The sequence below is a fragment of the Prunus avium genome, chromosome 1 (genome assembly GCF_965620075.1).
Source record: "Prunus avium chromosome 1, drPruAviu1.hap1.1, whole genome shotgun sequence".
Lineage (NCBI taxonomy): Eukaryota > Viridiplantae > Streptophyta > Magnoliopsida > Rosales > Rosaceae > Prunus > Prunus avium.
This window is the reverse complement of record NC_142284.1, coordinates 28,068,982-28,141,070: the sequence shown is the minus strand read 5'-3', so window position 1 is coordinate 28,141,070 and position 72,089 is coordinate 28,068,982. Positions and strand designations below refer to the sequence as shown.

At 41.2% G+C, this 72,089-nt stretch overlaps 1 non-coding gene across 1 annotated transcript; it reads right to left on the bottom strand.

Moving 5' to 3' along the window:
• Window positions 1–35,222: 35,222 nt before the first annotated feature.
• Window positions 35,223–35,329, bottom strand: LOC148297678 (small nucleolar RNA R71). The gene has a single exon (XR_015833207.1). It is a non-coding gene; the product is annotated as a small nucleolar RNA R71 (small nucleolar RNA).
• Between the last annotated feature and the right edge of the window lie 36,760 nt (window positions 35,330–72,089).

The window sequence follows — 72,089 nt, the reverse complement described above, 5'->3', positions numbered from 1 at the left end:
CCAATCGCTAGAAGTATGGAATACACCAACCACTCCAATTAGGAACGAACTGCCGTTGAACTTGAATTGTCCAATTTGGAACGGCTATTGATTTCGGATCGAGCCCAAAACTTGGGCAACATCATAATATGGTGGGAGGAGTCATTTGGTGAGCTTTGAGTGAAATCCAATCGCTAAAAGTATGGAATACACCAACCACTCGAATTAGGAACGAACAGCCGTTGAACTTGAATTGTCCAATTTCGCACACCTATTGATTTCGGATCGAGCCCAAAACTTGGGCAACATCATAATATGGTGGGAGGAGTCATTTGGTGAGTTTTGAGTGAAATCCAATCGCTAGAAGTCTGGAATACACCAACCACTCCAATTAGGAACGAACTGCCGTTACACTTGAATTGACCAATTTCTCACACCTATTGATTTCGTATGGAGCCCAAAACCTGGGCAACATCATAATATGGTGGGAGGATTCATTTGGTTAGTTTTGAGTGAAATCCAATCGCTAGAAGTATGGAATACACCAACCACTCCAATTAGGAACGACATGCCGTTGAAATTGATTTGCCCAATTTCTCACACCTATTGATTTCGGATCGATCCCAAAACTTGGGCAACATCATAATATGGTGGGAGTAGTCATTTGGTGAGTTTTGAGTGAAATCCAAACGCTAGAAGTACGGAATACACCAACCACTCCAATTAGGAACGAACTGCCGTTGAACTTGAATTGTCCAATTTGGAACACCTATTGATTTCGGATCGAGCCCAAAACTTGGGCAATATCATAATATGGTGGGAGGAGTCATTTGGTGAGTTTTGAGTGAAATCCAATCGCTAGAAGTATGGAATACACCAACCACTCCAATTAGGAACCAAATGCCGTTGAACTTGAATTGTCCAATTTGGAACACCTATTGATTTCGGATCGAGCCCAAAACTTGGGCAACATCATAATATGGTGGGAGGAGTCATTTGGTGAGTTTTGAGTGAAATCCAATCGCTAGAAGTATGGAATACACCAACCACCCCAATTAGGAACGAACTGCCGTTGAACTTGAATTGTCCAATTTGGAACACCTATTGATTTCGGATCGAGCCCAAAACTTGGGCAACATCATAATATGGTGGGAGGAGTCATTTGGTGAGTTTTGAGTGAAATCCAATCACTAGAAGTATGGAATACACCAACCACTCCAATTAGGAACGAACTGCCGTTGAAATTGAATTGACCAATTTCTCACACCTATTGATTTCGGATCGAGCGCAAAACTTGGGCAACATCATAATATGGTGGGAGGAGTCATTTGGTGAGTTTTGAGTGAAATCCAATCGCTAGAAGTATGGAATACACCAACCACTCCAATATGGAACGAACTGCCGTTGAACTTGAATTGTCCAATTTCTCACACCTATTGATTTCGGATCGAGCCCAAAACTCGGGCAACATCATAATATCGTGGGAGGAGTCATTTGGTGAGTTTTGAGTGAAATCCAATGGCTAGAAGTATGGAATACACCAACCACTCCAATTAGAAACGAACTGCCGTTGAACTTGAATTGTCCAATTTGGAACACCTATTGATTTCGGATCGAGCCCAAAACTTGGGCAACATCATAATATGGTGGGAGGAGTCATTTGGTGAGTTTTGAGTGAAATCCAATCGCTAGAAGTATGGAATACACCAACCACTCCAATTAGGAACGAACTGCCGTTGAACTTGAATTGTCCAATTTGGAACACCTATTGATTTCGGATCGAGCCCAAAACTTGGGCAACATCATAATATGGTGGGAGGAGTCATTTGGTGAGTTTTGAGGGAAATCCAATCGCTAGAAGTATGGAATACACCAACCACTCCAATTACGAACGAACTGCCGTTGAACTTGAATTGTCCAATTTGTCACACCTATTGATTTCGGATCGAGCCCAAAACTCGGGCAGCATCATAATATGGTGGGAGGAGTCATTTGGTGAGTTTTGAGTGAAATCCAATCGCTAGAAGCATGGAATACACCAACCACTCCAATTAGGAACGAACTGCCGTTGAACTTCAATTGTCCGATTTGGAACACCTATTGATTTCGGATCAAGCCCAAAACTTGGGCATCATCATAATATGGTGGGAGGAGTCATTTGGTGAGTTTTGAGTGAAATCCAATCGCTAGAAGTATGGAATACACCAACCACTCCAATTAGGAACGAACTGCCGTTCAAATTGAATTGACCAATTTCTCACACCTATTGATTTCGGATCGATCCCAAAACTTGGGCAACATCAAAATACGGTGGGAGGAGTCATTTGGTGAGTTTTGAGTGAAATCCAAACGCTAGAAGTATGGAATACACCAACCACTCCAATTTGGAACGAACTGCCGTTGAACTTGAATTGTCCAATTTCTCACACCTATTGATTTCGGATCGACCCCAAAACTTGGGCAACATCATAATATGGTGGGAGGAGTCATTTGGTGAGTTTTGAGTGAAATCCAATCGCTAGAAGTGTGGAATACACCAACCACTCCAATTAGGAACGAACTGCAGTTGAACTTGAATTGTCCAATTTCTCACACCTATTGATTTCGGATCGAGCCCAAAACTTGGGCAACATCATAATATGGTGGGAGGAGTAATTTGGTGAGTTTTGAGGGAAATCAAATCGCTAGAAGTATGGAATACACCAACCACTCCAATTAGGAAAGAACTGTCGTTGAACTTGAATTGTCCAATTTGTCACACCTATTGATTTCGGATCGATCCCAAAACTTGGGCAACATCATCATATGGTGGGAGGAGTCATTTAGTGAGTTTTGAGTGAAATCCAATCGCTAGAAGTATGGAATACACCAACCACTCCAATTAGGAACGAACTGCCGTTGAACTTGAATTGTCCAATTTCTCACACCTATTGATTTCAGATCGAGCCCAAAACTTGGGCAACATCATAATGTGGTGGGAGGAGTCATTTGGTGAGTTTTGAGTGAAATCCAATCGCTAGAAGTACGGAATACACCAACCACTCCAATTAGGAACGAAATGCCGTTGAACTTGAATTGTCCAATTTGGAACACCTATTGATTTCGGATCGAGCCCAAAACTTGGGCATCATCATAATATGGTGGGAGGAGTCATTTGGTGAGTTTTGAGTGAAATCCAATCGCTAGAAGTATGGAAAACACCAACCACTCCAATTTGGAACGAAATGCCGTTGAACTTGAATTGTCCAATTTGGAACACCTATTGATTTCGGATCGAGCCCAAAACTTGGGGAACATCATAATATGGTGGGAGGAGTCATTTGGTGAGTTTTGAGTGAAATCCAATCGCTTGAAGTATGGAATACACCAACCACTCCAATGAGAAACGAACTGCCGTTGAACTTGAATTGTCCAATTTGGAACACCTACTGATTTCGGATCGAGCCCAAAACTTGGGCAACATCATAATATGGTGGGAGGAGTCATTTGGTGAGTTTTGAGTGAAATCCAATCACTAGAACTATGGAATACACCAACCACTCCAGTTAGGAACGACCTGCCGTTGAACTTGAATTGTCCAATTTCTCAAACCTATTGATTTCGGATCGAGCCCAAAACTCGGGCAACATCATAATATCGTGGGAGAAGTCATTTGGTGAGTTTTGAGTGAAATCCAATGGCTAGAAGTATGGAATACACCAACCACTCCAATTAGGAACCAACTGCCGTTGAACTTGAATTGTCCAATTTGGAACACCTATTGATTTCGGATCGAGCCCAAAACTTGGGCAACATCATAATATGGTGGGAGGAGTCATTTGGTGAGTTTTGAGTGAAATCCAATCGCTAGAAGTATGAAATACACCAACCCCTCCAATTAGGAATGAACTGCCGTTCAAATTGAATTGACCAATTTCTCACACGTATTGATTTCGGATCGAGCCCAAAACTTGGGCAACATCATAATATGGTGGGAGGAGTCATTTGGTGAGTTTTGAGTGAAATCCAATGGCTAGAAGTATGGAATACACCAACCACTCCAATGAGAAACGAACTGCCGTTGAACTTGAATTGTCCAATTTGGAACACCTTCTGATTTCGGATTGAGCCCAAAACTTGGGCAACATCATAATATGGTGGGAGGAGTCATTTGGTGAGTTTTGAGTGAAATCCAATCACTAGAACTATGGAATACACCAACCACTCCAATTAGGAACGACCTGCCGTTGAACTTGAATTGTCCAATTTCTCACACCTATTGATTTCGGATCGAGCCCAAAACTCGGGCAACATCATAATATCGTGGGAGAAGTCATTTGGTGAGTTTTGAGTGAAATCCAATGGCTAGAAGTATGGAATACACCAACCACTCCAATTAGGAACGAACTGCCGTTGAACTTGAATTGTCCAATTTCTCACACCTATTGATTTCGGATCGAGTCCCAAACTTGGGCAACATCATAATATGGTGGGAGGAGTCATTTGGTGAGTTTTGAGTGAAATCCAATCGCTAGAAGTATGGAATACACCAACCACTCCAATTAGGAACGAACTGCCGTTGAACTTGAATTGTCCAATTTGGAACACCTATCGATTTCGGATCGAGCCCAAAACTTGGGCAACATCATAATATGGTGGGAGGAGTCATTTGGTGAGTTTTGAGTGAAATCCAATCGCTAGAAGTATGGAATACACCAACCACTCCAATTAGGAACCAACTGCCGTTGAACTTGAATTGTCCAATTTCTCACACCTATTGATTTCGGATCGAGTCCCAAAACTTAGGCAACATAATCATATGGTGGGAGGAGTCATTTGGTGAGTTTTGAGTGAAATCCAATCGCTAGAAGTATGGAATACACCAACCACTCCAATTAGGAACGAACTGCCGTTGAACTTGAATTGTCCAATTTCTCACACCTATTGATTTCGGATCGAGTCCCAAAACTTAGGCAACATCATCATATGGTGGGAGGAGTCATTTGGTGAGTTTTGAGTGAAATCCAATCGCTATAAGTATGGAATACACCAACCACTCCAATTAGGAACGAACTGCCGTTGAACTTGAATTGTCCAATTTCTCACACCTATTGATTTCGGATCTAGCCCAAAACTTGGGCAACATCATAATACGGTGGGAGGAGTCATTTGGTGAGTTTTGATTGAAATCCAATCGCTAGAAGTATGGAATACACCAACCACTCCAATTAGGAACGAACTGCCGTTGAACATGAATTGTCCAATTTGGAACACCTATTGATTTCGGATCGAGCCCAAAACTTGGGCAACATCATAATATGGTGGGAGGAGTCATTTGGTGAGTTTTGAGTGAAATCCAATCGCTAGAACTATGGAATACACCAACCACTCCAATTAGGAACGAACTGCCGTTGAACTTGAATTGTCCAATTTCTCACACCTATTGATTTTGGATCGAGCCCAAAACTCGGGCAACATCATAATATCGTGGGAGAAGTCATTTGGTGAGTTTTGAGTGAAATCCAACCGCTAGAAGTATGGAATACACCAACCACTCCAATTAGGAACGAACTGCCGTTGAACTTGAATTGTCCAATTTCTCACACCTATTGATTTCGGATCGAGTCCCAAAACTTAGGCAACATCATCATATGGTGGGAGGAGTCATTTGGTGAGTTTTGAGTGAAATCCAATCGCTTGAAGTATGGAATACACCAACCACTCCAATGAGAAACGAACTGCCGTTGAACTTGAATTGTCCAATTTGGAACACCTACTGATTTCGGATCGAGCCCAAAACTTGGGCAACATCATAATATGGTGGGAGGAGTCATTTGGTGAGTTTTGAGTGAAATCCAATCGCTAGAACTATGGAATACACCAACCACTCCAATTAGGAACGACCTGCCGTTGAACTTGAATTGTCCAATTTGGAACACCTACTGATTTCGGATCGAGCCCAAAACTTGGGCAACATCATAATATGGTGGGAGGAGTCATTTGGTGAGTTTTGAGTGAAATCCAATCGCTAGAACTATGGAATACACCAACCACTCCAATTAGGAACGAACTGCCGTTGAACTTGAATTGTCCAATTTCTCACACCTATTGATTTTGGATCGAGCCCAAAACTCGGGCAACATCATAATATCGTGGGAGAAGTCATTTGGTGAGTTTTGAGTGAAATCCAACCGCTAGAAGTATGGAATACACCAACCACTCCAATTAGGAACGAACTGCCGTTGAACTTGAATTGTCCAATTTCTCACACCTATTGATTTCGGATCGAGTCCCAAACTTGGGCAACATCATAATATGGTGGGAGGAGTCATTTGGTGAGGTTTGAGTGAAATCCAATGGCTAGAAGTATGGAATACACCAACCACTCCAATTAGGAACGAACTGCCGTTGAACTTGAATTGTCCAATTTCTCACACCTATTGATTTCGGATCGAGCCCAAAACTTGGGCAACATCATAATATGGTGGGAGGAGTCATTTGGTGAGTTTTGAGTGAAATCCAATCGCTAGAAGTATGGAATACACCAACCACTCCAATTAGGTACGAACTGCCGTTGAACTTGAATTGTCCAATTTCTCACACCTATTGATTTCGGATCGAGCCCCAAACTTGGGCAACATCATAATATGGTGGGAGGAGTCATTCGGTGAGTTTTGAGTGAAATCCAATGGCTAGAAGTATGGAATACACCAACCACTCCAATTGGGAACGAACTGCCGTTGAAGTTGAACTGTCCAATTTCTCACACCTATTGATTTCGGATCGAGCCCAAAACTTGGGCAACATCATAATATGGTGGTAGGAGTCATTTGGTGAGTTTTGAGTGAAATCCAATCGATAGAAGTATGGAATACACCAACCACTCCAATTAGGAACGAACTGCCTTTGAACTTGAATTGTCCAATTTGGAACACCTATTGATTTCGGACCGAGCCCAAAACTTGGGCAACATCATAATATGGTGGGAGGAGTCATTTGGTGAGTTTTGATTGAAATCCAATCGCTAGAAGTTTGGAATACACCAACCACTCCAATTAGGAACGAACTGCGGTTGAACTTGAATTGTCCAATTTGGAACACCTATTGATTTCGGATCGATCCCAAAACTTGGGCAACATCATAATATGGTGGGAGGAGTCGTTTGGTGAGTTTTGAGTGAAATCCAATCGCTTGAAGTATGGAATACACCAACCACTCCAATGAGAAACGAACTGCCGTTGAACTTGAATTGTCCAATTTGGAACACCTACTGATTTCGGATCGAGCCCAAAACTTGGGCAACATCATAATATGGTGGGAGGAGTCATTTGGTGAGTTTTGAGTGAAATCCAATCGCTAGAACTATGGAATACACCAACCACTCCAATTAGCAACGACCTGCCGTTGAACTTGAATTGTCCAATTTCTCACACCTATTGATTTCGGATCGAGCCCAAAACTCGGGCAACATCATAATATCGTGGGAGAAGTCATTTGGTGAGTTTTGAGTGAAATCCAATCGCTAGAAGTATGGAATACACCAACCACTCCAATTAGGAACGAACTGCCGTTGAAATTGAATTGACCAATTTCTCACACGTATTGATTTCGGATCGAGCCCAAAACTTGGGCAACATCATAATATGGTGGGAGGAGTCATTTGGTTAGTTTTGAGTGAAATCCAATCGCTAGAAGTATGTAATACACCAACCCCTCCAATTAGGAACGAACTGCCGTTCAAATTGAATTGACCAATTTCTCACACGTATTGATATCGGATCGAGCCCAAAACTTGGGCAACATCATAATATGGTGGGAGGAGTCATTTGGTGAGTTTTGAGAGAAATCCAATCGCTAGAAGTATAGAATACACCAACCACTCCAATTAGGAACGAACTGCCGTTGAACTTGAATTGTCCAATTTCTCACACCTATTGATTTCGGATCGAGCCCAAAACTTGGGCAACATCATAATATGGTGGGAGGAGTCATTTGGTGAGTTTTGAGTGAAATCCAATCGCTAGAAGTATGGAATACACCAACCACTCCAATTAGGTACGAACTGCCGTTGAACTTGAATTGTCCAATTTCTCACACCTATTGATTTCGGATCGAGCCCCAAACTTGGGCAACATCATAATATGGTGGGAGGAGTCATTCGGTGAGTTTTGAGTGAAATCCAATGGCTAGAAGTATGGAATACACCAACCACTCCAATTAGGAACGAACTGCCGTTGAAGTTGAACTGTCCAATTTCTCACACCTATTGATTTCGGATCGAGCCCAAAACTTGGGCAACATCATAATATGGTGGTAGGAGTCATTTGGTGAGTTTTGAGTGAAATCCAATCGATAGAAGTATGGAATACACCAACCACTCCAATTAGGAACGAACTGCCTTTGAACTTGAATTGTCCAATTTGGAACACCTATTGATTTCGGACCGAGCCCAAAACTTGGGCAACATCATAATATGGTGGGAGGAGTCATTTGGTGAGTTTTGATTGAAATCCAATCGCTAGAAGTTTGGAATACACCAACCACTCCAATTAGGAACGAACTGCGGTTGAACTTGAATTGTCCAATTTGGAACACCTATTGATTTCGGATCGATCCCAAAACTTGGGCAACATCATAATATGGTGGGAGGAGTCATTTGGTGAGTTTTGAGTGAAATCCAATCGCTTGAAGTATGGAATACACCAACCACTCCAATGAGAAACGAACTGCCGTTGAACTTGAATTGTCCAATTTGGAACACCTACTGATTTCGGATCGAGCCCAAAACTTGGGCAACATCATAATATGGTGGGTGGAGTCATTTGGTGAGTTTTGAGTGAAATCCAATCGCTAGAACTATGGAATACACCAACCACTCCAATCAGCAACGACCTGCCGTTGAACTTGAATTGTCCAATTTCTCACACCTATTGATTTCGGATCGAGCCCAAAACTCGGGCAACATCATAATATCGTGGGAGAAGTCATTTGGTGAGTTTTGAGTGAAATCCAATCGCTAGAAGTATGGAATACACCAACCACTCCAATTAGGAACGAACTGCCGTTGAAATTGAATTGACCAATTTCTCACACGTATTGATTTCGGATCGAGCCCAAAACTTGGGCAACATCATAATATGGTGGGAGGAGTCATTTGGTGAGTTTTGAGTGAAATCCAATCGCTAGAAGTATGTAATACACCAACCCCTCCAATTAGGAACGAACTGCCGTTCAAATTGAATTGACCAATTTCTCACACGTATTGATTTCGGATCGAGCCCAAAACTTGGGCAACATCATAATATGGTGGGAGGAGTCATTTGGTGAGTTTTGAGAGAAATCCAATCGCTAGAAGTATGGAATACACCAACCACTCCAATTAGGAACGAACTGCCGTTGAACTTGAATTGTCCAATTTGGAACACCTGTTGATTTCGGATCGAACCCAAAACTTGGGCAACATCATAATATGGTGGGAGGAGTCATTTGGTGAGTTTTGAGTGAAATCCAATCGCTAGAAGTATGGAATACACCAACCACTCCAATTAGGAACGAACTGCCGTTGAACTTGAATTGTCCAATTTGGAACACCTATCGATTTCGGATCGAGCCCAAAACTTGGGCAACATCATAATATGGTGGGAGGAGTCATTTGGTGAGTTTTGAGTGAAATCCAATCGATAGAAGTATGGAATACACCAACCACTCCAATTAGGAACGAACTGCCTTTGAACTTGAATTGTCCAATTTGGAACACCTATTGATTTCGGACCGAGCCCAAAACTTGGGCAACATCATAATATGGTGGGAGGAGTCATTTGGTGAGTTTTGATTGAAATCCAATCGCTAGAAGTTTGGAATACACCAACCACTCCAATTAGGAACGAACTGCGGTTGAACTTGAATTGTCCAATTTGGAACACCTATTGATTTCGGATCGATCCCAAAACTTGGGCAACATCATAATATGGTGGGAGGAGTCATTTGGTGAGTTTTGAGTGAAATCCAATCGCTTGAAGTATGGAATACACCAACCACTCCAATGAGAAACGAACTGCCGTTGAACTTGAATTGTCCAATTTGGAACACCTACTGATTTCGGATCGAGCCCAAAACTTGGGCAACATCATAATATGGTGGGAGGAGTCATTTGGTGAGTTTTGAGTGAAATCCAATCGCTAGAACTATGGAATACACCAACCACTCCAATTAGCAACGACCTGCCGTTGAACTTGAATTGTCCAATTTCTCACACCTATTGATTTCGGATCGAGCCCAAAACTCGGGCAACATCATAATATCGTGGGAGAAGTCATTTGGTGAGTTTTGAGTGAAATCCAATCGCTAGAAGTATGGAATACACCAACCACTCCAATTAGGAACGAACTGCCGTTGAAATTGAATTGACCAATTTCTCACACGTATTGATTTCGGATCGAGCCCAAAACTTGGGCAACATCATAATATGGTGGGAGGAGTCATTTGGTGAGTTTTGAGTGAAATCCAATCGCTAGAAGTATGTAATACACCAACCCCTCCAATTAGGAACGAACTGCCGTTCAAATTGAATTGACCAATTTCTCACACGTATTGATTTCGGATCGAGCCCAAAACTTGGGCAACATCATAATATGGTGGGAGGAGTCATTTGGTGAGTTTTGAGAGAAATCCAATCGCTAGAAGTATGGAATACACCAACCACTCCAATTAGGAACGAACTGCCGTTGAACTTGAATTGTCCAATTTGGAACACCTGTTGATTTCGGATCGAACCCAAAACTTGGGCAACATCATAATATGGTGGGAGGAGTCATTTGGTGAGTTTTGAGTGAAATCCAATCGCTAGAAGTATGGAATACACCAACCACTCCAATTAGGAACGAACTGCCGTTGAACTTCAATTGTCCAATTTGGAACACCTATCGATTTCGGATCGAGCCCAAAACTTGGGCAACATCATAATATGGTGGGAGGAGTCATTTGGTGAGTTTTGAGTGAAATCCAATCGCTAGAAGTATGGAATACACCAACCACTCCAATTAGGAACGAACTGCCGTTGAAATTGAATTGACCAATTTCTCACACGTATTGATTTCGGATCGAGCCCAAAACTTGGGCAACATCATAATATGGTGGGAGGAGTCATTTGGTGAGTTTTGAGTGAAATCCAATCGCTAGAAGTATGGAATACACCAACCACTCCAATTAGGAACGAACTGCCGTTCAAATTGAATTGACCAATTTCTCACACCTATTGATTTCGGATCGATCCCAAAACTTGGGCAACATCAAAATATGGTGGGAGGAGTCATTTGGTGAGTTTAGAGTGAAATCCAAACGCTAGAAGTATGGAATACACCAACCACTCCAATTTGGAACGAACTGCCGTTGAACTTGAATTGTCCAATTTCTCACACGTATTGATTTCGGATCGAGCCCAAAACTTGCGCAACATCATAATATGGTGGGAGGAGTCATTTGGTGAGTTTTGAGTGAAATCCAATCGCTAGAAGTGTGGAATACACCAACCACTCCAATTAGGAACGAACTGCAGTTGAACTTGAATTGTCCAATTTCTCACACCTATTGATTTCGGATCGAGCCAAAAACTTGGGCAACATCATAATATGGTGGGAGGAGTAATTTGGTGAGTTTTGAGTGAAATCCAATCGCTAGAAGTATGGAATACACCAACCACTCCAATTAGGAAAGAACTGCCGTTGAACTTGAATTGTCCAATTTGTCACACCTATTGATTTCGGATCGATCCCAAAACTTGGGCAACATCATCATATGGTGGGAGGAGTCATTTGGTGAGTTTTGAGTGAAATCCAATCGCTAGAAGTATGGAATACACCAACCACTCCAATTAGGAACGAACTGCCGTTGAACTTGAATTGTCCAATTTGGAACACCTATCGATTTCGGATCGAGCCCAAAACTTGGGCAACATCATAATATGGTGGGTGGAGTCATTTGGTGAGTTTTGAGTGAAATCCAATCGCTAGAAGTATGGAATACACCAACCACTCCAATTAGGAACGAACTGCCGTTGAAATTGAATTGACCAATTTCTCACACGTATTGATTTCGGATCGAGCCCAAAACTTGGGCAACATCATAATATGGTGGGAGGAGTCATTTGGTGAGTTTTGAGTGAAATCCAATCGCTAGAAGTATGGAAAACACCAACCACTCCAATTTGGAACGAAATGCCGTTGAACTTGAATTGTCCAATTTGGAACACCTATTGATTTCGGATCGAGCCCAAAACTTGGGCAACATCATAATATGGTGGGAGGAGTCATTTGGTGAGTTTTGAGTGAAATCCAATCGCTAGAAGTATGGAATACACCAACCACTCCAATTAGGAACGAACTGCCGTTGAACTTGAATTGTCCAATTTCTCACACCTACTGATTTCGGATCGAGCCCAAAACTTGGGCAACATCATAATATGGTGGGAGGAGTCATTTGGTGAGTTTTGAGTGAAATCCAATCGCTAGAAGTATGGAATACACCAACCACTCCAATTAGGAACGAACTACCATTGAACTTGAATTGTCCAATTTCTCACACCTATTGATTTCGGATCGAGCACAAAACTTGGGCAACATCATAATATGGTGGGAGGAGTAATTTGGTGAGTTTTGAGTGAAATCCATTCGCTAGAAGTATGGAATACACCAACCACTCCAATTAGGAAAGAACTGCCGTTGAACTTGAATTGTCCAATTTGTCACACCTATTGATTTCGGATCGATCCCAAAACTTGGGCAACATCATCATATGGTGGGAGGAGTCATTTGGTGAGTTTTGAGTGAAATCCAATCGCTAGAAGTATGGAATACACCAACCACTCCAATTAGGAACGAACTGCCGTTGAACTTGAATTGTCCAATTTGGAACACCTATCGATTTCGGATCGAGCCCAAAACTTGGGCAACATCATAATATGGTGGGAGGAGTCATTTGGTGAGTTTTGAGTGAAATCCAATCGCTAGAAGTATGGAATACACCAACCACTCCAATTAGGAACGAACTGCCGTTGAAATTGAATTGACCAATTTCTCACACGTATTGATTTCGGATCGAGCCCAAAACTTGGGCAACATCATAATATGGTGGGAGGAGTCATTTGGTGAGTTTTGAGTGAAATCCAATCGCTAGAAGTATGGAAAACACCAACCACTCCAATTTCGAACGAAATGCCGTTGAACTTGAATTGTCCAATTTGGAACACCTATTGATTTCGGATCGAGCCCAAAACTTGGGCAACATCATAATATGGTGGGAGGAGTCATTTGGTGAGTTTTGAGTGAAATCCAATCGCTAGAAGTATGGAATACACCAACCACTCCAATTAGGAACGAACTGCCGTTGAACTTGAATTGTCCAATTTGGAACACCTACTGATTTCGGATCGAGCCCAAAACTTGGGCAACATCATAATATGGTGGGAGGAGTCATTTGGTGAGTTTTGAGTGAAATCCAATCGCTAGAAGTATGGAATACACCAACCACTCCAATTAGGAACGAACTACCATTGAACTTGAATTGTCCAATTTCTCACACCTATTGATTTCGGATCGAGCCCAAAACTCGGGCAACATCATAATATGGGGGGAGGAGTCATATGGTTCGTTTTGAGTGAAATCCAATCGCTAGAAGTATGGAATACACCAACCACTCCAATTAGGAACGAAATGCCGTTGAACTTGAATTGTCCAATTTGGAACACCTACTGATTTCGGATCGAGCCCAAAACTTGGGCAACATCATAATATGGTGGGAGGAGTCATTTGGTGAGTTTTGAGTGAAATCCAATCACTAGATGTATGGAATACAACAACCACTCCAATTAGGAACGAACTGCCGTTGAACTTGAATTGTCCAATTTCTCACACCTATTGATTTCGGATCGAGCCCAAAACTTGCGCAACATCATAATATGGTGGGAGGAGTCATTTGGTGAGTTTTGAGTGAAATCCAATCGCTAGAAGTGTGGAATACACCAACCACTCCAATTAGGAACGAACTGCAGTTGAACTTGAATTGTCCAATTTCTCACACCTATTGATTTCGGATCGAGCCCAAAACTTGGGCAACATCATAATATGGTGGGAGGAGTAATTTGGTGAGTTTTGAGTGAAATCCATTCGCTAGAAGTATGGAATACACCAACCACTCCAATTAGGAAAGAACTGCCGTTGAACTTGAATTGTCCAATTTGTCACACCTATTGATTTCGGATCGATCCCAAAACTTGGGCAACATCATCATATGGTGGGAGGAGTCATTTGGTGAGTTTTGAGTGAAATCCAATCGCTAGAAGTATGGAATACACCAACCACTCCAATTAGGAACGAACTGCCGTTGAACTTGAATTGTCCAATTTGGAACACCTATCGATTTCGGATCGAGCCCAAAACTTGGGCAACATCATAATATGGTGGGAGGAGTCATTTGGTGAGTTTTGAGTGAAATCCAATCGCTAGAAGTATGGAATACACCAACCACTCCAATTAGGAACGAACTGCCGTTGAAATTGAATTGACCAATTTCTCACACGTATTGATTTCGGATCGAGCCCAAAACTTGGGCAACATCATAATATGGTGGGAGGAGTCATTTGGTGAGTTTTGAGTGAAATCCAATCGCTAGAAGTATGGAAAACACCAACCACTCCAATTTGGAACGAAATGCCGTTGAACTTGAATTGTCCAATTTGGAACACCTATTGATTTCGGATCGAGCCCAAAACTTGGGCAACATCATAATATGGTGGGAGGAGTCATTTGGTGAGTTTTGAGTGAAATCCAATCGCTAGAAGTATGGAATACACCAACCACTCCAATTAGGAACGAACTGCCGTTGAACTTGAATTGTCCAATTTGGAACACCTACTGATTTCGGATCGAGCCCAAAACTTGGGCAACATCATAATATGGTGGGAGGAGTCATTTGGTGAGTTTTGAGTGAAATCCAATCGCTAGAAGTATGGAATACACCAACCACTCCAATTAGGAACGAACTACCATTGAACTTGAATTGTCCAATTTCTCACACCTATTGATTTCGGATCGAGCCCAAAACTCGGGCAACATCATAATATGGGGGGAGTAGTCATATGGTTCGTTTTGAGTGAAATCCAATCGCTAGAAGTATGGAATACACCAACCACTCCAATTAGGAACGAAATGCCGTTGAACTTGAATTGTCCAATTTGGAACACCTACTGATTTCGGATCGAGCCCAAAACTTGGGCAACATCATAATATGGTGGGAGGAGTCATTTGGTGAGTTTTGAGTGAAATCCAATCACTAGATGTATGGAATACAACAACCACTCCAATTAGGAACGAACTGCCGTTGAACTTGAATTGTCCAATTTGGAACACCTACTGATTTCGGATCGAGCCCAAAACTTGGGCAACATCATAATATGGTGGGAGGAGTCATTTGGTGAGTTTTGAGTGAAATCCAATCGATAGAAGTATGGAATACAACAACCACTCCAATTAGGAACGAACTGCCGTTGAACTTGAATTGTCCAATTTGGAACACCTATTGATTTCGGATCGAGCCCAAAACTTGGGCAACATCATAATATGGTGGGAGGAGTCATTTGGTGAGTTTTGAGTGAAATCCAATCGCTAGAAGTATGGAATACACCAACCACTCCAATTAGGAACGAACTGCCGTTGAACTTGAATTGTCCAATTTGGAACACCTATTGATTTCGGATCGAGCCCAAATCTTGGGCAACATCATAATATGGTGGGAGGAGTCATTTGGTGAGTTTTGAGTGAAATCCAATCGCTAGAAGTATGGAATACACCAACCACTCCAATTAGGAACGAACTGCCGTTGAACTTGAATTGTCCAATTTGGAACACCTACTGATTTCGGATCGAGCCCAAAACTTGGGCAACATCATAATATGGTGGGAGGAGTCATTTGGTGAGTTTTGAGTGAAATCCAATCGCTAGAACTATGGAATACACCAACCACTCCAATTAGGAACGAAGTGCCGTTGAACTTGAATTGTCCAATTTGGAACACCTACTGATTTCGGATCGAGCCCAAAACTTGGGCAACATCATAATATGGTGGGAGGAGTCATTTGGTGAGTTTTGAGTGAAATCCAATCGCTAGAACTATGGAATACACCAACCACTCCAATTAGGAACGAACTGCCGTTGAACTTGAATTGTCCAATTTCTCACACCTATTGATTTTGGATCGAGCCCAAAACTCGGGCAACATCATAATATCGTGGGAGAAGTCATTTGGTGAGTTTTGAGTGAAATCCAATCGCAAAAAGTATGGAATACACCAACCACTCCAATTAGGAACCAACTGCCGTTGAACTTGAATTGTCCAATTTGGAACACCTATTGATTTCGGATCGAGCCCAAAACTTGGGCAACATCATAATATGGTGGGAGGAGTCATTTGGTGAGTTTTGAGTGAAATCCAATCGCTAGAAGTATGGAATACACCAACCCCTCCAATTAGGAACGAACTGCCGTTCAAATTGAATTGACCAATTTCTCACACGTATTGATTTCGGATCGAGCCCAAAACTTGGGCAACATCATAATATGGTGGGAGAAGTCATTTGGTTAGTTTTGAGTGAAATCCAATCGCTAGAAGTATGGAATACACCAACCACTCCAATTAGGAACGAACTGCCGTTGAACTTGAATTGTCCAATTTGGAACACCTATTGATTTCGGATCGAACCCAAAACTTGGGCAACATCATAATATGGTGGGAGGAGTCATTTGGTGAGTTTTGAGTGAAATCCAATCGCTAGAAGTATGGAATACACCAACCACTCCAATTAGGAACGAACTGCCGTTGAACTTGAATTGTCCCATTTGGAACACCTACTGATTTCGGATCGAGCCCAAAACTTGGGCAACATCATAATATGGTGGGAGGAGTCATTTGGTGAGTTTTGAGTGAAATCCAATCGCTAGAACTATGGAATACACCAACCACTCCAATTAGGAACGAACTGCCGTTGAACTTGAATTGTCCAATTTCTCACACCTATTGATTTTGGATCGAGCCCAAAACTCGGGCAACATCATAATATCGTGGGAGAAGTCATTTGGTGAGTTTTGAGTGAAATCCAATTGCTAGAAGTATGGAATACACCAACCACTCCAATTAGGAAACAACTGCCGTTGAACTTGAATTGTCCAATTTGGAACACCTATTGATTTCGGATCGAGCCCAAAACTTGGGCAACATCATAATATGGTGGGAGGAGTCATTTGGTGACTTTTGAGTGAAATCCAATCACTAGAAGTATGGGAAACACCAACCACTCCAACTTGGAACGAAATGCCGTTGAACTTGAATTGTCCAATTTGGAACACCTATTGATTTCGGATCGAGCCCAAAACTTGGGCAACATCATAATATGGTGGGAGGAGTCATTTGGTGAGTTTTGAGTGAAATCCAATCGCTAGAAGTATGGAATACACCAACCACTCCAATTAGGAACGAACTGCCGTTGAACTTGAATTGTCCAATTTGGAACACCTACTGATTTCGGATCGAGCCCAAAACTTGGGCAACATCATAATATGGTGGGAGGAGTCATTTGGTGAGTTTTGAGTGAAATCCAATCGCTAGAAGTATGGAATACACCAACCACTCCAATTAGGAACGAACTACCATTGAACTTGAATTGTCCAATTTCTCACACCTATTGATTTCGGATCGAGCCCAAAACTCGGGCAACATCATAATATGGGGGGAGGAGTCATATGGTTCGTTTTGAGTGAAATCCAATCGCTAGAAGTATGGAATACACCAACCACTCCAATTAGGAACGAAATGCCGTTGAACTTGAATTGTCCAATTTGGAACACCTACTGATTTCGGATCGAGCCCAAAACTTGGGCAACATCATACTATGGTGGGAGGAGTCATTTGGTGAGTTTTGAGTGAAATCCAATCACTAGATGTATGGAATACAACAACCACTCCAATTAGGAACGAACTGCCGTTGAACTTGAATTGTCCAATTTGGAACACCTACTGATTTCGGATCGAGCCCAAAACTTGGGCAACATCATAATATGGTGGGAGGAGTCATTTGGTGAGTTTTGAGTGAAATCCAATCGATAGAAGTATGGAATACAACAACCACTCCAATTAGGAACGAACTGCCGTTGAACTTGAATTGTCCAATTTGGAACACCTATTGATTTCGGATCGAGCCCAAAACTTGGGCAACATCATAATATGGTGGGAGGAGTCATTTGGTGAGTTTTGAGTGAAATCCAATCGCTAGAAGTATCGAATACACCAACCACTCCAATTAGGAACGAACTGCCGTTGAACTTGAATTGTCCAATTTGGAACACCTATTGATTTCGGATCGAGCCCAAATCTTGGGCAACATCATAATATGGTGGGAGGAGTCATTTGGTGAGTTTTGAGTGAAATCCAATCGCTAGAAGTATGGAATACACCAACCACTCCAATTAGGAACGAACTGCCGTTGAACTTGAATTGTCCAATTTGGAACACCTACTGATTTCGGATCGAGCCCAAAACTTGGGCAACATCATAATATGGTGGGAGGAGTCATTTGGTGAGTTTTGAGTGAAATCCAATCGCTAGAACTATGGAATACACCAACCACTCCAATTAGGAACGAACTGCCGTTGAACTTGAATTGTCCAATTTCTCACACCTATTGATTTTGGATCGAGCCCAAAACTCGGGCAACATCATAATATCGTGGGAGAAGTCATTTGGTGAGTTTTGAGTGAAATCCAATCGCTAGAAGTATGGAATAAAGCAACCACTCCAATTAGGAACCAACTGCCGTTGAACTTGAATTGTCCAATTTGGAACACCTATTGATTTCGGATCGAGCCCAAAACTTGGGCAACATCATAATATGGTGGGAGGAGTCATATGGTTCGTTTTGAGTGAAATCCAATCGCTAGAAGTATGGAATACACCAACCACTCCAATTAGGAACGAAATGCCGTTGAACTTGAATTGTCCAATTTGGAACACCTACTGATTTCGGATCGAGCCCAAAACTTGGGCAACATCATACTATGGTGGGAGGAGTCATTTGGTGAGTTTTGAGTGAAATCCAATCACTAGATGTATGGAATACAACAACCACTCCAATTAGGAACGAACTGCCGTTGAACTTGAATTGTCCAATTTGGAACACCTACTGATTTCGGATCGAGCCCAAAACTTGGGCAACATCATAATATGGTGGGAGGAGTCATTTGGTGAGTTTTGAGTGAAATCCAATCGATAGAAGTATGGAATACAACAACCACTCCAATTAGGAACGAACTGCCGTTGAACTTGAATTGTCCAATTTGGAACACCTATTGATTTCGGATCGAGCCCAAAACTTGGGCAACATCATAATATGGTGGGAGGAGTCATTTGGTGAGTTTTGAGTGAAATCCAATCGCTAGAAGTATCGAATACACCAACCACTCCAATTAGGAACGAACTGCCGTTGAACTTGAATTGTCCAATTTGGAACACCTATTGATTTCGGATCGAGCCCAAATCTTGGGCAACATCATAATATGGTGGGAGGAGTCATTTGGTGAGTTTTGAGTGAAATCCAATCGCTAGAAGTATGGAATACACCAACCACTCCAATTAGGAACGAACTGCCGTTGAACTTGAATTGTCCAATTTGGAACACCTACTGATTTCGGATCGAGCCCAAAACTTGGGCAACATCATAATATGGTGGGAGGAGTCATTTGGTGAGTTTTGAGTGAAATCCAATCGCTAGAACTATGGAATACACCAACCACTCCAATTAGGAACGAACTGCCGTTGAACTTGAATTGTCCAATTTCTCACACCTATTGATTTTGGATCGAGCCCAAAACTCGGGCAACATCATAATATCGTGGGAGAAGTCATTTGGTGAGTTTTGAGTGAAATCCAATCGCTAGAAGTATGGAATAAAGCAACCACTCCAATTAGGAACCAACTGCCGTTGAACTTGAATTGTCCAATTTGGAACACCTATTGATTTCGGATCGAGCCCAAAACTTGGGCAACATCATAATATGGTGGGAGGAGTCATTTGGTGAGTTTTGAGTGAAATCCAATCGCTAGAAGTATGGAATACACCAACCCCTCCAATTAGGAACGAACTGCCGTTCAAATTGAATTGACCAATTTCTCACACGTATTGATTTCGGATCGAGCCCAAAACTTGGGCAACATCATAATATGGTGGGAGAAGTCATTTGGTTAGTTTTGAGTGAAATCCAATCGCTAGAAGTATGGAATACACCAACCACTCCAATTAGGAACGAACTGCCGTTGAACTTGAATTGTCCAATTTGGAACACCTATTGATTTCGGATCGAACCCAAAACTTGGGCAACATCATAATATGGTGGGAGGAGTCATTTGGTGAGTTTTGAGTGAAATCCAATCGCTAGAAGTATGGAATACACCAACCACTCCAATTAGGAACGAACTGTCGTTGAACTTGAATTGTCCAATTTGGAACACCTACTGATTTCGGATCGAGCCCAAAACTTGGGCAACATCATAATATGGTGGGAGGAGTCATTTGGTGAGTTTTGAGTGAAATCCAATCGCTAGAACTATGGAATACACCAACCACTCCAATTAGGAACGAACTGCCGTTGAACTTGAATTGTCCAATTTCTCACACCTATTGATTTTGGATCGAGCCCAAAACTCGGGCAACATCATAATATCGTGGGAGAAGTCATTTGGTGAGTTTTGAGTGAAATCCAATTGCTAGAAGTATGGAATACACCAACCACTCCAATTAGGAAACAACTGCCGTTGAACTTGAATTGTCCAATTTGGAACACCTATTGATTTCGGATCGAGCCCAAAACTTGGGCAACATCATAATATGGTGGGAGGAGTCATTTGGTGACTTTTGAGTGAAATCCAATCACTAGAAGTATGGAAAACACCAACCACTCCAACTTGGAACGAAATGCCGTTGAACTTGAATTGTCCAATTTCTCACACCTATTGATTTCGGATCGAGCCCAAAACTCGGGCAACATCATAATATCGTGGGAGAAGTCATTTGGTGAGTTTTGAGTGAAATCCAATCGCTAGAAGTATGGAATACACCAACCACTCCAATTAGGAACGAACTGCCGTTGAAATTGAATTGACCAATTTCTCACACGTATTGATTTCGGATCGAGCCCAAAACTTGGGCAACATCATAATATGGTGGGAGGAGTCATTTGGTGAGTTTTGAGTGAAATCCAATCGCTAGAAGTATGTAATACACCAACCCCTCCAATTAGGAACGAACTGCCGTTCAAATTGAATTGACCAATTTCTCACACGTATTGATTTCGGATCGAGCCCAAAACTTGGGCAACATCATAATATGGTGGGAGGAGTCATTTGGTGAGTTTTGAGAGAAATCCAATCGCTAGAAGTATGGAATACACCAACCACTCCAATTAGGAACGAACTGCCGTTGAACTTGAATTGTCCAATTTGGAACACCTGTTGATTTCGGATCGAACCCAAAACTTGGGCAACATCATAATATGGTGGGAGGAGTCATTTGGTGAGTTTTGAGTGAAATCCAATCGCTAGAAGTATGGAATACACCAACCACTCCAATTAGGAACGAACTGCCGTTGAACTTGAATTGTCCAACTTGGAACACCTATCGATTTCGGATCGAGCCCAAAACTTGGGCAACATCATAATATGGTGGGAGGAGTCATTTGGTGAGTTTTGAGTGAAATCCAATCGATAGAAGTATGGAATACACCAACCACTCCAATTAGGAACGAACTGCCTTTGAACTTGAATTGTCCAATTTGGAACACCTATTGATTTCGGACCGAGCCCAAAACTTGGGCAACATCATAATATGGTGGGAGGAGTCATTTGGTGAGTTTTGATTGAAATCCAATCGCTAGAAGTTTGGAATACACCAACCACTCCAATTAGGAACGAACTGCGGTTGAACTTGAATTGTCCAATTTGGAACACCTATTGATTTCGGATCGATCCCAAAACTTGGGCAACATCATAATATGGTGGGAGGAGTCATTTGGTGAGTTTTGAGTGAAATCCAATCGCTTGAAGTATGGAATACACCAACCACTCCAATGAGAAACGAACTGCCGTTGAACTTGAATTGTCCAATTTGGAACACCTACTGATTTCGGATCGAGCCCAAAACTTGGGCAACATCATAATATGGTGGGAGGAGTCATTTGGTGAGTTTTGAGTGAAATCCAATCGCTAGAACTATGGAATACACCAACCACTCCAATTAGCAACGACCTGCCGTTGAACTTGAATTGTCCAATTTCTCACACCTATTGATTTCGGATAGAGCCCAAAACTCGGGCAACATCATAATATCGTGGGAGAAGTCATTTGGTGAGTTTTGAGTGAAATCCAATCGCTAGAAGTATGGAATACACCAACCACTCCAATTAGGAACGAACTGCCGTTGAAATTGAATTGACCAATTTCTCACACGTATTGATTTCGGATCGAGCCCAAAACTTGGGCAACATCATAATATGGTGGGAGGAGTCATTTGGTGAGTTTTGAGTGAAATCCAATCGCTAGAAGTATGTAATACACCAACCCCTCCAATTAGGAACGAACTGCCGTTCAAATTGAATTGACCAATTTCTCACACGTATTGATTTCGGATCGAGCCCAAAACTTGGGCAACATCATAATATGGTGGGAGGAGTCATTTGGTGAGTTTTGAGAGAAATCCAATCGCTAGAAGTATGGAATACACCAACCACTCCAATTAGGAACGAACTGCCGTTGAACTTGAATTGTCCAATTTGGAACACCTGTTGATTTCGGATCGAACCCAAAACTTGGGCAACATCATAATATGGTGGGAGGAGTCATTTGGTGAGTTTTGAGTGAAATCCAATCGCTAGAAGTATGGAATACACCAACCACTCCAATTAGGAACGAACTGCCGTTGAACTTGAATTGTCCAATTTGGAACACCTATCGATTTCGGATCGAGCCCAAAACTTGGGCAACATCATAATATGGTGGGAGGAGTCATTTGGTGAGTTTTGAGTGAAATCCAATCGCTAGAAGTATGGAATACACCAACCACTCCAATTAGGAAAGAACTGCCGTTGAAATTGAATTGACCAGTTTCTCACACGTATTGATTTCGGATCGAGCCCAAAACTTGGGCAACATCATAATATGGTGGGAGGAGTCATTTGGTGAGTTTTGAGTGAAATCCAATCGCTAGAAGTATGGAATACACCAACCACTCCAATTAGGAACGAACTGCCGTTCAAATTGAATTGACCAATTTCTCACACCTATTGATTTCGGATCGATCCCAAAACTTGGGCAACATCAAAATATGGTGGGAGGAGTCATTTGGTGAGTTTAGAGTGAAATCCAAACGCTAGAAGTATGGAATACACCAACCACTCCAATTTGGAACGAACTGCCGTTGAACTTGAATTGTCCAATTTCTCACACCTATTGATTTCGGATCGAGCCCAAAACTTGCGCAACATCATAATATGGTGGGAGGAGTCATTTGGTGAGTTTTGAGTGAAATCCAATCGCTAGAAGTGTGGAATACACCAACCACTCCAATTAGGAACGAACTGCAGTTGAACTTGAATTGTCCAATTTCTCACACCTATTGATTTCGGATCGAGCCCAAAACTTGGGCAACATCATAATATGGTGGGAGGAGTAATTTGGTGAGTTTTGAGTGAAATCCATTCGCTAGAAGTATGGAATACACCAACCACTCCAATTAGGAAAGAACTGCCGTTGAACTTGAATTGTCCAATTTGTCACACCTATTGATTTCGGATCGATCCCAAAACTTGGGCAACATCATCATATGGTGGTAGGAGTCATTTGGTGAGTTTTGAGTGAAATCCAATCGCTAGAAGTATGGAATACACCAACCACTCCAATTAGGAACGAACTGCCGTTGAACTTGAATTGTCCAATTTGGAACACCTATCGATTTCGGATCGAGCCCAAAACTTGGGCAACATCATAATATGGTGGGAGGAGTCATTTGGTGAGTTTTGAGTGAAATCCAATCGCTAGAAGTATGGAATACACCAACCACTCCAATTAGGAACGAACTGCCGTTGAAATTGAATTGACCAATTTCTCACACGTATTGATTTCGGATCGAGCCCAAAACTTGGGCAACATCATAATATGGTGGGAGGAGTCATTTGGTGAGTTTTGAGTGAAATCCAATCGCTAGAAGTATGGAAAACACCAACCACTCCAATTTGGAACGAAATGCCGTTGAACTTGAATTGTCCAATTTGGAACACCTATTGATTTCGGATCGAGCCCAAAACTTGGGCAACATCATAATATGGTGGGAGGAGTCATTTGGTGAGTTTTGAGTGAAATCCAATCGCTAGAAGTATGGAATACACCAACCACTCCAATTAGGAACGAACTGCCGTTGAACTTGAATTGTCCAATTTCTCACACCTACTGATTTCGGATCGAGCCCAAAACTTGGGCAACATCATAATATGGTGGGAGGAGTCATTTGGTGAGTTTTGAGTGAAATCCAATCGCTAGAAGTATGGAATACACCAACCACTCCAATTAGGAACGAACTACCATTGAACTTGAATTGTCCAATTTCTCACACCTATTGATTTCGGATCGAGCCCAAAACTTGGGCAACATCATAATATGGTGGGAGGAGTAATTTGGTGAGTTTTGAGTGAAATCCATTCGCTAGAAGTATGGAATACACCAACCACTCCAATTAGGAAAGAACTGCCGTTGAACTTGAATTGTCCAATTTGTCACACCTATTGATTTCGGATCGATCCCAAAACTTGGGCAACATCATCATATGGTGGGAGGAGTCATTTGGTGAGTTTTGAGTGAAATCCAATCGCTAGAAGTATGGAATACACCAACCACTCCAATTAGGAACGAACTGCCGTTGAACTTGAATTGTCCAATTTGGAACACCTATCGATTTCGGATCGAGCCCAAAACTTGGGCAACATCATAATATGGTGGGAGGAGTCATTTGGTGAGTTTTGAGTGAAATCCAATCGCTAGAAGTATGGAATACACCAACCACTCCAATTAGGAACGAACTGCCGTTGAAATTGAATTGACCAATTTCTCACACGTATTGATTTCGGATCGAGCCCAAAACTTGGGCAACATCATAATATGGTGGGAGGAGTCATTTGGTGAGTTTTGAGTGAAATCCAATCGCTAGAAGTATGGAAAACACCAACCACTCCAATTTGGAACGAAATGCCGTTGAACTTGAATTGTCCAATTTGGAACACCTATTGATTTCGGATCGAGCCCAAAACTTGGGCAACATCATAATATGGTGGGAGGAGTCATTTGGTGAGTTTTGAGTGAAATCCAATCGCTAGAAGTATGGAATACACCAACCACTCCAATTAGGAACGAACTGCCGTTGAACTTGAATTGTCCAATTTCTCACACCTACTGATTTCGGATCGAGCCCAAAACTTGGGCAACATCATAATATGGTGGGAGGAGTCATTTGGTGAGTTTTGAGTGAAATCCAATCGCTAGAAGTATGGAATACACCAACCACTCCAATTAGGAACGAACTACCATTGAACTTGAATTGTCCAATTTCTCACACCTATTGATTTCGGATCGAGCCCAAAACTTGGGCAACATCATAATATGGTGGGAGGAGTAATTTGGTGAGTTTTGAGTGAAATCCATTCGCTAGAAGTATGGAATACACCAACCACTCCAATTAGGAAAGAACTGCCGTTGAACTTGAATTGTCCAATTTGTCACACCTATTGATTTCGGATCGATCCCAAAACTTGGGCAACATCATCATATGGTGGGAGGAGTCATTTGGTGAGTTTTGAGTGAAATCCAATCGCTAGAAGTATGGAATACACCAACCACTCCAATTAGGAACGAACTGCCGTTGAACTTGAATTGTCCAATTTGGAACACCTATCGATTTCGGATCGAGCCCAAAACTTGGGCAACATCATAATATGGTGGGAGGAGTCATTTGGTGAGTTTTGAGTGAAATCCAATCGCTAGAAGTATGGAATACACCAACCACTCCAATTAGGAACGAACTGCCGTTGAAATTGAATTGACCAATTTCTCACACGTATTGATTTCGGATCGAGCCCAAAACTTGGGCAACATCATAATATGGTGGGAGGAGTCATTTGGTGAGTTTTGAGTGAAATCCAATCGCTAGAAGTATGGAAAACACCAACCACTCCAATTTCGAACGAAATGCCGTTGAACTTGAATTGTCCAATTTGGAACACCTATTGATTTCGGATCGAGCCCAAAACTTGGGCAACATCATAATATGGTGGGAGGAGTCATTTGGTGAGTTTTGAGTGAAATCCAATCGCTAGAAGTATGGAATACACCAACCACTCCAATTAGGAACGAACTGCCGTTGAACTTGAATTGTCCAATTTGGAACACCTACTGATTTCGGATCGAGCCCAAAACTTGGGCAACATCATAATATGGTGGGAGGAGTCATTTGGTGAGTTTTGAGTGAAATCCAATCGCTAGAAGTATGGAATACACCAACCACTCCAATTAGGAACGAACTACCATTGAACTTGAATTGTCCAATTTCTCACACCTATTGATTTCGGATCGAGCCCAAAACTCGGGCAACATCATAATATGGGGGGAGGAGTCATATGGTTCGTTTTGAGTGAAATCCAATCGCTAGAAGTATGGAATACACCAACCACTCCAATTAGGAACGAAATGCCGTTGAACTTGAATTGTCCAATTTGGAACACCTACTGATTTCGGATCGAGCCCAAAACTTGGGCAACATCATAATATGGTGGGAGGAGTCATTTGGTGAGTTTTGAGTGAAATCCAATCACTAGATGTATGGAATACAACAACCACTCCAATTAGGAACGAACTGCCGTTGAACTTGAATTGTCCAATTTCTCACACCTATTGATTTCGGATCGAGCCCAAAACTTGCGCAACATCATAATATGGTGGGAGGAGTCATTTGGTGAGTTTTGAGTGAAATCCAATCGCTAGAAGTGTGGAATACACCAACCACTCCAATTAGGAACGAACTGCAGTTGAACTTGAATTGTCCAATTTCTCACACCTATTGATTTCGGATCGAGCCCAAAACTTGGGCAACATCATAATATGGTGGGAGGAGTAATTTGGTGAGTTTTGAGTGAAATCCATTCGCTAGAAGTATGGAATACACCAACCACTCCAATTAGGAAAGAACTGCCGTTGAACTTGAATTGTCCAATTTGTCACACCTATTGATTTCGGATCGATCCCAAAACTTGGGCAACATCATCATATGGTGGGAGGAGTCATTTGGTGAGTTTTGAGTGAAATCCAATCGCTAGAAGTATGGAATACACCAACCACTCCAATTAGGAACGAACTGCCGTTGAACTTGAATTGTCCAATTTGGAACACCTATCGATTTCGGATCGAGCCCAAAACTTGGGCAACATCATAATATGGTGGGAGGAGTCATTTGGTGAGTTTTGAGTGAAATCCAATCGCTAGAAGTATGGAATACACTAACCACTCCAATTAGGAACGAACTGCCGTTGAAATTGAATTGACCAATTTCTCACACGTATTGATTTCGGATCGAGCCCAAAACTTGGGCAACATCATAATATGGTGGGAGGAGTCATTTGGTGAGTTTTGAGTGAAATCCAATCGCTAGAAGTATGGAATACACCAACCACTCCAATTAGGAACGAACTGCCGTTGAACTTGAATTGTCCAATTTGGAACACCTACTGATTTCGGATCGAGCCCAAAACTTGGGCAACATCATAATATGGTGGGAGGAGTCATTTGGTGAGTTTTGAGTGAAATCCAATCGCTAGAAGTATGGAATACACCAACCACTCCAATTAGGAACGAACTACCATTGAACTTGAATTGTCCAATTTCTCACACCTATTGATTTCGGATCGAGCCCAAAACTCGGGCAACATCATAATATGGGGGGAGGAGTCATATGGTTCGTTTTGAGTGAAATCCAATCGCTAGAAGTATGGAATACACCAACCACTCCAATTAGGAACGAAATGCCGTTGAACTTGAATTGTCCAATTTGGAACACCTACTGATTTCGGATCGAGCCCAAAACTTGGGCAACATCATAATATGGTGGGAGGAGTCATTTGGTGAGTTTTGAGTGAAATCCAATCACTAGATGTATGGAATACAACAACCACTCCAATTAGGAACGAACTGCCGTTGAACTTGAATTGTCCAATTTGGAACACCTACTGATTTCGGATCGAGCCCAAAACTTGGGCAACATCATAATATGGTGGGAGGAGTCATTTGGTGAGTTTTGAGTGAAATCCAATCGATAGAAGTATGGAATACAACAACCACTCCAATTAGGAACGAACTGCCGTTGAACTTGAATTGTCCAATTTGGAACACCTATTGATTTCGGATCGAGCCCAAAACTTGGGCAACATCATAATATGGTGGGAGGAGTCATTTGGTGAGTTTTGAGTGAAATCCAATCGCTAGAAGTATGGAATACACCAACCACTCCAATTAGGAACGAACTGCCGTTGAACTTGAATTGTCCAATTTGGAACACCTATTGATTTCGGATCGAGCCCAAATCTTGGGCAACATCATAATATGGTGGGAGGAGTCATTTGGTGAGTTTTGAGTGAAATCCAATCGCTAGAAGTATGGAATACACCAACCACTCCAATTAGGAACGAACTGCCGTTGAACTTGAATTGTCCCATTTGGAACACCTACTGATTTCGGATCGAGCCCAAAACTTGGGCAACATCATAATATGGTGGGAGGAGTCATTTGGTGAGTTTTGAGTGAAATCCAATCGCTAGAAGTATGGAATACACCAACCACTCCAATGAGAAACGAACTGCCGTTGAACTTGAATTGTCCAATTTGGAACACCTATTGATTTCGGTTCGAGCCCAAAACTTGGGCAACATCATAATATGGTGGGAGGAGTCATTTGGTGACTTTTGAGTGAAATCCAATCGCTAGAAGTATGGAAAACACCAACCACTCCAATTTGGAACGAAATGCCGTTGAACTTGAATTGTCCAATTTGGAACACCTATTGATTTCGGATCGAGCCCAAAACTTGGGCAACATCATAATATGGTGGGAGGAGTCATTTGGTGACTTTTAAGTGAAATCCAATCGCTAGAAGTATGGAATACACCAACCCCTCCAATTAGGAACGAACTGCCGTTCAAATTGAATTGACCAATTTCTCACACGTATTGATTTCGGATTGAGCCCAAAACTTGGGCAACATCATAATATGGTGGGAGAAGTCATTTGGTTAGTTTTGAGTGAAATCCAATCGCTAGAAGTATGGAATACACCAACCACTCCAATTAGGAACGAACTGCCGTTGAACTTGAATTGTCCAATTTCTCACACCTATTGATTTTGGATCGAGCCCAAAACTCGGGCAACATCATAATATCGTGGGAGAAGTCATTTGGTGAGTTTTGAGTGAAATCCAATCGCTAGAAGTATGCAATACACCAACCACTCCAATTAGGAACCAACTGCCGTTGAACTTGAATTGTCCAATTTGGAACACCTATTGATTTCGGATCGAGCCCAAAACTTGGGCAACATCATAATATGGTGGGAGGAGTCATTTCGTGAGTTTTGAGTGAAATCCAATCGCTAGAAGTATGGAATACACCAACCCCTCCAATTAGGAACGAACTGCCGTTCAAATTGAATTGACCAATTTCTCACACGTATTGATTTCGGATCGAGCCCAAAACTTGGGCAACATCATAATATGGTGGGAGAAGTCATTTGGTTAGTTTTGAGTGAAATCCAATCGCTAGAAGTATGGAATACACCAACCACTCCAATTAGGAACGAACTGCCGTTGAACTTGAATTGTCCAATTTGGAACACCTATTGATTTCGGATCGAACCCAAAACTTGGGCAACATCATAATATGGTGGGAGGAGTCATTTGGTGAGTTTTGAGTGAAATCCAATCGCTAGAAGTATGGAATACACCAACCACTCCAATTAGGAACGAACTGCCGTTGAACTTGAATTGTCCAATTTGGAACACCTATCGATTTCGGATCGAGCCCAAAACTTGGGCAACATCATAATATGGTGGGAGGAGTCATTTGGTGAGTTTTGAGTGAAATCCAATCGCTAGAAGTATGGAACACACCAACCACTCCAATTAGGAACGAACTGCCGTTGAACTTGAATTGTCCAATTTGGAACACCTATTGATTTCGGATCGAGCCCAAAACTTGGGCAACATCATAATATGGTGGGAGGAGTCATTTGGTGACTTTTGAGTGAAATCCAATCGCTAGAAGTATGGAAAACACCAACCATTCCAATTTGGAACGAAATGCCGTTGAACTTGAATTGTCCAATTTGGAACACCTATTGATTTCGGATCGAGCCCAAAACTAGGGCAACATCATAATATGGTGGGAGGAGTCATTTGGTGAGTTTTGAGTGAAATCCAATCGCTAGAAGTATGGAATACACCAACCACTCCAATTAGGAACGAACTTGAATTGTCCAATTTGGAACACCTATTGATTTCGGATCGAGCCCAAAACTTGGGCAACATCATAATATGGTGGGAGGAGTCATTTGGTGAGTTTTGAGTGAAATCCAATCCCTAGAAGTATGGAATACAACAACCACTCCAATTAGGAACGAACTGCCGTTGAACTTGAATTGTCCAATTTGGAACACCTATTGATTTCGGTTCGAGCCCAAAACTTGGGCAACATCATAATATGGTGGGAGGAGTCATTTGGTGACTTTTGAATGAAATCCAATCGCTAGAAGTATGGAAAACACCAACCACTCCAATTTGGAACGAAATGCCGTTGAACTTGAGTTGTCCAATTTGGAACACCTATTGATTTCGGATCGAGCCCAAAACTTGGGCAACATCATAATATGGTGGGAGGAGTCATTTGGTGAGTTTTGAGTGAAATCCAATCGCTAGAAGTATGGAATACACCAACCACTCCAATTAGGAACGAACTGCCGTTGAACTTGAATTGTCCAATTTGGAACACCTACTGATTTCGGATCGAGCCCAAAACTTGGGCAACATCATAATATGGGGGGAGGAGTCATTTGGTGAGTTTTGAGTGAAATCCAATCGCTAGAACTATGGAATACACCAACCACTCCAATTAGGAACGAACTGCCGTTGAACTTGAATTGTCCAATTTCTCACACCTATTGATTTTGGATCGAGCCCAAAACTCGGGCAACATCATAATATCGTGGGAGAAGTCATTTGGTGAGTTTTGAGTGAAATCCAATCGCTAGAAGTATGGAATACACCAACCACTCCAATTAGGAACCAACTGCCGTTGAACTTGAATTGTCCAATTTCTCACACCTATTGATTTCGGATCGAGCCCAAAACTTGGGCAACATCATAATATGGTGGGAGGAGTCATTTCGTGAGTTTTGAGTGAAATCCAATCGCTAGAAGTATGGAATACACCAACCCCTCCAATTAGGAACGAACTGCCGTTCAAATTGAATTGACCAATTTCTCACACGTATTGATTTCGGATCGAGCCCAAAACTTGGGCAACATCATAATATGGTGGGAGAAGTCATTTGGTTAGTTTTGAGTGAAATCCAATCGCTAGAAGTATGGAATACACCAACCACTCCAATTAGGAATGAACTGCCGTTGAACTTGAATTGTCCAATTTGGAACACCTATTGATTTCGGATCGAACCCAAAACTTGGGCAACATCATAATATGGTGGGAGGAGTCATTTGGTGAGTTTTGAGTGAAATCCAATCGCTAGAAGTATGGAATACACCAACCACTCCAATTAGGAACGAACTGCCGTTGAACTTGAATTGTCCAATTTGGAACACCTATCGATTTCGGATCGAGCCCAAAACTTGGGCAACATCATAATATGGTGGGAGGAGTCATTTGGTGAGTTTTGAGTGAAATCCAATCGCTAGAAGTATGGAATACACCAACCACTCCAATTAGGAACGAACTGCCGTTGAACTTGAATTGTCCAATTTGGAACACCTATTGATTTCGGATCGAGCCCAAAACTTGGGCAACATCATAATATGGTGGGAGGAGTCATTTGGTGACTTTTGAGTGAAATCCAATCGCTAGAAGTATGGAAAACACCAACCACTCCAACTTGGAACGAAATGCCGTTGAACTTGAATTGTCCAATTTGGAACACCTATTGATTTCGGATGGAGCCCAAAACTTGGGCAACATCATAATATGGTGGGAGGAGTCATTTGGTGAGTTTTGAGTGAAATCCAATCGCTAGAAGTATGGAATACACCAACCACTCCAATTAGGAACGAACTTGAATTGTCCAATTTGGAACAACTATTGATTTCGGATCGAGCCCAAAACTTAGGCAACATCATAATATGGTGGGAGGAGTCATTTGGTGAGTTTTGAGTGAAATCCAATCGCTAGAAGTATGGAATACACCAACCACTCCAATTAGGAACGAACTGCCGTTGAACTTGAATTGTCCAATTTGGAACACCTATTGATTTCGGTTCGAGCCCAAAACTTGGGCAACATCATAATATGGTGGGAGGAGTCATTTGGTGAGTTTTGAGTGAAATCCAATCGCTAGAAGTATGGAAAACTGATCGGTTCATAATTGTATATCATTTTGTACCCTTCTAACTTATGATTTGGTTATGTTTTGAGTTAAACTTGTGCTTTTAATCCTTTTTGTGTTTATCTTTCAGTTAATTGACATTTAGGTAACAATGATGACTTTGGATAGGAAATGATGCAATCCATGCATGTTAAGGCTTGATTTGGGTGAATGGAAGAAGGGCTTAAAGACAAACACATTTTGGCTACAACTCCTTTCTAGCCCAATTTCGTAGGTCAGCTTCTTGGCCTTGGATCAGCATGCTATGGGGCTTGGATGAGGTGAAGATCTTCATGAAACTTGTTCCAATGGGTGTCTAGTACAACATATCTAAATTTGAGCCCCATTGGATAAGTTTTCAAACCTCTGGCCTTCCTACACCAAGTCTGGTTCAGAAGACTCGTTTTTGTTCAACAACCAAAAGAAGACCACATGGGTTGGCAGCAAAAGGCAGCCACAATTGATCACCTTTGATCCCATGTGAAGAAAGCTTGAGGTGCAGCAAAAGAAGTATGGGATGGGATTGATTCCAACCACACTAACATAGACAAGATGAAGTGGGAGTTATGGGTTGTATTAAATGAGGAATGGTGGTGTTGGATTTCATCATGATGTTCCTCCCTCTTAGCCCTATAAATAGAGGAGTCTTCAAGCTACAAAATTCACTTCAGCCATCCTCCACACTTCCATCATCCAGAAATCATCCTCATACATTCCCACAACCCCAAACACTCAAGCAATCAACCCAATACTCTAAACTGCCCCAAAATCACCAAAACAGCTCCAGAAAACCTCCCTTCCATTTCCCTACGAATTTCCTCTTTCTCAGCCATCACCACTCACTCAAGCTCATCTCAAATCCCCTCCATATCCTTCATACATCCTTCTAGACGTGGAGAAGCTCTTGGAGAAGCATTGGACACTACAAGAACTTCAGAAAAGGGTTTTTCTACTCTTATGGCATTCATTATGTTTTCCCATTTCTATTTTAGTTTCTTTTCCATTATGAGTAGCTAAATCCATAACTAGGGCTTCGATGTAACCTAACATGAATATTCTGGGTTTATAAGTTTGGAGTTTCAAGTTTGATTCATGATTCATGTTCTTATTCATTATGCTTATAAGTTAACATGCTTGTTTGAATGATTGATCACCATTAGAACTTGTTTGTTAACTATCTTGGTTTGAATTAAGAGTAGACACCATGCTTTAATTCGAATTGAACTATGAATAGGAAGAGTATGTATGGACATTCGACAACAGGGATTAGATACATGCTTGGTTGTTTAAATTGTTCTTCTATGCTTAATGGGTTCCTAATGCTTAATTTTAGGTTAGACAACAAATGATCAAATTAGGGAATTAGGAACACAAGGTTAGGACCAAACACCATGGCCTAATCATACTTTAGCTAGAATCAATCTTTGAATCTGAATTAGACTTGTTACTTGACTCCATATAACCCAGAATTGAATTGTTATGGTGATTCGAATGCCCTAGTCTCCAAATCTGTTTTCCAACTCTTAAAACCACTCTTTGTTACACTTGTTTATTTGCTTTCATTTGCAATTTCAGTTTGCTCACTTCCTTTCACAATCACAATCACTCTCACTTTAATTTCTGTTTTAGACTTAACTTCCTAACTTCTTGAATTCGGTAATCTACGTACATAACTAATTTGAACTTCACAGTCTTCGTGGGTACGACCTCGTACTTGTCTTGCTATATTACTAATTGCCCCGTACAATTGCGAGTTAACATAATAATTAACAACAAATTTTGGCGCCGTTGCCGGGGACTGAACGAAAGTTCTTCCCTGGTTATGTGCCCAAGGTTACCCTATTTTTTTAGTGTTTCTAATTAATCTAATTTTCTGTTTCAGGTAGTTTATGTCTAAAAGACCGTTCCTTGAACAAGTGAGGTCTTCGTTCCAACGCTCCAGATCTTTGAACGCAGGACCATCGTTGCAACCCAACCGGGTGATCTCTGAAGTTCATAATCGTCTAGAAAGAGAGTTGTCAACTGCAAAAGAGCAAGCTCTTGCCACGTTTACAAGTATTGCTCTCCACACTGAACTTCCTGGTTCTTCACCTTCAAATTCGGAAGCAAGTTCAGACCAAGAAGAAGAAGAAGAGATGGCTGCCAATGAGTTCATGGGAGAACTTGATATCCCAACAATTCCAGCATCTCCTTCAAGCATTTTGCTGCCCACTGTAGCTCGAAATTATGAGCTTAAATCTTCTCATCTTAATATGCTGCCTTCCTTTTATGGTTTACCTAATGAAGATCCATTAACTCATATAAAGGATATTTTTAATGTTGTGAGTTCTTTTCCCTTGACAGGTGTGACAGAAGATCAACTTCGAATGAGAGTGTTTCCATACACTTTGAAGGATAAGGCGAAATATTGGTTGAATTCTTTAAAGCCTGGTTCACTCACTACATGGGCTGCCATTCAAAAGAAGTTCTTGGAGAAATACTTCTCCACGCAAAAGACCGACATGCTTAGGGATAAGATCTTGTTATTTGCACAGCAAGATGATGAATCGTTTTGTGAAGCATGGGAGAGATTCAATGGGCTGCTCAACCAATGTCCTCATCATGGGATTCCATTGAAGCTTCAAATGCGTATGTTTTATAAAGGACTAACCCCTTCTAGTCATAATATAGTCACCAATTTTGCAGGTGGTTCTTTTAAAACCAAAACTCCAGAAGAAACATACGAACTCTTTGAGGAGATAGCAATGGAGACCCAACATACGGATACAAGAGGTAAACGTGTTATTAGTGGTTCTAATGATGCTTCTAGTGTGCAGATTTCAAAACTGGAACAAAAGCTAGATGCTCTTCTTGCATTAAACTCAAGAAGCCCTCCGAAAGAAGTGTGTAGTATTTGCGAAACTCCTGACCATGCTACCATAGCTTGTCCACTTGGGGCTGGATATCCAGAATTTGTGCAAGAGCAAGCTAAGTTGGTAAATTCCTACAACCAAGGTCCAAGAAATGATCCATACTCTCAAAGTTATAATCCAGGTTGGAGGAATCATCCAAACTTTTCATGGAGGAATACTCAGAATCAAGCCAATCCCCCTTCATTCCAAAAGCCACAACAAACATCATCATTGGAGGATATAGTTAAGCAGATGGCAATCAACCAATCCAATTTCCAGCAAACTACACAAGCTACCATTACCAAATTGGAAGTTCAAATAGGCCAATTAGCTGCTGAAATAACTCAAAGAGCACCTGGGAAATGGCCAAGCCAGACCGAGATCAATCCAAAGAACCAAGAAGCCAAGGCCATTCATGTGCTCAGATCAGGTAAGATCATTGATAGTAAAGTTGATTCTAATCTTTCAAATGATGTTGTGATTGTAGAAGATGAAGAGGAGGAGACCACGGCTACAGAAGGGGAACATCTCAAAACTTCTCAATCTGCTCCTAATGCCAAATCAGATTCTCAGGAATCCAAACAATTCCAATTGCATAAGAGAGATGACAAATTTGTGCCACCACATCTTCAAGAAGATAGATACGTGCCACCCGCTCCATATGTTCCACCGATTCCATTTCCAGGCCGTCTTAAGAAAGCAAAGCAAGATAAGGCTTTTAAAGAGATTTATGATATTTTGAGTAAAGTTAATATCAATTTGCCTTTGCTTGATGTTATTGAACAGATTCCTGCATATGGAAAGTTCATCAAGGACTTGAAAACTCACAAGCTCAATTTCGCTCCAAATGAAGATGTAAAGCTTGACCAGAATGTAAGTGCTGTGTTGCAAAGGAAGCTTCCACCAAAACTAGTTGATCCTGGCAGCTTTGACATTCCCATTAACATTGGAGGCAATAAGGTTGGAAGAGCCATGTTGGACTTGGGAGCAAGTGTCAACCTAATGCCATATTCATTGTATCAAAAGCTTGGCTTAGAAGGGATGAAGAAGACTTCAATACGACTTGAACTAGCTGATCATTCTATAAAATATCCAAAAGGTATTGTAGAAGATATTTTAGTTCAAGTTAATACACTAATTCTCCCTGCTGATTTTGTAGTGATGGACATGGAAGACAATCCAAATGGAGATCATGTTGATCGCATTCTCCTAGGCAGGCCATTCATGGCCACTGCAGACACAGTTATCAAAGTGAAAGATAGCACCCTTTCCATGACTGTTCTGGGTGAAACTGTTGAATTTAAAATGCTTAATGCTCTATCTCAACCTTCTATCTCTCTTGATTCTTGCTTTTCAATTGATGTTGTGGATCATGAGGTTTCTTCCAAAATTTTGCAGAGAAAGTCTAATGATGCTCTAGAAGCTGTCTTAACACAAGAAGAGGAAGATCTTTGTGAACCGGAGTTCCAAGAAGTGGTGGCTGCCTTAGAAGTGTTTCAACCATACCCACCATCCTTTAGGCCACCACTCGAGCCTCTTGGACCATCATCCACGAAATTGGAGCCATCCATTATCACCCCACCAAAGCTAGAACTTAAACCACTGCCCAATCATCTTAAATATACTTATTTGGGTGCTAACGAAACTCTCCCTGTTATAATTGCTGCAGGTCTCACCTCACATGAAGAAGAGAGCTTAATTAAGGTTCTAAAAGAGCATAAAACAGCCATTGGGTGGACCATAGCAGACATCAAAGGAATTAGTCCAAGCATGTGCATGCACCGGATTCTAATGGAAGAAGACAGCAAACCATCCCGTGATGCCCAAAGGAGGCTAAATCCCAACATGAAAGAGGTGGTTAGAGCTGAAGTTTTAAAGCTACTCGATGTAGGAATCATCTACCCAATTTCAGATTCTAAGTGGGTGAGCCCTGTACAAGTTGTTCCGAAGAAGTCCGGAATCACCGTTGTGAAGAATGAGAAGAATGAGATAGTTCCTACACGAACTATCACTGGTTGGAGAGTTTGCATTGATTACAGGAAGTTGAACACATCCACTAGAAAAGATCATTTCCCCTTGCCTTTTATTGATCAAATGCTTGAACGTTTATCTGGCCATGCTTACTATTGTTTTCTTGATGGTTTTTCAGGTTATAATCAAATTCCCATTGCTCCGGAAGACCAAGAGAAAACCACATTCACATGCCCATTTGGTACGTTTGCTTATAGAAGGATGCCATTCGGTTTGTGCAATGCCCCAGCAACTTTCCAAAGATGCATGATGTCTATCTTTTCAGATATGGTGGAACGATTCATTGAGGTATTTATGGATGATTTTTCAGTTTTTGGTTCCTCTTTTGATAATTGTCTTCACCACTTGTCTCTAGTGCTTAAAAGATGCCAGGAAACAAACCTGATTTTGAATTGGGAGAAGTGTCACTTCATGGTGAGACAAGGCATTGTGCTAGGCCATGTGATTTCAAGCAAGGGAATTGAAGTGGATAAAGCCAAGATCGATCTCATCTCAAATCTGCCACCCCCTACCTCTGTGAAAGGAATTAGAAGCTTTCTAGGTCATGCTGGATTCTATAGAAGGTTCATCAAAAATTTCTCAAGCATTACAAGGCCATTGTGTAATCTCCTTGCTAAGGATGCTGTTTTTGAGTTTAATGAAGCTTGCATGGAAGCCTTTACTACCTTGAAGAGGGAGCTAACTTCAGCCCCTATTATCATAGCTCCAGATTGGTCTTTACCATTTGAAATAATGTGTGATGCCTCTGACTTTGCTATTGGTGCAGTTTTAGGTCAAAAGAAGAACAAGCTCCCCCATGTGATTCATTATGCTAGCCGGACCTTGAATGATGCTCAAATCAACTACTCCACAACAGAGAAGGAGTTCCTTGCTGTGGTTTTTGCTTTAGAAAAATTTCGTTCTTATCTTGTTGGTTCTAAAGTAATTGTTTATTCTGACCATGCAGCTCTTAGATACTTGCTCACTAAGAAGGACGCAAAACCACGCTTAATTAGATGGATTCTCTTGCTGCAAGAGTTCGATTTGGAAATTCGAGACAAGAAGGGATGTGAGAATGTGGTAGCTGATCATTTGAGCAGAATTGTGGTTGAAGAAAAAGGAGAAGCTGTGCTACCCTTGAATGAGACTTTCCCTGATGAACAACTATTTGCTGCCCAAGTCAAAGAACCATGGTATGCTGATTTTGTTAATTATCTTGCTTGTGGTGTTCTTAGAAATGATCTAACTTCTCAGGACAAGAAGAAGTTCTTTTCCATGGTGAAACATTATGTCTGGGATGAACCTTTCTTATTCAAGCATTGCCCGGATCAACTCATCAGAAGATGTGTTCCAGAAGAAGAGCAAGAAAGCATACTTAGGCATAGCCACGAATTGGCTTGTGGAGGTCACTTTGGAGCTAAGAAAACAGCACTTAAAATTCTCCAATCTGGTTTCTTTTGGCCCACTCTATTCAAAGATGCGTTTAATTTTTGTGTTAAGTGTGATAGGTGTCAAAGGATGGGGAACATAAGTCGCAGGAACGAAATGCCATTGAATAGCATACTTGTTGTGGAGCTCTTCGATGTGTGGGGTATTGATTTCATGGGACCATTCCCATCTTCCTTTGGTTGTACTTACATACTTGTTGCTGTTGATTATGTGTCTAAATGGGTGGAAGCCATAGCCACCAAAACCAATGATCATAAGGTGGTGCTCAAGTTCTTGAAGGATAATATTTTCACAAGGTTTGGTACTCCAAGGGCTGTCATTAGTGATGGAGGCAGCCACTTCTGTAACAAGCCATTCGAAGCACTCATGAAGAAGTACAACATCACCCATCGAGTCTCTACACCATATCATCCGCAAACTTCTGGTCAAGTGGAAATAAGCAATAGAGAAATTAAGCACATCCTGGAGAAGGTGGTGAACAATACAAGGAAAGATTGGGCAGCCAAGCTCAATGATTCATTATGGGCTTATAGGACTGCATATAAGACTCCCATTGGGATGAGCCCTTATCGTCTTGTGTTTGGGAAAGCTTGTCACCTGCCAATGGAGCTTGAACACAATGCTTTTTGGGCCATCAAGAAGTTAAATTTTGATCTAGACAAGGCAGGCCATGCAAGAAAGTTTCAGCTCAATGAATTGGAAGAAATTAGACATGAGTCTTATGAGAATGCAAAGCTTTACAAAGAACGAACCAAGAGTTACCATGACAGAAACATTCAACGGAAAGAGTTCTCCAAAGGTATGTCAGTTCTTTTGTTTAACTCACGATTGCGTCTCTTTCCAGGAAAATTGAAGTCTAGATGGCAAGGCCCATTCACCGTGGTCAATGTTTCTCCCTATGGAGCTGTGGAGATTCAAAACCCTAAAGACGGCTCAACTTTCAAAGTAAATGGACAACGTTTAAAGCCATTCTATGAGGGAATCTCAGCTGGCATTCAAACAGGCCATGTGGTGGATCAACTTCCCTTTGTACCATCAACTTAGCTGATCACATAATGTCTTGCCAAGACAGTAACTAAGGCGCTTCTTGGGAGGCAACCCATGTGTTCAAGAAGAAGGTGCTTGGTAGCAATCGACCTAATCGCATCAAGGGGGAGCATTTCTATCCTTTCTCTTTACTTGTTTTGTTTTTATTTTAGTCATTTTAAGTTTCTGTTTCTTTAAATAATTTTTTTTTCATATGAGCTAACTTTGGGTAACCCCAGTGAGCACCTCCGTCAATACAGTGTCTAGGAGTTCTTTAGGCGACACCTTCGGTGTCTAAGAAGTTTGGGTTTTAAGCGGGACCATTGTGACCCCTCCAACCTTCCCGGATCCCCTGGCTGTGTTTTCTGAGGCCCTTAACTGGTCATCCGTGAGTTGCTTGTATATTTGTGTTTTTTTTTTTTTTTTTTTCTTCTAAACTTTTTCTTAACTTTTCCCTTTATCATTTACTTGTTCTCAATCATCTTTACTTTGCTTTAACATTGAGGACAATGTTCAATTCAGGTCTGGGGGGAAGGTTTTCAAATTTCATTCATTTGTGTTTTCAATTTTTCGTTCATTTGTCACTAATATTTTTTTTTTTTTTTTTTTTAATGTCATACAATCGATGCTATGGAGCTGCCATTGAGGTTTTCATATCAGAATTTTGCACTTCACAAAGCTTTGGCTCCTAGAATTCTGGTGGCTAAAGTACCATGCTCAAATTCTCGAAGGAGAATAGTGGAGACTACCCTAGTGAGCTATATTGAGCCCAATTGCTTTCTTGAGAGGGTTTAAAGTGTTTCTATTTCTCATCCCAATTTATTTTCTTCATTTCACTCTAAATGATCTCATTATTCCATTTTCATTGAATACTAAGGATGATTCTCTTTTGCAGATATCATGTGCTTGCTCTCATTCATGAATGAACTCATTGAAGTGATGCTAGGCTATGTGTGCATAACCATTCGATGTGCTTTCTTTTCACCCTACCTATATGTGTGTTCCATCAACCCTCTTGAAGCCAAACACTTAAAGCCTTTTCTTCTATCACCCTCATCATTTCCCTACCTTTGTATCTCAATCTGAGATACTTCACCTATTGTAGCCATACCCTATAGCTTAGAAATATACCAAGGTGTGCCAAGATAAAGTTTGAAGCAAGGAAGTTGCTGCCATGTGCCTAAATGAAAGATGGTGTGATTCTGTGCAATGAAGTTAATGAAGATGCAGATCAAATCAACGAAGATGAAAGTGTTTCGATTTGATCTAAGTGTAAAAAAAATAAAATAAATAAATAAATAAATAAAGTCTATGCCAGGTGGTACCATGAAGTTTGCAGCCATGCCATTATAAGTCAATGCTACCTTGCAGATCAATGAAGAATGCAACCTTGGTATGTTCTTAAGTTACCTGTTTTTCCTTCCAATTCTTCCATTTCCCCTAACCTTACCTTTCATTACAAACCTTGTGAAAGACCTAGCTAATCTTTGAGGATGTATTCATGGGTGCTGGTAGGTATGTGTGTATCTCTATTCTTAGTATTTGATTCCCTTCATGAGATCTAACCAAATATTGTGCTTCTATTTCATATACTCACTTAAGCTTGTTTGAGAGAATAAAACCATTGATTCTGAGTGATTGAGTGTTATCTGTGAGAATTAGAGTCGAAGCATGTTCTTTATTCAAGGTTTGAGTGTGCTTGCTTTGAAACCGTGTGCCTTTGAGCTATAGCTTCCACATTACACACTGATTGATCACCTATCTTGGCAACTCTACGGTGTTGGAGGTATGACTAAAGTTTTCTTTCATTCTCATTAGTTGATTTCAAGTTTTACTAACCACTTTGTTTTGTAGAGTTAGTAATGCGTTTGTGGGTATCGTTTCTGTTAAACCCTCAGGAGACACAACTCCTCCTACTAGGGATGCCTAGAGGTTTAAAGGCTTGTTGCATACGCTCAATGCAATCGAGTTACCTACGAAAGTGGTTTAGTTAACTTTTTGTTTTTAACTTTGTTTTGTGTTGTTTTGCTCGAGGACTAGCAAAATCTAGGTTTGGGGGTATTTGATCGGTTCATAATTGTATATCATTTTGTACCCTTCTAACTTATGATTTGGTTATGTTTTGAGTTAAACTTGTGCTTTTAATCCTTTTTGTGTTTATCTTTCAGTTAATTGACATTTAGGTAACAATGATGACTTTGGATAGGAAATGATGCAATCCATGCATGTTAAGGCTTGATTTGGGTGAATGGAAGAAGGGCTTAAAGACAAACACATTTTGGCTACAACTCCTTTCCAGCCCAATTTCGTAGGTCAGCTTCTTGGCCTTGGATCAGCATGCTATGGGGCTTGGATGAGGTGAAGATCTTCATGAAACTTGTTCCAATGGGTGTCTAGTACAACATATCTAAATTTGAGCCCCATTGGATAAGTTTTGAAACCTCTGGCCTTCCTACACCAAGTCTGGTTCAGAAGACTCGTTTTTGTTCAACAACCAAAAGAAGACCACATGGGTTGGCAGCAAAAGGCAGCCACAATTGATCACCTTTGATCCCATGTGAAGAAAGCTTGAGGTGCAGCAAAAGAAGTATGGGATGGGATTGATTCCAACCACACTAACATAGACAAGATGAAGTGGGAGTTATGGGTTGTATTAAATGAGGAATGGTGGTGTTGGATTTCATCATGATGTTCCTCCCTCTTAGCCCTATAAATAGAGGAGTCTTCAAGCTACAAAATTCACTTCAGCCATCCTCCACACTTCCATCATCCAGAAATCATCCTCATACATTCCCACAACCCCAAACACTCAAGCAATCAACCCAATACTCTAAACTGCCCCAAAATCACCAAAACAGCTCCAGAAAACCTCCCTTCCATTTCCCTACGAATTTCCTCTTTCTCAGCCATCACCACTCACTCAAGCTCATCTCAAATCCCCTCCATATCCTTCATACATCCTTCTAGACGTGGAGAAGCTCTTGGAGAAGCATTGGACACTACAAGAACTTCAGAAAAGGGTTTTTCTACTCTTATGGCATTCATTATGTTTTCCCATTTCTATTTTAGTTTCTTTTCCATTATGAGTAGCTAAATCCATAACTAGGGCTTCGATGTAACCTAACATGAATATTCTGGGTTTATAAGTTTGGAGTTTCAAGTTTGATTCATGATTCATGTTCTTATTCATTATGCTTATAAGTTAACATGCTTGTTTGAATGATTGATCACCATTAGAACTTGTTTGTTAACTATCTTGGTTTGAATTAAGAGTAGACACCATGCTTTAATTCGAATTGAACTATGAATAGGAAGAGTATGTATGGACATTCGACAACAGGGATTAGATACATGCTTGGTTGTTTAAATTGTTCTTCTATGCTTAATGGGTTCCTAATGCTTAATTTTAGGTTAGACAACAAATGATCAAATTAGGGAATTAGGAACACAAGGTTAGGACCAAACACCATGGCCTAATCATACTTTAGCTAGAATCAATCTTTGAATCTGAATTAGACTTGTTACTTGACTCCATATAACCCAGAATTGAATTGTTATGGTGATTCGAATGCCCTAGTCTCCAAATCTGTTTTCCAACTCTTAAAACCACTCTTTGTTACACTTGTTTATTTGCTTTCATTTGCAATTTCAGTTTGCTCACTTCCTTTCACAATCACAATCACTCTCACTTTAATTTCTGTTTTAGACTTAACTTCCTAACTTCTTGAATTCGGTAATCTACGTACATAACTAATTTGAACTTCACAGTCTTCGTGGGTACGACCTCGTACTTGTCTTGCTATATTACTAATTGCCCCGTACAATTGCGAGTTAACATAATAATTAACAACAAAAACACCAACCACTCCAATTTGGAACGAAATGCCGTTGAACTTGAATTGTCCAATTTGCAACACCTATTGATTTCGGATCGAGCCCAAAACTTGGGCAACATCATAATATGGTGGGAGGAGTCATTTGGTGACTTTTGAGTGAAATCCAATCGCTAGAAGTATGGAAAACACCAACCACTCCAATTTGGAACGAAATGCCGTTGAACTTGAATTGTCCAATTTGGAACACCTATTGATTTCGGATCGAGCCCAAAACTTGGGCAACATCATAATATGGTGGGAGGAGTCATTTGGTGAGTTTTGAGTGAAATCCAATCGCTAGAAGTATGGAATACAACAACCACTCCAATTAGGAACGAACTGCCGTTGAACTTGAATTGTCCAATTTGGAACACCTATTGATTTCGGATCGAGCCCAAAACTTGGGCAACATCATAATTTGGTGGGAGGAGTCATTTGGTGAGTTTTGAGTGAAATCCAATCGCTAGAACTATGGAATACACCAACCACTCCAACTAGGAACGAACTGCCGTTGAACTTGAATTGTCCAATTTGGAACACCTATTGATTTCGGATCGAGCCCACAACTTGGGCAACAACATAATATGGTGGGAGGAGTCATTTGGTGAGTTTTGAGTGAAATCCAATCGCTAGAAGTATGGAATACACTAACCACTCCAATTAGTAACGAACTGCCGTTGAACTTGAATTGTCCAATTTCTCACACCTATTGATTTCGGATCGAGCCCCAAACTTGGGCAACATCATAATATGGTGGGAGGAGTCATTTTGCCAGTTTTGAGTGAAATCCAATCGGTAGAAGTATGGAATACACCAACCACTCCAATTAGGAACGACATGCCATTGAAATTGAATTGACCAATTTCTCACACCTATTGATTTCGGATCGATCCCAAAACTTGTGCAACATCATAATATGGTGGGAGGAGTCATTTGGTTCGTTTTGAGTGAAATCCAATCGCTAGAAGTACGGAATACACCAACCACTCCAATTAGGAACGAACTGCCGTTGAACTTGAATTGTCCAATTTCTCACACCTATTGATTTCGGATCGAGCCCCAAACTTGGGCAACATCATAATATGGTGGGAGTAGTCATTTGGTGAGTTTTGAGTGAAATCGAATGGCTAGAAGTATGTAATACACCAACCACTCCAATTAGGAACGAACTGCCGTTGAACTTGAATTGTCCAATTTGGAACACCTATTGATTTCGGATCGAGCCCAAAACTTGGGCAACGTCATAATATGGTGGGAGGAGTCATTTGGTGAGTTTTGAGTGAAATCCAATCGCTAGAAGTATGGAATTCACCAACCACTCCAATTAGGAACGAACTGCCGTTGAACTTGAATTGTCAAATTTGGAACACCTACTGGTTTCGGATCGAGCCCAAAACTTGGGCAACATCATAATATGGTGGGAGGAGTCATTTGGTGAGTTTTGAGTGAAATCCAATCGCTAGAAGTATGGAATACACCAACCACTCCAATTAGGAACGAACTGCCGTTGAACTTGAATTGTCCAATTTGGAACACCTATTGATTTCGGATCGAGCCCAAAACTTGGGCAACATCATAATATGGTGGGAGGAGTCATTTGGTGAGTTTTGAGTGAAATCCAATCGCAAGAAGTATGGAATACACCAACCACTCCAACTAGGAACGAACTTCCGTTGAACTTGAATTGTCCAATTTCTCACACCTATTGATTTCGGATCGAGCCCAAAACTTGGGCAACATCATAATATGGTGGGAGGAGTCATTTGGTGAATTTTGAGTGAAATCCAATCGCAGGAAGTATGGAATACACCAACCACTGCAATTAGGAACGAACTGCCGTTGAACTTGAATTGTCCAATTTCGAACACCTATTGATTTCGGATCGAGCCCAAAACTTGGGCAACATCATAATATGGTGGGAGGCGTCATTTGGTGAATTTTGAGTGAAATCCAATCGCAGGAAGTATGGAATACACCAACCACTGCAATTAGGAACGAACTGCCGTTGAACTTGAATTGTCCAATTTCGAACACCTATTGATTTCGGATCGAGCCCAAAACTTGGGCAACATCATAATATGGTGGGAGGAGTCAATTGGTGAGGTTTGAGTGAAATCCAATCACTAGAAGTATGGAATACACCAACCACTCCAATTAGGAACGAACTGCCGTTGAACTCTAATTGTCAAATTTGGAAGACCTTGATTTCGGATCGAACCCAAAACTTGGCCAACATCATAATATGGTGGGAGGAGTCAATTGGTGAGTTTTGATTGAAATCCAATCGCTAGAAGTATGGAATACACCAACCACTCCAATTAGGAACGAACTGCCGTTGAACTTGAATTGTCCAATTTGGAACACCTATTGATTTCGTATCGAGCCCAAAACTTGGGCAACGTCATAATATGGTGGGAGGAGTCATTTGGTGAGTTTTAAGTGAAATCCAATCGCTAGAAGTATGGAATACACCAACCACTCCAATTAGGAACGAACTGCCGTTGAACTTGAATTGTCCAATTTGGAACACCTATTGATTTCGTATCGAGCCCAAAACTTGGGCAACGTCATAATATGGTGGGAGGAGTCATTTGGTGAGTTTTAAGTGAAATCCAATCGCTAGAAGTATGGAATACACCAACCACTCCAATTAGGAACGAACTGCCGTTGAACTCTAATTGTCAAATTTGGAAGACCTATTGATTTCGGATCGAGCTCAAAACTTGGGCAACATAATAATATGGTGGGAGGAGTCATTTGGTGAGTTTTGAGTGAAATCCAATCGCTTGAAGTATGGAATACACCAACAATTGCAATTAGTGACGAACTGTCGTTGAACTTGAATTGTCCATTTTGGAACACCTATTGATTTCGGATTGAGCCCAAAAGTTGGGCAACATCATAATATGGTGGGAGGAGTCAATTGGTGAGGTTTGAGTGAAATCCAATCGCTAGAAGTATGGAATACACCAACCACTCCAATTAAGAACGAACTGCCGTTGAACTCAAATTGTCAAATTTGGAAGACCAATTGATTTCGGATCGAGCCCAAAACTTGGGCAACATCATAATATGGTGGGAGTAGTCAATTGGTGAGTTTTGAGTGAAATCCAATCGCTAGAAGTATGGAATACACCAACCACTCCAATTAGGAACGAACTGCCGTTGAACTTGAACTGTCCAATTTGGAACACCTATTGATTTCGTATCGAGCCCAAAACTTGGACAACGTCATAATATGGTGGGAGGAGTCATTTGGTGAGTTTTGAGTGAAATCCAATCGCTAGAAGTATGGAATACACCAACCACTCCAATTAGGAACGAACTGCCGTTGAACTTGAATTGTCCAATTTGGAACACCTATTGATTTCGGATCGAGCCCAAAACTTGGGCAACATCATAATATTGTGGGAGGAGTCATTTGGTGAGTTTTGAGTGAAATCCAATCGCTTGAAGTATGGAATACACCAACCACTGCAATTAGGAACGAACTGCCGTTGACCTTGAATTGTCCAATTTGGAACACCTATTGATTTCGGATCGAGCCCAAAACTTGGGCAACATCATAATATGGTGGGAGGAGTCAATTGGTGAGGTTTGAGTGAAATCCAATCACTAGAAGTATGGAATACAACAACCACTCCAATTAGGAACGAACTGCCGTTGAACTTGAATTGTCCAATTTGGAACACCTATTGATTTCGGATAGAGCCCAAAACTTGGGCAACATCATAATATGGTGGGAGGAGTCATTTGGTGAGTTTTGAGTGAAATCCAATCGCTAGAAGTATGCAATACACCAACCACTCCAATTAGGAACGAACTGCCGTTGAACTTGAATTGTCCAATTTGGAACACCTATTGATTCCGGATCGAGCCCAAAACTTGGGCAACATCATAATATGGTGGGAGGAGTCATTTGGTGAGTTTTGAGTGAAATCCAATCCCTAGAAGTATGGAATACACCAACCACCCCAATTAGGAACGAACTTCCGTTGAACTTGAATTGTCCAATTTCTCACACCTATTGATTTCGGATCGAGCCCAAAACTTGGGCAACATCATAATATGGTGGGAGGAGTCAATTGGTGAGTTTTGAGTGAAATCCAATCCCTAGAAGTATGGAATACACCAACCACTCCAATTAGGAACGAACTTCCGTTGAACTTGAATTGTCCAATTTGTTACACCTATTGATTTCGGATCGAGCCCAAAACTTGGGCAACATCATAATATGGTGGGAGGAGTCAATTGGTGAGTTTTGAGTGAAATCCAATCCCTAGAAGTATGGAATACACCAACCACTCCAATTAGGAACGAACTGCCGTTGAACTTGAATTGTCCAATTTCTCACACCTATTGATTTCGGATCGAGCCCAAAACATGGGCAACATCATAATATAGCGGGAGGAGTGATTTGGTTAGTTTTGAGTGAAATCCAATCGCTAGAAGTATGGAATACACCAACCACCCCAAGTAGGAACGAACTGCCGTTGAACTTGAATTGTCCAATTTGGACGACCTATTGATTTCGGATCGAGCCCAAAACTTGGGCAACATCATAATATGGTGGGAGGAGTCAATTGGTGAGTTTTGAGTGAAATCCAATCGCTAGAAGTATGGAATACACCAACCACTCCAATTAGGAACGATCTGCCGTTGAACTTGAATTGTCCAATTTCACACACCTATTGAGTTCGGATCGAGCCCCAAACTTGGGCAACATCATAATATGGTGGGAGGAGTCATTTGGTGATTTTTGAGTGAAATCCAATCGCTAGAAGTATGGAATACACCAACCACTCCAATTAGGAACGAACTGCCGTTGAACTTGAATTGTCCAATTTCTCACACCTATTGATTTCGGATCGAGCCCAAAACTTGGGTAACATCATAATATGGCGGTAGGAGTCATTTGGTTAGTTTTGAGTGAAATCCAATAGCTAGAAGTATGGAATACCCCAACCACTCCAATTAGGAACCAACTGCCGTTGAACTTGAATTGTCCAATTTCTAACGCCTGTTGATTTCGGATTGACCCCCAAAATTCGGCAACATCATAATATGGTGGGAGGAGTCATTTGCTGAGTTTTGAGTGAAATCCAATTGCAAGAAGTATGGAATACACTAACCACTCCAATTAGGAACGAACTGCCGTTGAACTTGAATTGTCCAATTTCTCACACTTATTGATTTTGGATCGAGCCCCAAACTTGGGCAACATCATAATATGGTGGGAAGAGTCATTTGGTGAGTTTTGGGTGAAATCCAACTGCTAGAAGTATGGAATACACCAACCACTCCAATTAGGAACGGACTGCCGTTGAACTTGAATTGTCCAATTTCTCACACCTATTAATTTCAGATCGATCCCCAAACTTGGGCAACATCAGAATATGGTGGGACGAGTCATTTCGTGAGTTTTGAGTGCAATCCAATCGCTAGAAGTATGGAATACGCCAACCACTCCAATTAGGAACGAATTGCCGTTGAACTTGAATTGTCCAATTTCTTTCACCTCTTGATTTCGGATCGAGCCCAAAACTTGGGCAACCTCATAATATGGTGGGAGGAGTCATTTGGTGAGTTTTGAGTGAAATCCAATTGCAAGAAGTATGGAATACACCAACCACTCCAATTAGGAACGAACTGCCGTTTAACTCGAATTGTCCAATTTCTTTCACCTATTGATTTTGGATCGAGTCCAAAACTTGGGCAACATCATAATATGGTGGGAGGAGTCATTTGGTGATTTTTAAGTGAAATCCAATCGCTAGAAGTATGGAATACACCAACCACTCCAATTAGGAACGAACTGCCGCTGAACTTCAATTGTCCAATTTCTCACACCTATTGATTTCAGATCGAGCCCAAAACTTGGGCAACATCTTAATATGGTGGGAGGAGTCATTTGGTGAGTTTTGAGTGAAATCCAATTGCTAGAAGTACAGAATACACCAACCACTCCAATTAGGAACGAACTGCCGTTGAACATGAATTGTCCAATTTCTCACACCTATTGATTTTTATCTAGCCCCAAACATGGCCAACATCATAATATGGTGGGAGGAGTCATTTGGTGAGTTTTGAGTGAAATCCAATCGCTAGAAGCGTGGAATACACCAACAACTCCAATTAGGAACGAACTGCCGTTGAACTTGAATTGTCCAATTTCTCACACCTATTGATTTCGGATCGAGCCCCAAACTTGGGCAACATCATAATATGGTATGAGGAGTCATTTGGTGAGTTTTGAGTGAAATCCAATCGCTAGAAGTTTGGAATACACCAACTACTCCAATTTGGAACGAACTGTGGTTGAACTTGAATTGTCTAATTTCTCACACCAATTGATTTCGGATCGAGCCCAAAACTTGGGCAACATGGTAATCTGGTGTCAGGAGTCATTTGGTGAGCTTTGAGTGAAATCCAATCGCTAGAAGTATGGAATACACCAACCACTCCAATTAGGAACGAACTGCCGTTGAACTTGAATTGTCCAATTTCTCACACCTATTGATTTCGTATCGAGCCCAAAACTTGGGCAACACGATAATCTGGTGTTAGGAGTCAGTTGGAGAGTTTTGAGTGAAATCCAATCGCTAGATGTATGGAATACACCAACCACTCCAATTAGGAATGAACTGCCGTTGAACTTGAATTGTCCAATTTCTCACACCTATTAATTTCGGATCGAGCCCAAAACTTGGGCAACAAGATAATATGGTGGGAGGAGAGATTTCGTGAGTTTTGAGGGAAATCCAAACTCTAGATGTATGGAATACACCAACCACTCCAATTAGGAACGAACTGCCGTTGAACTGGAATTGTCCAATTTCTCACACCTATTGATTTCGGATCGAGCCCAGAACTTGGGTAACTTCATAATATGGTGGGAGGAGTCATTTGGTTAGTTTTGAGTGAAATCCAGTCTTTAGAAGTACAGAATACACCAACCACTTCAATTAGGAATGAACTGCCGTTGAACTTGAATTGTCCAATTTCTCACACCTATTGATTTCGGATCGAGCCCAAAACTTGGGCAACATCATAATATTGTGGGAGGAGTCATTTGGTGAGTTTTGAGTGAAATCCAATCGCTAGAAGTATGGAATACACCAACCACTCCAATTAGGAACGAACTGCCGTTGAACTTGAATTGTCCAATTTCTCACACCTATTGATTTCGGATCGAGCCCCAAACTTGGGCAACATCATAATATGGTGGGAGGAGTCATTTGGTGAGTTTTGAGTGAAATCCAATCGCTAGAAGTATGGCATACACCAACCACTCCAATTAGGAACGAACTGCCGCTGAACTTGAATTGTCCAATTTCTCACACCTATTGATTTCGGATCGAGCCCAAAACTTGGGCAACATGATAATCTGGTGTTAGGAGTCAGTTGGTGAGTTTTGAGTGAAATCCAATCGATAGAAGTATGGAATACACCAACCACTCCGATTAGGAACGAACTGGCGTTGAAATTGAATTGACCAATTTCTCACACCTATTGATTTCAGATCGATCCCAAAACTTGGGCAACATCATAATATGGTGGGAGGAGTCATTTGGTGAGTTTTGAGTGAAATCCAATCGCTAGAAGTATGGAATACACCAACCACTCCAATTAGGAACGAACTGCCGTTGAACTTGAACTGTCCAATTTCTCACACCTATTGATTTCGGATCGAGCCCCAAACTTGGGCAACATCGTAATATGGTGGGGGGAGTCATTTGGTGAGTTTTGAGTGAATTCCAATCGCTAGAAGTATGGAATACACCAACAACTCCAATTAGGAACGAACTGCCGTTGAACTTGAATTGTCCAATTTCTCACACCTATTGATTTCGGATCGAGCCCAAAACTTGGGCAACATGATAATCTGGTGTTAGGAGTCAGTTGGTGAGTTTTGAGTGAAATCCAATCGATAGATGTATGGAATACACCAACCACTCCAATTAGGAACGAACTGTCGTTGAACTTGAATTGTCCAATTTCTCACACCTATTGATTTCGGATCGAGCCCAAAACTTGGACAACATGATAATCTGGTGTTAGGAGTCAGTTGGAGAGTTTTGAGTGAAATCCAATCGCTAGGGGTACGGAATACACCAACCACTCCAATTAGGAACGAACTGCCGTTGAACATGAATTGTCCAATTTCTCACACCTATTAATTTCGGATCGAGCCCAAAACTTGGGCAACATCATAATATTGTGGGAGGAGTCATTTGGTGTGTTTTGAGGGAAATCCAATCACTATATGTGTGGAATAAACCAACCACCCCAATTAGGAACGAACTGCCGTTGAACTTGAATTTTCCAATTTCTCACACCTATTGATTTCGGATCGAGCCCAAAACTTGGCCAACATCATAATATGGGGGGAGGAGTCATTTGGTGAGTTTTGAGTGAAATCCAATCGCTAGAAGTATGGAATACAACAACTACTCCGGTTAGGAACGAACTGGCGCTGAAATTGAATTGACCAATTTCCTACTCCTATTGATTTCGGATTGAGCCCAAAACTTGGGCAACATCATAATATGGTGGGAGGAGTCATTTGGTGAGTTTTGAGTGAAATCCAATCGCTAGAAGTATGGAATACACCAACCACTCCAATTAGGAACGAACTGCCGTTGAACTTGAATTGTCCAATTTCTCGCACCTATCGATTTCGGATAGAGCCCCAAACTTGGGCAACATCATAATATGGTGGGAGGAGTCATTTGGTGAGTTTTGAGTGAAATCCAATCGCTAGAAGTATGGCATACACCAACCACTCCAATTAGGAACGAACTGCCGTTGAACTTGAATTTTCCAATTTGGAACACCTATTGATTTCGGATCAAGCCCAAAACTTGGGCAACATCATAATATGGCAGGAGGAGTCATTTGGTGAGTTTTGAGTGAAATCCAATCGCTAGAAGTATGGAATCCAACAACTACTCCGATTAGGAACGAACTGGCGTTGAAATTGAATTGACCAATTTCTCACACCTATTGATTTCGGATCGAGCCCAAAACTTGGGCAACATCATAATATGGTGGGAGGAGTCATTTGGTGAGTTTTGAGTGAAATCCAATCGCTAGAAGTATGGAATACACCAACCACTCCAATTAGGAACGAACAGCCTTTGAACTGGAATTGTCCAATTTCTCACACCTATTGATTTCGGATCGAGCCCCAAACTTGGGCAACATCATAATATGGTGGGAGGAGTCATTTGGTGAGTTTTGAGTGAAATCCAATCGCTAGAAGTATTGAATACACCAACCACTCCAATTAGGAACGAACTGCCGTTGAACTTGAATTGTCCAATTTCTCACACCTATTAATTTCGGATCGAGCCCAAAACTTGGGCAACATCATAATATTGTGGGAGGAGTCATTTGGTGTGTTTTGAGGGAAATCCAATCACTAGATGTGTGGAATAAACCAACCACCCCAATTAGGAACGAACTGCCGTTGAACTTGAATTTTCCAATTTCTCACACCTATTGATTTCGGATCGAGCCCAAAACTTGGGCAACATCATAATATGGGGGGAGGAGTCATTTGGTGAGTTTTGAGTGAAATCCAATCGCTAGAAGTATGGAATACAACAACTACTCCGGTTAGGAACGAACTGCCGTTGAACTTGAATTGTCCAATTTCTCACACCTATTGATTTCGGATCGAGCCCCAAACTTGGGCAACATCATAATATGGTGGGAGGAGTCATTTGGTGAGTTTTGAGTGAAATCCAATCGCTAGAAGTATGGCATACACCAACCACTCCAATTAGGAACGAACTGTCGTTGAACTTGAATTGTCCAACTTCTCACACCTATTGATTTCGTATCGAGCCCCAAACTTGGGCAACATCAAAATATGGCGGGAGGAGTCATTTGGGTGAGTTTTGAGTGAAATCCAATCGCTAGAAGTATGGAATACACCAACCACTCCAATTAGGAACGAACTGCTGTTGAACTTGAATTGTCCAATTTCTCACACCTATTGATTTCGGATCGAGCCCAAAAGTTGGGCAACATCATAATATGGTGGGAGGAGTCATTTGGTTAGTTTTGAGTGAAATCCAATCGCTAGAAGTATGGAATACACCAACCACTCCAATTAGGAACGAACTGCCGTTGAACTTGAATTGTCCAATTTGGAACACCTATTGGTTTCGGCTCGAACCCAAAACTTGGGCAACATCATAATATGGTGGGAGGAGTCATTTGGTGAGTTTTGAGTGAAATCCAATCGCTAGAAGTATGGCATACAACAACTACTCCGATTAGGAAGGAACTGGCGTTGAAATTGAATTGACCAATTTCTCACTCCTACTAATTTCGGATCGAGCCCAAAACCTGGGCAACATCATAATATGGTGGGAGGAGTCATTTGATGAGTTTTGAGTGAAATCCAATCGCTAGAAGTATGGAATACACCAACCACTCCAATTAGGAACGAACTGCCGTTGAACTTGAATTGTCCAATTTCTCACACCTATTGATTTCGGATCGAGCCCCAAACTTGGGCAACATCATAATATGGTGGGAGGAGTCATTTGCTGAGTTTTGAGTGAAATCCAAACGCTAGAAGTATGGAATACACCAACCACTCCAATTAGGAACGAACTGCCGTTCAACTTGAATTGTCCAATTTTGAACACCTATTGATTTCGGATCGAGCCCAAAACTTGGGCAACATCATAATATGGTGGGAGGAGTCATTTGGTGAGTTTTGAGTGAAATCCAATCGCTAGAGGTATGGAATACACCAACCACCCCAATTAGGAACGAACTGCCGTTGAACTTCAATTGTGGGTATCGTACCTGTTAAACCCTCAGGAGACACAACTCCTCCTACTTGGGATGCCTAGAGGTTTAAAGGCTTGTTGCATACGCTCAATGCAATAGAGTTACCTACGAAAGTGGTCTAGTTAACTTCTTATTTTGTTTTATTTTTCTTCGCTTTCCTTTTGTTTTGCTTGAGGACTAGCAAAATCTAGGTTTGGGGGTATTTGATCGGTTCATAATTGTATATCATTTTGTACCCTTCTAGCTTATGATTTGGTTATGTTTTTGAGTTAAACTTGTGCTTTTAATCCTTTTTGTGTTTATCTTTCAGTTCATTGAGCTTTAGGTAATAATGATGGCTTTAGAGAGCATAATTCATGCAATTCAAGCATGTTAAGGCCTAATTTGGATGAATGGATGAAGAGCTTAAAGACAAACTCATTTTGGCTACAGCCCCCTGCCAGTCCAGTTCCGTAGGTCATATTGCAAGCTTTGTTTCAACAACCTACATAGCTCGAATGAGGCCACATTCTTCATGAAAGTTGTTCCAATTGGTGTGTACTATAACATATCCAACATTCAGCCCCATTGGATAAATCTGGAGTCCGTTACCTAGCAAACACAGAACCATGCTCAGGATGGATCTTATCAGCGCGGAAAATGAGTTAGCAATTTGTTTCGGCCTTAACTTCTTCCTCCGACCTTGGATTGGCCCAAATAACATATGGCTGGAAAGAAGACATTCTGAACTTCAATTTCGAGTGCTTAAAGTCCTAATTTGATTAAGAGAAGCCCAAGTTGTAAGCCCTTGAAATTGCTGGTCATGCTGACCTCAGCATGTGCTGGTTGGATGCTTGGTCATGGTGAGCTAGGTATGAGCTATCATTTCTGGTTGGAAACTTGGTCATGGTGACATGAAGATGAGCTAGGGCTGCTGGTGGGATCTATTGGTGAAGTGCATCAACCAATTCAAGATTTTCTAATACAAGTGCATCACCCAATTTAGATTTTCTAATACAAGTGCATCAACCATTTCAGATTTTATAAAACAAGTGTTGTATGCATTAGCCATATTGAATTCAGATTTTCACTTCCCCTAGGCCTATAAATAGGGAAGTTCTCTAAGCTTGTAAACACACCCCAAGGGGGGGAGCTCTCAAGCACTTCTCTAGAGCTCCCTTCCCTTCTCTCCCTCAAATTCTCTTAGTTTCCCTTTGTAGTTCTCAATTGTTGTAATAAGATCATTCTATTAAATTTTCTTTGTACTAAATATCAAACACTTTTCCTTTCTCTTCTTCTAAATTCTTCAAATACTCTCTTCTCCAAACACTTCCCAAACACTTCTCCCATTTCCTTCATCAAATTCTCTAAAGCTTTCAAACACATGTTCTTCCAAAATCCTCAAAGTTCTCAAACATCTCTCTACTTCCCTTCTCTTCCAAAAGTCTCCATGTCTCAAACACTTCACAAACACATTTCTCTTCCTTCCCTAAGTTCTCAAATTCTCCAAGTTCACAAACATCCTCCAAGTTCTCAACCACTCTCTTCCAAATTCTCAAAGTTCCTAAACACTCTCTTCCAAAATCCACAAAGCTCTCAAAACACCTCTCTACTTTCTTCTCCAAATCCTCCAAGTTCTCAAACACTCTCTTCCAAATTCCCCATGTCTTAAACACATTCCCTTCCAAAATCCTCAAAGCTCTCAAACACATGTTCTTCCAAAATTCTCTAAAGTTCCCAAACACTTTCTTCTCCCTCCTCAAAGTTCTCAAACACTTCCCTTCTCTCCCTCAAATTCTCTTAGTTTCCTTTCAAGTTGTCAATTGTTGTAACAAAATGAGTTTACTAAATTTTCTTTCAAGTTTTCTTAGTTCCACTTTACTTTTATTGTAATGTACATTCTTTCTTAAGTATTCAAGTTTAATTAGTTTCCAAGTTTCAATTATGGTTTTTGTTCTTATTCATTATGCTTATAAGTTAATATGCTAGTTTGAATGATTGATCACCATTTAGGCTTGCATGTTAGCTATCTTAGTTTGAATTAAGAGTAGACAGCATGCTTTAATTCGAATTGAACTATGGATAGGAAGAGTATGTATGGACATTCGACAACAGGGATTAGATACATACTTGGTTGTTTAAAATGTTCTTCTATGCTTAATGGGTTCCTAATGCTTAGTTTTAGGTTAGATAACAAATGATCAAATTAGGGAATTAGGAACACAAGGTTTTGACCAAACACCATGGCTTAATCATACTTTAGCTAGAATCAATCCATTAATCTAATTGAACTTGGGAACTTATTTGCTTGAGTTATTTCCTTTTTTCTTGTTTTATTTATTTTCTTTTTCATTTCTGTTTTATGTAGGGGAAATGAATTGGATCATTCAATCACCAATCCTTGATATAAGGAGAAATCAAGGTGATCTAGGAACGAACTGCCGTTGAACTTGAATTGTCCAATTTCTCACACCTATTCATTTCGAATCGAGCCCAAAATTTGGGAAACGTCATAATATGGTGGGAGGAGTCATTTGGTGAGTTTTGAGTGAAATCCAATCGCTAGAAGTATGGAGTACACCAACCACTCCAATTAGGAACGAACTGCCGTTGAACTTGAATTGTCCAATTTCGAACACCTATTGATTTCGTATCGAGCCAAAAACTTGGGCAACATCATAATATGGTTGGAGGAGTCATTTGGTGAGTTTTGAGTGAAATCCAATCACTAGAAGTATGGAATACACCAACCACTCCAATTAGGAACGAACTGCCGTTGAACTTGAATTGTCCAATTTGGAACACCTATTGATTTCGGATCGAGCCCAAAACTTGGGCAACATCATAACATGGTGGGAGGAGTCATTTGGTTAGTTTCGAGTGAAATCCAATCGCTAGAAGTACGGAATACACCAACCACTCCAATTAGGAACGAACTGCCGTTGAACTTGAATTGTCCAATTTCGAACACCTATTGATTTCGGATCGAGCCCAAAACTTGCGCAACATCATAATATGGTGGGAGGAGTCATTTGGTGAGTTTTGAGTGAATTCTAATCGCTCGCTAGAATTACGGAATATACCAACCACTCCAATTAGGAACGAACTGCCGTTGAACTTGAATTGTCCAATTTCGAACACCTATTGATTTCGGATCGAGCCCAAAACTTGGGCAACACCATAATATGGTGGGAGGAGTCATTTGGTTAGTTTCGAGTGAACTGCAATCGCTAGAAGTACGGAATACACCAACCACTCCAATTAGGAACGAACTGCCGTTGAACTTGAATTGTCCAATTTCTCACACCTATTGATTTCGGATCGAGCCCCAAACTTGGTCAACATCATAATATGGTGGGAAGAGTCATTTGGTGAGTTTTGAGTGAAATCCAATCGCTAGAAGTATGGAATACAGCAACCACTCCAATTAGGAACGAACTGCCGTTGAACTTGAATTGTCCAATTTGGAACACCTATTGATTTCAGCTCGAACCCAAAACTTGGGCAACATCATAATATGGTGGGAGGAGTCATTTGGTGAGTTTTGAGTGAAATCCAATCGCTAGAAGTATGGAATACACCAACCACTCAAATTAGGAACGAACTGCCGTTGAACTTGAATTGTCCAATTTGGAACACCTATTGACTTCGGATCAAGCCCAAAACTTGGGCAACATCATAATATGGTGGGGGTACTCATTTGGTGAGTTTTGAGTGAAATCCAATCGCTAGAAGTATGGAATACACCAACCACTCCAATTTGGAACGAACTGCCGTTGAACTTGAATTGTCCAATTTCGAACACCTATGGATTTCGGATCGAGCCCAAAACTTGGGCAACATCATAATATGGTGGGAGTAGTCATTTGGTGTGTTTTGAGTGAAATCCAATCGCTAGAAGTATGGACTACACCAACCACTCCAATTAGGAACGAACTGCCGTTAAACTTGAATTGTCCAATTTGGAACACCTATTGATTTCGGATCGAGCCCAAAACTTGGGCAACATCATAATAAGGTGGGAGGAGTCATTTGGTTAGTTTTGAGTGAAATCCAATCGCTAGAAGTATGGAATACACCAACCACTACAATTAGGAACGAACTGCCGTTGAACTTGAATTGTCCAATTTCTCACACCTATTGATTTCGGATCGAGCCCCAAACTTGGTCAACATCATAATATGGTGGGAAGAGTCATTTGGTGAGTTTTGAGTGAAATCCAATCGCTAGAAGTATGGAATACAGCAACCACTCCAATTAGGAACGAACTGCCGTTGAACTTGAATTGTCCAATTTGGAACACCTATTGATTTCGGCTCGAACCCAAAACTTGGGCAACATCATAATATGGTGGGAGTAGTCATTTGGTGTGTTTTGAGTGAAATCCAATCGCTAGAAGTATGGACTACACCAACAACTCCAATTAGGAACGAACTGCCGTTAAACTTGAATTGTCCAATTTGGAATACCTATTGATTTCGGATCGAGCCCAAAACTTGGGCAACATCATAATATGGTGGGAGGAGTCATTTGGTTAGTTTTGAGTGAAATCCAATCGCTAGAAGTATGGAATACACCAACCACTACAATTAGGAACGAACTGCCGTTGAACTTGAATTGTCCAATTTCTCACACCTATTGATTTCGGATCGAGCCCCAAACTTGGTCAACATCATAATATGGTGGGAAGAGTCATTTGGTGAGTTTTGAGTGAAATCCAATCGCTAGAAGTATGGAATACAGCAACCACTCCAATTAGGAACGAACTGCCGTTGAACTTGAATTGTCCAATTTGGAACACCTATTGATTTCGGCTCGAACCCAAAACTTGGGCAACATCATAATATGGTGGGAGTAGTCATTTGGTGTGTTTTGAGTGAAATCCAATCGCTAGAAGTATGGACTACACCAACCACTCCAATTAGGAACGAACTGCCGTTAAACTTGAATTGTCCAATTTGGAACACCTATTGATTTCGGATCGAGCCCAAAACTTGGGCAACATCATAATATGGTGGGAGGAGTCATTTGGTTAGTTTTGAGTGAAATCCAATCGCTAGAAGTATGTAATACACCAACCACTCCAATTAGGAACGAACTGCCGTTGAACTTGAATTGTCCAATTTCTCACACCTATTGATTTCGGATCGAGCCCAAAACTTGGGCAACATCATAATATGGTGGGAGGAGTCATTTGGTGAGTTTTGAGTGAAATCCAATCGCTAGAAGTATGGAATACACCAACCACTCCAGTTAGGAACGAACAGCCGTTGAACTTGAATTGTCCAATTTGGAACACCTATTGACTTCGGATCGAGCCTAAAATTTGGGCAACATCATAATATGGTGGGAGTACTCATTTGGTGAGTTTTGAGTGAAATCCAATCGCTAGAAGTATGGAATACACCAACCACTCAAATTAGGAACGAACTGTCGTTGAACTTGAATTATCCAATTTGGAACACCTATTGATTTCGGATCGAGCCCAAAACTTGGGCAACATCATAATATGGTGGGAGGAGTCATCTGGTTAGTTTTGAGTGAAATCCAATCTCTAGAAGTGTGGAATACACCAACCACTCCAATTAGGAACGAACTGCCGTTGAACTTGAATTGTCCAATTTGGAACACCTATTGATTTTGGATCGGGCCCAAAACTTGGGCAACATCATAATATGGTGGAAGGAGTCATTTGGTGAGTTTTGAGTGAAATCCAATCTCTAGAAGTATGGAATACACCAACCACTCCAGTTAGGAACGAACTGCCGTTGGACTTGAATTGTCCAATTTCTCACACCTATTGATTTCGGATCGAGCCCAAAACTTGGGCAACATCATAATATGGTGGGAGGAGTCATTTGGTGAGTTTTGAGTGAAATCCAACCGCTAGAAGTGTGGAATACACCAACCACTCCAGTTAGGAACGAACTACCGTTGAACTTGAATTGTCCAATTTGGAACACCTATTGATTTCGGATCGAGCCCAAAACTTGGGCAACATCATAATATGGTGGGAGGAGTCATTTGGTGAGTTTTGAGTGAAATCCAATCGCTAGAAGTATGGAATACACCAAGCACTCCAATTAGGAACGAACTGCCGTTGAACCTGAATTGTTCCATTTGGAACACCTATTGATTTCGGATCGAGCCCAAAACTTGGGCAACATCATAATATAGTGGGAGGAGTCATTTGGTGAGTTTTGAGTGAAATCCAATCGCTAGACGTATGGAATACACCAACCACTCCAACTAGGAACGAACTGTCGTTGAAATTGAATTGACCAATTTCTCACACCTATTGATTTCGGATCGAGCCCAAAACTTGGGCAGCATCATAATATGGTGGGAGGAGTCATTTGTTGAGTTTTGAGTGAAATCCAATCGCTAGAAGTATAGAATACACCCACCACTCCAATTAGGAACGAACTGTCGTTGAAATTGAATTGACCAATTTCTCACACCTATTGATTCCGGATCGAGCCCAAAACTTCGGCAACATCATAATATAGTGGGAGGAGTCATTTGGTGAGTTTTGAGTGAAATCCAATCGCTAGAAGTATGGAATACACCAACCACTCCAGTTAGGAACGAACTGCCGTTGAACTTGAATTGTCCAATTTGGAACACCTATTGATTTCGAATGGAGACCAAAACTTGGGCTACATCATAATATGGTGGGAGGAGTCATTTGGTTAGTTTTGAGTGAAATCCAATCGCTAGAAGTATGGAATACACCAACCACACCAATTAGGAACGAACTGCCGTTGAATTTGAATTGTCCAATTTGGAACAACTATTCATTTCGGATCGAGCCGAAAACTTGGGCAACATCATAATATGGTGGGAGGAGTCATTTGGTTAGTTTTGAGTGAAATCCAATCGCTAGAAGTATGGAATACACCAACCACTCCAGCTAGGAACGAACAGACGTTGAACTTGAATTGTCCAATTTGGAACACCTATGGATTTCGGATGGAGCCCAAAACTTGGGCAACATCATAATATGGTGGCTGGAGTCATTTGGTTAGTTTTCAGTGATAACCAATCGCTAGATGTATGGAATACACCAACCACTCCAATTAGGAACGAACTGCCGTTGAACTTGAATTGTCCAATTTGGAACACCTGTTGATTTCGAATGGAGCCCAAAACTTGGGCAACATCATAATATGGTGGGAGGAGTCATTTGGTTAGTTTTGAGTGAAATCCAATCGCTAGAAGTATGGAATACACCAACCACTCCAATTAGGAACGAACTGCCGTTGAACTTGAATTGTCCAATTTGGAACACCTATTGATTTCGGATCAACCCCAAAACTTGGGCAACATCATAATATGATGGAAGGTGTCGTTTGGTGAGTTTTGAGTGAAATCCAATCGCTAGAAGTGTGGAATACACCAACCACTCCAGTTAGGAACGAACTGCCGTTGAACTTGAATTGTCCAATTTGGAACACCTATTGATTTCGAATGGAGACCAAAACTTGGGCTACATCATAATATGGTGGGAGGAGTCATTTGGTTAGTTTTGAGTGAAATCCAATCGCTAGAAGTATGGAATACACCAACCACTCCAATTAGGAACGAACTGCCGTTGAACTTGAATTGTCAAATTTGGAACACCTATTGATTTCGGATCGAGCCCAAAACTTGGGCAACATCATAATATGGTGGGAGGAGTCATTTGCTGAGTTTTGAGAGAAATCCAATCGCTAGACGTATGGAATACACCAACCACTCCAGTTAGGAACGAACTGTCGTTGAAATTGAATTAACCAATTTCAAACACCTATTGATTTCGGTTCGAGCCCAAAACTTGGGCAACATCATAATATGGTGGGAGGAGTCATTTGGTGAGTTTTGAGTGAAATCCAATCGCTAGAAGAATGGAATACACCAACCACTCCAATTAGGAACAAACTGTCGTTGAAATTGAATTGACCATTTTCTCACACCGATTGATTTCGGATCGAGCTCAAAACTTGGGCAACATCACAATATCGTGGGAGGAGTCATTTGGTGAGTTTTGAGTGAAATCCAATCGCCAGAAGTATGGACTACACCAACCACTCCAGTTAGGAACGAACAGACGTTGAACTTGAATTGTCCAATTTGGAACACCTATGGATTTCGGATGGAGCCCAAAACTTGGGCAACATCATAATATGGTGGGAGGAGTCATTTGGTTAGTTTTAAGTGACAACCAATCGCTAGAAGTATGGAATAGACCAACCACTCCAATTAGGAACGAACTGCCGTTGAACTTGAATTGTCCAATTTCTCACACCTATTGATTTCGGCTAGAGCCCAAAACTTGGGCAACATCATAATATGGCGGGAGGAGTCATTTGGTTAGTTTTGAGTGAAATCCAATCGCTAGAAGTATGGAATACACCAACCACTCCAATAAGGAACGAACTGCCGTTGAACTTGAATTGTCCAATTTCTCACACCTATTGATTTCGGCTCGAGCCCAAAACTTGGGCAACATCATAATATGGTGGGAGGAGTCATTTGGTGAGTTTTGAGTGAAATCCAATCGCTAGAAGTATGGAATACACCAACCACTCCAATTAGGAACGAACTGCCGTTGAATTTGAATTGTCCAATTTGGAACAACTATTCATTTCGGATCGAGCCGAAAACTTGGGCAACATCATAATATGGTGGGAGGAGTCATTTGGTTAGTTTTGAGTGAAATCCAGTCGCTAGAAGTATGGAATACACCAACCACTCCAATTAGGAACAAACTGCCGTTGAACTTGAATTGTCCAATTTGGAACACCTATTGATTTCGGATCGAGCCCAAAACTTGGGCAACATCATAATATGGTGGGAGGTGTCATTTGTTGGGTTTTGAGTGAAATCAAATCGCTAGAAGTATGGAATACACCAACCACACCAATTAGGAACGAACTGTCGTTGAAATTGAATTTACCAATTTCTCACACCTATTAATTTCGGATCGAGCCCAAAACCTGGGCGACATCATAATATGGCGGGAGGAGTCATTTGGTGAGTTTTGAGTGAAATCCAATCGCTAGAAGTATGGAATACACCAACCACTGCAATTAGGAACGAACTGCCGTTGAACTTGAATTGTCCAATTTCTCACACCTATTGATTTCTGATCGAGCCGAAAACATGGGCAGCATCATAATATGGTGGGAGGAGTCATTTGGTGAGTTTTGAGTGAAATCCAATCGCTAGAAGTATGGAATACACCAACCACTCCAGTTAGGAACGAACTGCCGTTGAACTTCAATTGTCCAATTTGGAACACATATCGATTTCGGATCGAACCCAAAACTTCGGCAACATCATAATACAGGGGGAGGAGTCGTTTGGTGAGTTTTGAGTGAAATCCAATCCCTAGAAGTATGGAATACACCAACCGCTCCAATTAGGAACGAACTGCCGTTGAACTTGAATTGTCCAATTTGGAACACCTATTGATTTCGGATCGAGCCCAAAACTTGGGCAACATCATAATATGGTGGGAGGAGTCATTTGGTTAGTTTTGAGTGAAATCCAATCGCTAGAAGTATGGAATACGCCAACCACTCCAATTGGGAACGAACTGCCGTTGAACTTGAGTTGACCAATTTGGAAAACCTATTGATTTCGGATCGAGCCCAAAACTTGGGCAACATCACAATATGGTGGGAGGAGTCATTTGGTGAGTTTTGAGTGAAATCCAATCGCTAGAAGTATGGAATACACCAACCACTCCAGTTAGGAACGAACTGCCGTTGAACTTGAATTGTCCAATTTGGAACACCTATGGATTTCGGATCGAACCCAAAACTTGGGCAACATCAAAATCTGGTGGGAGGAGTCATTTGGTGAGTTTTGAGTGAAATCCAATCACTAGAAGTGTGGAATACACCAACCACCCCAATTAGGAACGAACTGCCGTTGAACTTGAATTGTCCAATTTCTCACACCTATTGATTTCGGATCGAGCCGAAAACATGGGCAACATCATAATATGGTGGGAGGAGTCATTTGGTGAGTTTTGAGTGAAATCTAATCGCTAGACGTATGGAATACACCAACCACTCCAATTAGGAACGAACTGCCGTTGAATTTGAATTGACCAATTTCTCACACCTATTGATTTCGGATCGAGCCCAAAACTTGGGCATCATCACAATATGGTGGGAGGAGTCATTTGGTGAGTTTTGAGTGAAATCCAATCGCTAGAAGTATGGAATACACCAACCACTCCAGTTAGGAACGAACTGCCGTTGAACTTGAATTGTCCAATTTGGAACACATATCGATTTCGGATCGAACCCAAAACTTGGGCAACATCATAATATGGTGGGAGGAGTCATTTGGTGAGTTTTGAGTGAAATCCAGTCGCTAGAAGTATGGAATACACCAACCACTCCAATTAGGAACGAACTGCCGTTGAACTTGAATTGTCCAATTTGGAACACCTATTGATTTCGGATCGAGCCCAAAACTTGGGCAACATCATAATATGGTGGGAGGAGTCATTTGGTGAGTTTTGAGTGAATTCTAATCGCTAGAAGTATGGAATACACCAACCACTCCAATTAGGAACGAACTGTCGTTGAAATTGAATTTACCAATTTCTCACACCTATTGATTTCGGATCGAGCCGAAAACATGGGCAACATCATAATATGGTGGGAGGAGTCATTTGGTTAGTTTTGAGTGAAATCCAATCGCTACAAGTATGGAATACACCAACCACTCCAGTTAGGAACGAACTGCCGTTGAACTTGAATTGTCCAATTTGGAACACCTATTGATTTCGGATCGAGCCCAAAACTTGGGTAACATCATAATATGGTGGGAGGAGTCATTTGGATAGTTTTGGGTGAAATCCAATCGCTAGAAGTATGGAATACACCAACAACTCCAATTAGGAACGAACTGCCGTTGAACTTGAATTGTCCAATTTGGAACACCTATTGATTTCGGATCGAGCCCAAAACTTGGGCAACATCATAATATGGTGGGAGGAGTCATTTGGTTAGTTTTGAGTGAAATCCAATCGCTAGAAGTATGGAATACACCAACCACTCCAATTGGGAACGAACTACCGTTGAACTTGAATTGACCAATTTGGAACACCTATTGATTTCGGGTCGAGCTCAAAACTTGGGCAACATCACAATATGGTGGGTGGAGTCATTTCGTGAGTTTTGAGTGAAATCCAATCGTTAGAAGTATGGAATACACCAACCACTCCAGTTAGGAACGAACTGCCGTTGAACTTGAATTGTCCAATTTGGAACACCTATGGATTTCGGATCGAACCCAAAACTTGGGCAACATCAAAATCTGGTGGGAGGAGTCATTTGGTGAGTTTTGAGTGAAATCCAATCACTAGAAGTATGGAATACACCAACCACTGCAGTTAGGAACGAACTGCCGTTGAACTTGAATTGTCCAATTTGGAACATATATCGATTTCGGATCGAACCCAAAACTTGGGCAACATCATAATATGGTGGGAGGAGTCATTTGGTGAGTTTTGAGTGAATTCTAATCGCCAGAAGTATGGAATACACCAACCACTCCAATTAGGAACGAACTGTCGTTGAAATTGAATTTACCAATTTCTCACACCTATTGATTTCGGATCGAGCCCAAAACTTGGGCAACATCATAATATGGGGGGAGGAGTCATTTGGTGAGTTTTGAGTGAAATCAAATCGCTAGAAATATGGAATACACCAACCACTCCAATTAGGAACGAACTATCGTTGAAATTGAATTGACCAATTTCTCACACCTATTGATTTCGGATCCAGCCCAAAACTTGGGCAACATCACAATATGGTGGGAGGAGTCATTTGGTGAGTTTTCAGTGAAATCCAATCACTAGAAGTATGGAATACACCAACCACTGCAGTTAGGAACGAACTGCCGTTGAACTTGAATTGTCCAATTTGGAACATATATCGATTTCGGATCGAACCCAAAACTTGGGCAACATCATAATATGGTGGGAGGAGTCATTTGGTGAGTTTTGAGTGAAATCCAGTCGCTAGAAGTATGGAATACACCAACCACTCCAATTAGGAACGAACTGCCGTTGAACTTGAATTGTCCAATTTGGAACACCTATTGATTTCGGATCGAGCCCAAAACTTGGGCAACATCATAATATTGTGGGAAGAGTCATTTGTTGAGTTTTGAGTGAAATCAAATCGCAAGAAGTATGGAATACACCAACCACTCCAATTAGGAACGAACTGCCGTTGAACTTGAATTGTCCAATTTATCACACCTATTGATTTCGGATCGAGCCCAAAACTTGGGCAATATCATAATATGGTGGGAGAAGTCATTTGGTGTGTTTTGAGTGAAATCTAATCGCTAGAAGTATGGAATACACCAACCACTCCAATTAGGAACAAACTGCTGTTGAACTTGAATTGTCCAATTTGGAACACCTATGGATTTCGGATCGAGCCCAAAACTTGGACAACATCACAATATGGTGGGAGGAGTCATTTGGTGAGTTTTGAGTGAAATCCAATCGCTAGAAGTATGGAATACACCAACCACTCCAATTAGGAACGAACTGTCGTTGAAATTGAATTTACCAATTTCTCACACCTATTGATTTCGGATCGAGCCCAAAGCTTGGGCAACATCATAATATGGGGGGAGGAGTCATTTGGTGAGTTTTGAGTGAAATCCAATCGCTAGAAGTATGGAATACACCAACCACTCCAATTAGGAACGAACTGTCGTTGAAATTGAATTGACCAATTTCTCACACCTATTGATTTCGGATCCAGCCCAAAACTTGGGCAACATCACAATATGGTGGGAGGAGTCATTTGGTGAGTTTTGAGTGAAATCCAATCACTAGAAGTATGGAATACACCAAACACTGCAGTTAGGAACGAACTGCCGTTGAACTTGAATTGTCCAATTTGGAACATATATCGATTTCGGATTGAACCCAAAACTTGGGCAACATCATAATATGGTGGGAGGAGTCATTTGGTGAGTTTTGAGTGAAATCCAGTCGCTAGAAGTATGGAATACACCAACCACTCCAATTAGGAACGAACTGCCGTTGAACTTGAATTGTCCAATTTGGAACACCTATTGATTTCGGATCGAGCCCAAAACTTGGGCAACATCATAATATGGTGGGAGGAGTCATTTGGTTAGTTTTGAGTGAAATCCAATCGCTAGAAGTATGGAATACACCAACCACTCCAATTGGGAACGAACTACCATTGAACTTGAATTGACCAATTTGGAACACCTATTGATTTCGGGTCGAGCTCAAAACTTGGGCAACATCACAATATGGTGGGTGGAGTCATTTCGTGAGTTTTGAGTGAAATCCAATCGTTAGAAGTATGGAATACACCAACCACTCCAGTTAGGAACGAACTGCCGTTGAACTTGAATTGTCCAATTTGGAGCACCTATGGATTTCGGATCGAACCCAAAACTTGGGCAACATCAAAATCTGGTGGGAGGAGTCATTTGGTGAGTTTTGAGTGAAATCCAATCACTAGAAGTATGGAATACACCAACCACTGCAGTTAGGAACGAACTGCCGTTGAACTTGAATTGTCCAATTTGGAACATATATCGATTTCGGATCGAACCCAAAACTTGGGCAACATCATAATATGGTGGGAGGAGTCATTTGGTGAGTTTTGAGTGAATTCTAATCGCCAGAAGTATGGAATACACCAACCACTCCAATTAGGAACGAACTGTCGTTGAAATTGAATTTACCAATTTCTCACACCTATTGATTTCGGATCGAGCCCAAAACTTGGGCAACATCATAATATGTGGGGAGGAGTCATTTGGTGAGTTTTGAATGAAATCAAATCGCTAGAAATATGGAATACACCAACCACTCCAATTAGGAACGAACTATCGTTGAAATTGAATTGACCAATTTCTCACACCTATTGATTTCGGATCCAGCCCAAAACTTGGGCAACATCACAATATGATGGGAGGAGTCATTTGGTGAGTTTTCAGTGAAATCCAATCACTAGAAGTATGGAATACACCAACCACAGCAGTTAGGAACGAACTGCCGTTGAACTTGAATTGTCCAATTTGGAACATATATCGATTTCGGATCGAACCCAAAACTTGGGCAACATCATAATATGGTGGGAGGAGTCATTTGGTAAGTTTTGAGTGAAATCCAGTCGCTAGAAGTATGGAATACACCAACCACTCCAATTAGGAACGAACTGCCGTTGAACTTGAATTGTCCAATTTGGAACACCTATTGATTTCGGATCGAGCCCAAAACTTGGGCAACATCATAATATTGTGGGAAGAGTCATTTGTTGAGTTTTGAGTGAAATCAAATCGCAAGAAGTATGGAATACACCAACCACTCCAATTAGGAACGAACTGCCGTTGAACTTGAATTGTCCAATTTATCACACCTATTGATTTCGGATCGAGCCCAAAACTTGGGCAATATCATAATATGGTGGGAGAAGTCATTTGGTGTGTTTTGAGTGAAATCTAATCGCTAGAAGTATGGAATACACCAACCACTCCAGTTAGGAACGAACTGCCGTTGAACTTGAATTGTCCAATTTGGAACACCTATGGATTTCGGATCGATCCCAAAACTTGGACAACATCACAATATGGTGGGAGGAGTCATTTGGTGAATTTTGAGTGAAATCCAATCGCTAGAAGTATGGAATACACCAACCACTCCAATTAGGAACGAACTGTCGTTGAAATTGAATTTACCAATTTCTCACTCCTATTGATTTCGGATCGAGCCCAAAGCTTGGGCAACATCATAATATGGGGGGAGGAGTCATTTGGTGAGTTTTGAGTGAAATCCAATCGCTAGAAGTATGGAATACACCAACCACTCCAATTAGGAACGAACTGTCGTTGAAATTGAATTGACCAATTTCTCACACCTATTGATTTCGGATCCAGCCCAAAACTTGGGCAACATCACAATATGGTGGGAGGAGTCATTTGGTGAGTTTTGAGTGAAATCCAATCACTAGAAGTATGGAATACACCAACCACTGCAGTTAGGAACGAACTGCCGTTGAACTTGAATTGTCCAATTTGGAACATATATCGATTTCGGATTGAACCCAAAACTTGGGCAACATCATAATATGGTGGGAGGAGTCATTTGGTGAGTTTTGAGTGAAATCCAGTCGCTAGAAGTATGGAATACACCAACCACTCCAATTAGGAACGAACTGCCGTTGAACTTGAATTGTCCAATTTGGAACACCTATTGATTTCGGATCAAGCCCAAAACTTGGGCAACATCATAATATGGTGGGAGGAGTCATTTGGTTAGTTTTGAGTGAAATCCAATCGCTAGAAGTATGGAATACACCAACCACTCCAATTGGGAACGAACTACTGTTGAACTTGAATTGACCAATTTGGAACACCTATTGATTTCGGGTCGAGCTCAAAACTTGGGCAACATCACAATATGGTGGGTGGAGTCATTTCGTGAGTTTTGAGTGAAATCCAATCGTTAGAAGTATGGAATACACCAACCACTCCAGTTAGGAACGAACTGCCGTTGAACTTGAATTGTCCAATTTGGAACACCTATTGATTTCGGATCGAGCCCAAAACTTGGGCAACATCATAATATGGTGGGAGGAGTCATTTGGTGAGTTTTAGTGAAATCCAATCGCTAGAAGTATGGAATACACCAACCACTGCAATTAGAAACGAACTGCCGCTGAACTTGAATTGTCCAATTTCTCACACCTATTGATTTCGGATCGAGCCAAAAACATGGGCAACATCATAATATGGTGGGAGGAGTCATTTGGTGAGTTTTGAGTGAAATCCAATCGCTAGAAGTATGGAATACACCAACCACTCCAATTAGGAACGAACTGCCGTTGAACTTGAATTGTCCAATTTGGAACACATAACGATTTTGGATCGAACCCAAAACTTGGGCAACATCATAATACGGGGGGAGGAGTCGTTTGGTGAGTTTTGAGTGAAATCCAATCGCTAGAAGTATGGAATACACCAACCACTCCAATTAGGAACGAACTGCCGTTGAACTTGAATTGTCCAATTTGGAACACCTATTGATTTCGGATCGAGCCCAAAACTTGGGCAACATCATAATATGGGGGGAGGAGTCATTTGGTGAGTTTTGAGTGAAATCCAATCGCTAGAAGTATGGAATACACCAACCACTCCAATTAGGAACGAACTGTCGTTGAAATTGAATTGACCAATTTCTCACACCTATTGATTTCGGATCCAGCCCAAAACTTGGGCAACATCACAATATGGTGGGAGGAGTCATTTGGTGAGTTTTGAGTGAAATCCAATCACTAGAAGTATGGAATACACCAACCACTGCAGTTAGGAACGAACTGCCGTTGAACTTGAATTGTCCAATTTGGAACATATATCGATTTCGGATTGAACCCAAAACTTGGGCAACATCATAATATGGTGGGAGGAGTCATTTGGTGAGTTTTGAGTGAAATCCAGTCGCTAGAAGTATGGAATACACCAACCACTCCAATTAGGAACGAACTGCCGTTGAACTTGAATTGTCCAATTTGGAACACCTATTGATTTCGGATCGAGCCCAAAACTTGGGCAACATCATAATATGGTGGGAGGAGTCATTTGGTTAGTTTGGAGTGAAATCCAATCGCTAGAAGTATGGAATACACCAACCACTCCAATTGGGAACGAACTACTGTTGAACTTGAATTGACCAATTTGGAACACCTATTGATTTCGGGTCGAGCTCAAAACTTGGGCAACATCACAATATGGTGGGTGGAGTCATTTCGTGAGTTTTGAGTGAAATCCAATCGTTAGAAGTATGGAATACACCAACCACTCCAGTTAGGAACGAACTGCCGTTGAACTTGAATTGTCCAATTTGGAACACCTATTGATTTCGGATCGAGCCCAAAACTTGGGCAACATCATAATATGGTGGGAGGAGTCATTTGGTGAGTTTTAGTGAAATCCAATCGCTAGAAGTATGGAATACACCAACCACTGCAATTAGAAACGAACTGCCGCTGAACTTGAATTGTCCAATTTCTCACACCTATTGATTTCGGATCGAGCCAAAAACATGGGCAACATCATAATATGGTGGGAGGAGTCATTTGGTGAGTTTTGAGTGAAATCCAATCGCTAGAAGTATGGAATACACCAACCACTCCAATTAGGAACGAACTGCCGTTGAACTTGAATTGTCCAATTTGGAACACATAACGATTTTGGATCGAACCCAAAACTTGGGCAACATCATAATACGGGGGGAGGAGTCGTTTGGTGAGTTTTGAGT